The sequence below is a fragment of the Uranotaenia lowii genome, chromosome 2 (genome assembly GCF_029784155.1).
Source record: "Uranotaenia lowii strain MFRU-FL chromosome 2, ASM2978415v1, whole genome shotgun sequence".
NCBI lineage: Eukaryota > Metazoa > Arthropoda > Insecta > Diptera > Culicidae > Uranotaenia > Uranotaenia lowii.
In genome coordinates this window covers 191,909,834-191,961,342 of record NC_073692.1, presented here as the reverse complement: position 1 = coordinate 191,961,342, position 51,509 = coordinate 191,909,834, and the positions used below count along the sequence as shown (strand labels likewise).

The window sequence follows — 51,509 nt, the reverse complement described above, 5'->3', positions numbered from 1 at the left end:
TAGTTTCCAATTGTGTCTCATGTTTTGAGGATCAATTGAAGCTGATAGTTCTTGGAGTTTTTCCCTGATGTGTGTTATTTTTGCCTTTTGAAATTTTGCTGAGGTTTTCTTCCACTCTATTAAGTTTGTATTGTTACAACATTCATGGTATCTTTTTAGTGCATTTTGTTTTTCTGAATAGAGTTTTGTTAGATCATCGCTCCAATAGTATTTGGCTGAATGATCGCTTGTTTTTTTATTATTTGTCAGTATCACTTTAGCTTTTCCTGCTAGTTCTTGAAGATCTTCAAACTCCCAGTGTTCTATTTTTGCAATTTCCTCTCCTATTGATTTTCTGTCATAATACGTTTTAAGTTTTTTTTCCACTGAAGTTGGGCAGTTATTTTAACAAATAGATGACCACTTCCACCAAAGGATTTTTGTTGCGTTGACCATTTGATTGTGTTATATAAATTCGCAGAACAAAATGTTAGATCGATAGCACTAAAACGTTGATTATTAACACCAGGGATAAAAGTTTTTTCTCCATTATTAAGTAATAGTAGATTAGAATCAACTATAGTTTCATGTATAATTCTTCCTTTACCTTGAGTTGTTTCACAGCCCCATATTTCGTGGTGGCTGTTGAAATCCCCTCCTATAATCACTTTATTATAATTGTTTAATTCTTGTAATAAAGTTTCCATAGCGGTTTTCAATTCATCTATGTGAATACGAGGATTAACATACACAACAACTAGCACAATATCCAACTTGGTCATCTTAATACCTAATGTTTCAAATTTCTCAGTAGTCGTCAGATTTAGTTTAAAAAATGGGAATTGATCACAGATATAAATAGCCACTCCTCCATGAGAATCTTCTCGTGGAGAGAGTATGCTATGGTAGCCTCTTATGGTGTAACGATTTGAAGTGCTTTGATTCGGGTTCACCCAGATCTCCGATAATAAAGCTGCTTCATATTTGTTTGTGTTAAGCTCGTGTATTAATTCGTTCTTGTTTTTATAAAGACTTTGTATGTTTGTTTGAAGAATTTCAAATTTGGTCTCCATACTTGATTTTGTGTTATGGACCACCTTCTTGGTGGTCAGCAATGTTTTTCAGCTCCCCAACAATGCTGGCTGTGATCTCATCACCTGTTACTCCATGGTTTTTAAGAATTTCAGCTATTTTTTCAATTAAACAAGTGATCATAGCATCATACTCTTGTCGTTTTTCAGTTTTATTATTCATTTCTTGCCTAACTCTGTCTACCTCTGATGTTCGATGAATGTTTACTACTCTCTTGTTATTGTTTTCTTCTCTTTCCTCCTCAAGCCTCCTCTTTTTGAAAAAATCTCTTCTTGATAATCCTAACAAACTTGCTACTCCTGTCTCTTCTTCTTCAATTTCAATTGCTTTTGTTTTTCTGTTATTTAGTGTTGGTTTGTTTTTTTGGACAGTTTGTTTTGTTGTTGGAATTTTTCTAAGTGTTCCAAAATTAGTCGTGGAGTTCTTGGTTCCGTTGCTTACAACTTTTGCGAATGTATCTGCTAGAGCAGGATAATCTTCCGCATTTCTTAGTACATCAAAATGATTTTCTGTACACCCATAGAAGAGGTTGCACAAATCCAATGCCTATTTAGCAAATCTCTGTGCCGATAATGCGCTGAAATGTGCACTGTGCCGAAGACGGAATGTTTGAAAAACCGTAACTGGCATAAGGACTCGGCTCCCAACCAAAACTATGCATGACCACTACATTCAAGCGAAACAAGAAAAACATTTTATGGGATTTCGTTCCTATTGGATAATCCATCCCAGAAACAAGAAAATAAAAATAATAACCACAGCGCCGTGGGGAGATTCGAACTCATATCATCATTCAAATCGTCTTGCCAGTCCGACATTCTAACCAGTGTACTAAACGAGCTTCATGCAGGACGAGGTATATTTGTCATAGGCTTTCTGTTACCGATCAATCACAAAAAAACGTACAACGGCGGCTTCCCGGCGTTTAGCCTCCTTTCAATGCATTCCTTTGTCTTAAGATGGAAACGGGAAAGGGAACGGGAGTGAAGGAACGGGAAACCCATTGAATGAGAACTGTGCTTTGCTTACTGCCTGCTATTACATACACACGCTACATATACACAGCTGCTAAAGCCGGGCAGCTTGGCCGGTGTTGTTTGCCGGTAAATTGAAGGAATGTTTTTGTTGTTGCTTTTGCTACATACACACGCACAGTTTAGCCGTGTTTGCCGATAGATTGAATTAGAAGGATGTTTTTGTTGTTGCTTTTGCTACATTCACACGCACAGTGCTCGGTTCGCTGGCTGCCTGGTGTTGGCCGGTATTTATTTCCATCCTTCTTCGGCTTGTGATGCGATGGGGAGGGACGCGAAAACGTTTTTATTTTGTTTCATTCAGACATACGAAATTCGGTTGCGCTGGGAGGTTTATGCCGGTGGGCGCAAATCGAATCAGTGCCGGTCGCGTTATCTTCTTGTACCAATGATGCTATGAAATTGACTACACGCCATTGGCACAGAGGCTGAATTTTGGGTGTAGGAATGTAGAAAGATTCTCTAGCTTCTTGATATGTTAGATTACGTTTCGCCATTACTGTTTGAATTTCATTTTCCTTTTTTCGTCGGGGACAGTTCCTATCCGTAGTGTTGTGACCTTCTTGTTTACAGTGAAAGCAGTAAGTTGTCCTTGAGCATGGTTCATGGTCTTCCTTCATCTCTTCTGTACAGTTCTTGCATCTTGTGAATGAACTCTTGCAATTTTTTGACAAATGGTTGTACCTGAGACACTTAAAACAAATTACTGGACGTGGAATAAACGGATCAACACGGTTTATAACAGAATATAGACGTACCCACCTTGGCAACACATTACTTCTAAATACTATACCTACTCTATTGGTTGGAATTCTTTCGTCGTTCATTCTCCTGGTCATTCTAAACACTGATTCAACTTTCACATCACAGATTACATTTTCAAGAACTTCTTCCGGCGTGATTTCTGTTGGAATGTCAGATATTACTCCCGTTACCGTGACAAATTTTTTGGGAATGTACGCTTTATATCCTTTTAAAAGTAAGTTTTGGCAGTCTGCAAGACGATTAGCATCATGCATATTACCTACGTAGACATTAGCTTTGTTTCTTCCGGTTTTTTTTATGTCGTCAATGCATTTATCAAAGCCTATCTGGTTTAAAAGAATTCCTATTTGTAATCTGTTAATATGTTTTCTTTTGTCCAAGTCAGTGTTCTCGACAATCACCCTATATGGTCTACTATCTCCATCACAATAGTGGAATTTTTGGTAAACTTTTTTGATAGGTTCGGAACGTGTTGTACGCAAATTCGACCACTGTGCGTCAGAAAAACATTGATGACGGATCGATGATGATTGATAAGATAGGTGTAGAATTGTGTACGGAATAGGTATAGAATTGTGTACAGAAATTTGTGTTAGTAAAAGTATGATGAATGTTTACACCATTTTGTTCTGTTATGAATTCGGTTTAGCTAGAAAGAGTTTGTGATCAAATTGATTTGGAGTAATTTGAGTGATTACGGGCACTGCCGCTTATCGGAAAGTTTTAGCGAAACTCTAGACTGGATCTGTAAGTAGAAAAAGTAGAGAAAAGGATCAAGTGCTAATAGGAAGCTTTTATTTAGATCGAGTGCGAGTGCCGTTGAATCGACAGGAATTACTGAGCAAATTGATTGAGTCCATGCGTACCGTAAGTAACCGAATTTCGGAAGGAGAGCAAAATTTAAATGTTTATATGTTTAGGTTTAATGTGCTGAAAGCCGTGTATTGTGGAAAGAAGTTGGCCAGTCTGATCTCACGTGACGTAAGTTTTTAGATTTAGTTTAAAGCATAGCCTAATAAGAAAATTATTTAATAGGACCTGATAAAAAGCAGTCGTAGTAGCCATCGAGGAAGTAATCTTGTGTGAAGTAGGAAACTTTGAATGTAAGCGACCATGTGATATGTTTTTTTTTGTATCTAATTGTAATTCAATTATAGCTTTGAGTCCTTTGAATCCATCACTACAAAGACTTGTTTCCCTACCCTTGAGAAGTCCGAATAACATTCTCAAAGATTCAAAATCCAAGATGGCGGAAGGTTACAAGTATAAGTGCTGCGAGGAGGGCGAGAATTACGATGCAAGCGTTCGGTGCAATCGGTGTGGAGATTGGTATCATTTTTCCTGCGTAAATGTTCAAGACAGCGTATCAGAAAGTGTTTGGTTCTGCGTAAAATGTATAACGGACGAGCCATCGCTTTTGGAATCGTTCGCTTCGGCAGGGAATACAAAAACTCGTCGTGGTCCCCCGCGTGCATGCAAAGAAAAACATAAAAAAAACCCTAAATCGAAATTACCCTCAAAGAATATCGTTAAAACAGCTAAGAAAGGTCAGGTCGAGCAACAGGATGATAGGCAGGCAGTTAGATCGGATGCTAGAACAGAAAGCACGTATACCGGCGCCATTAGAAAGTCTCTTTTACGTTTCCCAGACACCAATTCTTCTGTTATTGGAACGCGGAGTGAAGATAAAAAAAGTGAGTGCAGTGCAAGTAGTGCTGGTAGCAGGTCGTCAAAGGCTTCAACGCGTGAGAAGGCAAAGCGTGAGCTACAACGGTTGCAAGAAGAGAACACGCAAAGGCGCCAAGAAGAAGAAATTGAGCGAAAATTATTGGAGATGGAGCTGAAAGGAATCAGGCGTGAGAAGGAGCTCATGGAACGCAGACATGTTTTAGAAAGGCTTGCGGAAGAAGAAACTGAACCCGAAGGCGATTCCAGCGAGGATGAAGAGTATAATCTCCGGAAAAGAGTTGAAGATTGGCAAAAGGATTCCGAGGTGGGTCGAAGCGAAACGACGTACGAACAGCGAAAACAATCGACACCTAAGGAGGAGGACCGTCAAGAAAAGGAAATTTCTGGATGTGAAATAGCTTGTGGTGGAATTGGTTTGCCAGAAATAAGTAGCGTCGCATCGAAGTCTTTTAAAGGTACGGCTTTAAGCACTACAAAACTCTCCGATGGCGCATCTCAGCTGCAGATAATCGCGTCTAGGCAAGTTTACCCAAAGAGCTTGCCGAAATTCTCAGGTCGACCCGAAGAATGGCCAATATTCATAAGCTCATATGAACAATCGAATACAGCCTGCGGATTTAGTGATTCAGAGAATCTGGTTCGTCTACGCGAGGCTTTGACTGGAAAGGCATTGGACGTGGTGCGGAATCGTTTACTTCTTCCAGAAAACGTTCCTTTCATAATTCAAAAGTTACGCAGACGTTTTGGAAACCCCGAAGTTCTTTCAACGATATTGGCCGATCGTATACAGACCCTTCCGGGCCCCAACTCAGAAGATCTGGAGTCTGTTATTGAGTTTGGGAGTGCCGTTGAGGAGGTTACTCAGCACATGAAAGCAGCGAAATTGACAGATCATCTTCGAAATCCTATCTTGATGCAGCGGTTGGTTCAGAAGCTACCCTCGGTCTACGCAATGGAATGGGTGGAGTTCAAGCGAAAACGGATAGCGGTGGATCTGGAGGTGTTCGGAGAATTTATGGAAGAGTTGGTGGACAAAGCGCTGGAGGTAACATATGCGCCGTGCAACATCGAAGACCCGGTGAGAGGGAGACGGCGTGAAAAACCGGTGGTTAAAGGATTTGTCAACATTACGGATACTGATGGTCACAAGTGCTGTACATGCAGTCAACAGGAGTTTGAAAATGTTCCTCCGTCTAGAACAGCTGTCTCTTCCGAAAACTATCACTCTAAGGGCTGCTCGATTTGCGGGTTGGCAGGACATTTTGGACGCAATTGCAATGAATTCAGAGCATCGAATTTGCAGGAACGTTGGAACATGGTACAGCGGTTAGAGTTGTGCCCATTGTGCCTGTACAACCATAACGGAAAACATTGCATGTCGAAACGCCGATGTGGTACGAACCGTTGTGATCAGAGACATCATCCACTCTTACACTGGGAGTCAAATTCAAACGCACCGCATTTGATTGCGAGCTGCAACAGTCATCGACAGTCAGTCATATTTCGAATGATTCCTGTAGTGGTTTACAGCGACCTAAAAAAACTGAAGGCGTTAGCGCTGATAGACGAAGGATCATCAGTGACACTGATTGAGGACGAACTAGCTAAGGAGTTGGGATCAAAGGGAAACATAGAACCTCTGGAAATGAGTTGGACCAACGGAATGAGTACGGTGGAGAATCGATCAGCTAAAATACACCTTCAAATATCGGCTGTAGATGACATGAACCGCTTCGATCTGATTGATGCTAGAACCGTCCGTAAACTGGACTTACCCATGCAATGTTTGGACAGCGGTGAGCTGCGTGAGAAATTCTTACACCTGCGGGACATTGAAATCCCAAGCTACGGGTCAACAAAACCGAAGTTGTTGATTGGAATCAACAATGCTCATCTTATCGCCCCGCTTCAATCCCGAATAGGAGAGTTAGGAGAACCCGTCGCTATACAATGTCGGCTAGGATGGAGTTTGTACGGACCACGAACAGGTGTAGTAGCCAATGTACATTTCTTGGGACATCACCGCTCCTGCGACGAGTGCGATAGAAACGACCGAGAAATGAATGAGTCCTTGAAAGAATATTTTAGCATCGAAGCAGTTGGGATATCTCCAGTTCTGCTGGAATCGAACGTAGACCGGCGAGCTCGCGAAATATTGGAGCGAACGACAAGACGTACAGGAGATCGTTTCGAATCTGGGTTGCTGTGGAAAACAGACAACGTGAGGTTCCCGGAGAGTTATCAAATGGCTTTGAAACGAACAAATAGCTTGGATCGTAGAATGGATAAGCAGCCGGGCGTTCGTGAGGCCATTTTAAAACAGTTGCACGAGTACATCGAGAAGGGTTACGCTCATTTGATTACAGAGCTAGAATTACAAAACACTCCGCCGGAGAGGACGTGGTACCTGCCCCTAAACTTTGTAATTAATCCGAAGAAGCAAGGAAAGATGCGTCTAGTATGGGACGCCGCTGCTAAGAACAAAGGAGTTTCGCTCAACGATTTTCTTCTGAAAGGGCCGGATATGGTTTCGTGTTTATCAACAGTTATCAACGGTTTTCGGGAGAGACGGATTGCTTTTGGAGCGGACATTCGAGAAATGTTCCACCAGATACGTGTGAGATCGGAGGACCGCCAGGCTCAACGCTTCTTGTTTCGTACAGATGTCGAACGAGAGCCGCAGATATTTGTAATGGACGTGGTGGTGTTCGGAGCTAGCTGTTCTCCTTGTACATCGCAGTACGTCAAAAACTTAAATGCTCGAGAGCATGCAGTGCAGTACCCTGAGGCGGCAAAGGCTATCATCGAGAAGCATTTCGTCGACGATTATTTTGATAGTGTTGACACGGAATGTGAAGCTGTTCAGAGGGCTAAGGATGTAAAAGCGGTACATGCAGCTGGCGGCTTCGAATTGCGGAACTGGATGAGTAATTCTCCTGAAGTGCTCAAAGAACTTGGCTCTACTTCCATGGAATCTGCTAGGTTTGTTGAAGTTAACAAAACTGATAATGTTGAACGTGTTCTGGGTATCAGTTGGAATGCCGTCAAGGATACATTTGTTTTTTCGACAGACATGCGCGCGGACCTGCACCCCTTTATTAAGGAAGGTGCATGGCCCACTAAACGAATTGCGTTGAGGTGCATCATGAGCATGTTTGACCCGAAACAATTTCTGGCGCCAATCCTGATCCATGGACGGATAATTATGCAGGATGTATGGCGAAGTGGAATCGAATGGGACGATAAATTGAGAGAGGAGCAGTATCACCAATGGTTACGTTGGACAAATCTATTTCCGTTGATCGACACCGTTGAAATTCCTCGTTGTTACCTTGGCAGATTCGACTCAACATCGTACGAGAGTGTACAGTTGCACGTTTTCTCCGATGCCGGTGAAGACGCGTATGGCACTGTTGCATACTTCCGGTTTGTGAAAGATGAACTGATTCATTGTGCCTTTATCGAAGCCAAAGCCAAAGTTGCTCCATTACAGCACATGTCGATACCCAGGAAAGAATTGCAAGCCGCGACATTGGGGGCCCGCCTTGCAAAAGGCATACGAGAGAGTCATTCCTTTCCAATTACCAAAACGGTTATGTGGACAGATTCGAAGGCGGTTTATTCGTGGATTAGATCAGAGCGGAAGAAATTTAAAGAATTCGTAGCTCATCGTGTTGGTCAGATCTTAAGCTTAACCAATCCTGAAGACTGGCGATGGGTACCATCAAAAGAAAATGCAGCAGATGATTTAACTAAATGGGGGAAAGGAACGGAAATCAATTCAGATAGTCGGTGGTTCAAGGGTCCTGAATTTTTGCACCAGTCGGAAGAAAATTGGCCAGAACAAAACCAGAATATTATAGTCATCGAGGATGAAGTTCGAGCTCATGTTCTGTTCAGCGCTACAACTTGTACGGATGTTTTTGGAAGCCGGATTGAGCATATATCGAGGTGGACTATTTTAGTGCGCATGGTGGCAACAGTGTACCGTTACGTCGAAAATTGCAAGCTTCGAGTGGCAAATAAACCGATAGACGCCCTTCCTACAAATGCGGCCGGCAGAAAATCGCAGATTCCAGGAGTGGTTGTACCCCTTCGACAAGAAGAATATTTCATGGCGGAAAATTGTTTGTGGCGGATGGCGCAGCAGGAGGAATACGCGGATGAAATAGCTCTACTGTCACGAAACCGAAAAGTACCGAAGGATCAGCAGAGACAACTGGAACGTTCTAGCAATCTGTATGACAAATCGCCCTTTCTTGATGAGTTCGGAGTTCTACGGGTAGAAGGAAGAACAGTATTCGCAGATTTCGCTAGCTATGATGCAAGATTCCCAATAATTCTTCCCAAAAGGCACCCGATAACTAGGAAATTGGTCGAAAATTGTCATCAAAGAACGAATCACAGCAGCAGAGAAACAGTTGTTAACGAACTAAGGCAGCGTTTTTGTATTGGGTCCCTGAGAGCAATTGTAGAGTCGGTTATAAAGGAATGTCAGTGGTGCAAAGTGCACAAAGCGCGACCGTTCATTCCCAAAATGGCACCTTTACCGAGACAACGAATGGCCCTGGGAGTAGAGCCATTTTCATATGTTGGATTAGACTATTTTGGTCCACTAGAAGTTTCTGTTGGAAGACGACGAGAAAAGCGTTGGGTGGCCTTGTTTACATGCATGACGACTCGTGCCGTGCATCTGGAGGTGGCTCATACTTTGAATACGGAATCGTGTAAAATGGCTATCCGAAGGTTTGTGAAGAGGAGGAGAAGTCCGCTTGAAATATTTTCCGATAACGGAACGAATTTCGTTGGAGCCAGTAGAGAACTAGCCGCTGCGATCCGAAAGATCAATGGAGACTGTGCCGACACTTTCACATGCTCAAAAACTAAGTGGACCTTCAATCCACCAGCAGCACCACATATGGGTGGAGTATGGGAGCGGATGGTTCGATCGGTAAAGGTAGCCTTGAACACAATCGTAGACGGAGGAAAACTCACGGATGAGATTCTATCTACTGCTTTAGTGGAAGCAGAGGATTTGATCAACTCAAGACCACTGACATATGTTTCGACAAATGTCAAGGATGACCTGGAAGCTCTCACGCCGAACCATTTTTTGAAAGGTTGTGCCGCCGAATGTCTTCCACCTCGGAGTCAAACAGAACAAGTGGACGCTTTACGAAGCAGATACCATCGCGCACAGCAACTGGCTGACAAGTTATGGCAAAGGTGGCAGCATGAATATTTTCCCAGTTTAAATAAACGCACAAAATGGTTTGAAGACGTCAGAGAAATAGCTGTAGGAGATCTAGTGTTCGTACAGGAAGAAAATAAACACGAAAGAGGAATCGTCACAGAGGTCAAAGTCGGTATGGATGGGAGAGTTCGCTCAGCAGTTGTGCAGGTGAACAATAAAAAGAAGCTGCGACCAGTGTCAAAATTGGCTGTACTCGAAGTTGAAAGTGGTAAACCCAGCAGAAATTAACCGATGGAATAACTACTGGGCTTACGGGTGGGGGTATGTTGTACGCAAATTCGACCACTGTGCGTCAGAAAAACATTGATGACGGATCGATGATGATTGATAAGATAGGTGTAGAATTGTGTACGGAATAGGTATAGAATTGTGTACAGAAATTTGTGTTAGTAAAAGTATGATGAATGTTTACACCATTTTGTTCTGTTATGAATTCGGTTTAGCTAGAAAGAGTTTGTGATCAAATTGATTTGGAGTAATTTGAGTGATTACGGGCACTGCCGCTTATCGGAAAGTTTTAGCGAAACTCTAGACTGGATCTGTAAGTAGAAAAAGTAGAGAAAAGGATCAAGTGCTAATAGGAAGCTTTTATTTAGATCGAGTGCGAGTGCCGTTGAATCGACAGGAATTACTGAGCAAATTGATTGAGTCCATGCGTACCGTAAGTAACCGAATTTCGGAAGGAGAGCAAAATTTAAATGTTTATATGTTTAGGTTTAATGTGCTGAAAGCCGTGTATTGTGGAAAGAAGTTGGCCAGTCTGATCTCACGTGACGTAAGTTTTTAGATTTAGTTTAAAGCATAGCCTAATAAGAAAATTATTTAATAGGACCTGATAAAAAGCAGTCGTAGTAGCCATCGAGGAAGTAATCTTGTGTGAAGTAGGAAACTTTGAATGTAAGCGACCATGTGATATGTTTTTTTTTTGTATCTAATTGTAATTCAATTATAGCTTTGAGTCCTTTGAATCCATCACTACAAAGACTTGTTTCCCTACCCTTGAGAAGTCCGAATAACAGAACGAGTTAGTGGTTCGTTTTGACTTACGGTTTTTTGCTGGTTATCTGAATCCGATTTGTTGTTATTTACCATCTCTTCATCGTGTGGGATTTGCATATGATTGAGGTTATGTATTTTATCATCAGCAGCTGCCCCCACGGGGGCAGCGTTGTTTATATTCATTCCACTCAATAAATAAAATATTTTTGGGAACACCACAGTTTAAAATCAAAGATATATCTAATATCACAGATTAAAATGGGTTAATAAATAGAAACAGCACAAAACAGCTTAAAAACGTTGGCTAAAATTGGCAACACACATCTAGTCCGCGTTGTTGTTCGCTCTTGGGAAGGATTGTTACCTCAATTCTCATTGAATAATTTCAAGATATATTTTTAGAACAAGCCTGTACTACTGTAATTGTTTCCGAGAGAAATATACAGGCTGTGTCTTAATTAGATTTGTTGTGATGTCAAAATCAAACGCAATACTATTTGTATCGAAAAACTGATAACATAATCATATTTATTCACGTCAGGTCTTGTAAAAAGGTCAGATCACAATAGTGATTGATATATTGGAATCCATCCGTCATATTGGCAACACTTCCCCGATTTTTTTCCTGTTCAACTGGCAACAATTTCAGCGAACACTAGGAACTCACTCTTCGTCGATTCTAGACCAATAGCAAATTGACGTTCTCTCTCATTTGCGACTCTCTGTTATTGTTTACATTTGCCACGCGGTTCGTCAGTCTAGAGAATAATCGTCGCAGTGTAAACATCGGTCGTTTGGTCGTCGCGAATTAGTTAGTTTTTACTAAATGACTACAAACACATAGTTTTTCCTCTAACATTCCAGAACATCAATCAAAGTCTAAAAAATAATTGTTTGATAAACATGCCGGGTTATCAGCTTTCAAAGAAAAGGTATCTGCCCAAATAAACTTCAAAATCTTCCTGAATTCTGCCATTTATTTATGAAAAACCTTGAGTCCATTTTTACATACGTATGTTTAGTCACCCACAAACAGAATTTTTATACGAGTATTTTATATTCCGTTGAGGAACCACGAACTGGTTGCTCTAGACTACTTTTACCTCCAGAATGAGACCATGAGCCCTACAAGACTCTCGATATTTGAAGATTAATAGCTTAAAAAGATCCGTTACTTTTGGCTGTAGAATATTCTGAGCTCTATGACGACCTAGTTCTACGAAATCCTTGGCTCTAGAAGTAAAGTAAAGTAGACCCATGGCTCTTGGGGGCCCTGGCTTTGGATCTGGTTTCTTGAATCTATAATAACCTGAACCCTAGAACTTGTTAAGACCCCTGGTTTTAGAAAAACCTGTGCTATAGGATGTTTTTGGCTCGAGGCTACTTTTGGCGCCAAAAGCCTCTTGAATCCAGCAGATCATTAGCTCTAGAATCTCGGGGCTCCAGAAGATCTCTTGTTTTGACAATAATAATTCTTTTTTTCTTTCAAAGACGTACATCGCTTTAGACGATTTTAGTTTTACCGACTGAATAAACATAGACAACTGAAAATTAACATTGAACTAATCGCTCGTCCACCGAGGCGTTTTAAAAGACCATTTGCTCTAGAATGTTCTCGACTTTGGAAGGTCTTGGTTCCTGACTTTTGAAAAAGCTGAGCTCTTCGATCTAGATATTTGGCTCTAAGGCGATGACCCCTGCCCTGATATTAATATACCCTTCGCTCTAGGAGACTCTTGGTTTTATAAAATTCTAGTTCTTGATAAGTTTAGTTCTAGAAAATCCTGATTTCTAGAATACTCTTGGCGTAATAATACTCTTAAATCTAAAAGACTTTTTGCATAAGAAAACTCTTGGCTCTAGAAGACTCTTGAGTCAAGAGTCTTAACCATTGTTACCCTGTTCAAATCTATACTTTCAATGAAAGTGAATCTTTTTTATCTAAATCTTAGTTGGAGTCAAAAAGCGGTACCGACAACATTCATAGAATCGGAATAAATCAAGTTAAATCTTAGTTTTCTTCTGGTGCATAAGCCAAAACGTTATTTAGCTATGCTAGAAATTGTTATCTATAGTTTTTTCATTTAATTTTTGAAAAAAAATTGTGGAATTTCATTTTTTGAAGCATTGTATACCTGTATGAAACTAAAATATTTATCCAAAATTGTTGAATGCCAAAAATCTATGAATCTGTACAAAAATGTACCAAAAAAAAACTTTTTCTGTATTGGAATTCTTAAAAAAATATCTGTACGTTTCTAGATAAATCTTTAATTGTTGAATGTAATGAATGAATGGAAAGAGGGGACACCTGGTTTCGAAGATGGACCAAGTTACATCACACCACAGAGTTAAACCGTTGAACATTTTGCACAGTAAAGTTGATCATTCTGTTACACGAAGTCATTGGTCTTTACACAGCACATTTTTGCCTCGATTTCCAGCAATAAAAGTGGCTGGGTACGTTCAGCAATCCAAACTTTCCTTGAAACCAGCAACATTCTCCGTCTTGCTGATTTTTCCAGCACTTGACCTGCATTGCTGAAAAAACCAGCAATTTATCTGTCAAAATTGAATTTATGTTATTTTTTAAGGTGAAATTCTCCAAAAGAATTTTTCGCTAAGTTGATCGTTTAAATACTGTAAATATGAAATACAAAGCATAGCTAATAGAATTTCCTTTTTTTAGTTCTGTAAATGTGCCTGAAAAAGTCTTTTACATTTTGTCCGGCCAAACTTGCTAAAAAGCGTCGTGGTAATATATATTTTTTCAAGTATCCCAGTAGTTAATTTATTAACCCATATTTCCAGCCGGAAAACGACTTTAAACAGCAACTGGTGGACCAAAACATTATTTGGGGTAGTTGTTTCTCGCCGCGGATGGATCCTGGAAAACATTCAGATTTCTCATATTTCGTGTGTCTTAGATAAATAAAGTTAATAATATCTAACAAAAGCATTTGAAAGTTTTAAATTTAGAAAATTTGATTAATAACGACTGAAAAACCTTCAAAAACCGAAAATTTGTAGGATTCCAGAAAATCATTGGCTGGTTTTCCAGCAATTAAGTTTGCTGATCGTTTCCAGCAATTGATTTTGCTGAAAATTTTACTGAAAAACCAGCGGGACGAAAACCAGCAAAATTTTGCATAAAAATTACTGTGTATGAACCTCTATTTGGAATAACTTTGCAACGTTCGGTTCGCTACGATCGGTTTGAAAATGGTGCTATCGATCGTGCCAGAAAAATATGCCAATTTTCTTAATTATACTGGATTTGCCTAATTTTGCTCCTATCGCTTTTCTCCGATTCTAAGGAAAGAAGTTGGTTTTCCCTGATTTCCATATTTTTATGAAAGATTGAGGTTTCACCGTTTTAATGCTTCAATAGCTGCTGCTGAATTATTTTGAAAGCAAAAACTGTATTTGACAAGAAGTATGCAAATGGTCTTTGAAAATGTGTTAAAAGTTATAGAACTCCTTGTTTATTTTCACGCCACTTTCAATTTATACCTATATTAATTTCCCTTTCGTCGATATTCTTCCACAAACCCAGGGTGGCCAGCGAACCGGGAAGATCCGGAAAACCGGAAAAAAATGGGGAATAAAAATGGCACCGTGAAAACCGGAAAAACCTTGAATTTCGAATCAAAACCGAAAAACTCTTTATTGATTTTTTTTTCTGAATCCTATGGAATCATAAAGTTCAATTATTGCATCATAATGAAATTAGTTTTTCAGAATTTTTTAACACAAAGTCGTTTATTTACAGATGGGAAACCCTTCGGAAATAGTGAGAAAAAAATCGAAATTTTAATTTCATGCGTATAATGCGGGGAAGAGTTGAGAATTTCTTAAAACTCTACATTTCAGGGTTCTGGGCTGTTCCAGTTCCTGTTCAAAAATATGTTAAATGTATGTGTTCTAAATTTAACGAAACGTCGTAGAAAAATATCATGACAAAAACTGATTTTAAGCTCAAGGATATTGTCAATATAAAAAAAATTGAAATTAATAAACTTTTGATTACTTCGAAGCTTGAATACGTCGAGTAAATAAGTTTTATGGCGGTTATTGAAGGAAAATTTTTATATTTTCTACCGTAGTGCACTTTCTTTATATACTCAGAAAAAGACCTAAAATATGGATGAAGAGATAAGGTATTTTTTATTCATTAATTTACAAATTATTTAACTCATTTAACTAACAAACAGTCAAATTCAAAATCCCAATTTTTTGGTTCAGAATCTAAACAAAAATTCAAAATGCTTAGTAAGAATAAGATTAAGAGGAATCTCTTCTCAGAATTGCAGAGAAAAAATTAAAATATCAATCAGTTGCAATTAAGATCAAATTGGAAATGTGACTCCGGGGCTAAGCATCAGAAATTAAAATTAAAACTGGAATTATGAATCCAAACTAGAGCTCCATAGTAAAATTCAGTATAAAAAAAGTAAAAAAATTCCATGGCATCATATCGAAACCATGTAATCTATAAGGATTTACCCTTATAAAAAGCAAAGGTGTAAAAGACTGAAATTTTTGACAAGATTTTGCAGGATATAGTTAAGGTTATTATAACGAAAATTATTTGCTTATCCTTTTTTGTTTCATTCTGCAATTACTGCAATTTTCTATTAAAAAAAAACCAACAAACGTCACTGTAATCTAAACTTTTTTTTCAACTTTAAAATTCAATTAAAGAATGCCTTCAGAGTCAACAACTTTTCGTACGAAAAAAAGTGACATGCGTGCGTCTTAAGCAGATACCGAGATCTACAAATGAGTCGCCCTTAAACAACAAGGTGAAAAGTTTGAACCCAAGCACTAGGTTTGTAATTTTACTACTTATAGATGATATTGAAATTGATATAGAAGAGAAAAAAAAATGGTTTGAGTTCTATGCAATAAACCAAGTGTATCACTTTCACGTTGCCACCCTGTAATGCAAAAGCGAGCCGGATTTTTTTTTAAACATTCCACTAATCAAACCTTTTTTTAAAATTCTTCAAAATTTTCAACTTTTGATTCATTCCTGCTGAGATTACCATTAAGAAACGAAACATTTTGAGTTCCATTTCTTGACCGTGCAATAAAATCCCCGCACTTGATTTCTCTTCCGTAAAATTTTACAAACAAGCACAGCGGACTGTCACGACAAAAAGGAATTATTGAAGTCGTTCCGTCCACTGTTTCGGCAAAACTATTGTGTTCTCTTCAATGCATATTGAAGGGAAATATGTATATATTGCATATATACAGCGTCTCTAAATAAAATATTAAATTTTTTATCGGTGAAATTCATATATTTTCAGATTCTTCTTTATTCATATCAATAGGTAAAGACTTTTGTTGATTTATTGGTTTTACCAATTTAATTTTTGCCTGAACAATTACCTAGTATGCCAGAACTACCAAAAAAAAAGTTTGAAAAAATTATAAACTTAAAAAAAATCGCAAACTTAAACAAATTTAAAATTTTCGAATGTTACTCCCTTACATCCCGCGAATAAATTTATATTTGCGGTTTATTCCTTACAACCTTTTGAAAACGTAGGTACCTTCGGATTTAAAAAATGAAGGAAAAAGGCGAGGTAAAAGAAATTGAGAAAAGTTTTGACACTTCTGTTTTGCTGGTTTCCCATGTACGATCAGCTGCTTTATTGGGTCCTCCTCAACAATCCGCAGGTATAAATTTTATTTTATTTTTTACCTGCGGGAATCCTCGTTTGGGTTATTTTTTGCTATTCTCCACTAGTGTGTAAACAATTTTTGCCGAATCAAGTCATTCTGATTTCGGTTGTAGTGCATTTTCGTTTGTTCTAACTGTAAACATTACGGTGTTCTTTTAGTGTGGCTATTTTGTGTTACTCAAATTGTAATCGACATCAGTCCAATCGAAAATGTCTTTTTTCACAGTATACAATGTAATATTGAGTTTTAATCTTCGAGGTGATTCAATACTAATCCCGCTATTTTGCTATCTCTCTCGTTTCTCCCCCTACAGCACAGTCCCTCTGATCAGGACATGCAGATCGCCTTCAAGCTGGGAAACTACGACCTGGCCCGGCAGCACATTCTGGATCCGGCCTATCCGATGGTGGGAATCGCGCCGAGCCCAGCCACTCCGCAGCGGCCCAACATGTCCGTCAGCAGTGTGCTGACGAGCAGCCTCCTCAACGCTTCCTCCCAGTCGCAGCAGCAGCAAAATTACCAACGAACGCAGCAGCATCCGCCAAAAAATCTTAGCAATAATAGTAGTAGTAGTAACAATAGCAGCAATAGCCTCATCAGCAACCACACCAATAACAGTAGCAGCAGCAACAGTTCTGGGGGCAGTGCCGGATCCGGAAACTTTGCCAAGCCCATCTATAACGGCCGGTCCGGAAGCGGCCGAAGCTACGGGTTGCCACCGCCAGCTTTGGCCGGAACCGGATCCGGACCGTTCTCCAAGCATGAGGTAAGTGATGATTTGTCGAACATTGATTCGACTTTTTTTTCTCTCTCTCTTCTCGCTTTACAATCTTTCTATCCGTGTATTTGTCCGTCGTCACGTGCATTGTTTTTTTACATGTTGCTTCTAGGGGCAGGTGCATTGCCTTTGTGTTATTATCATTATTTTTTTAAACTTTAAAATGTTCTCCATGCTTGAATAACTTTTTCAAATCATTAGGTACACGAATAATACGTAAAATGTGCTCGATTTTAGATGTTGCATATTTTTTTATTTGGATTTTACTAGATTAAAGAATTTGGACTTATAATGTGAGGGTCAAATTTTGACTCGGACATTCCTTTCTAGTAAAATTGAAAATCATAATAGTTTATCTACAAATTCTGTACAAATTGTACAATTAGTGTTTATTGTACAGGTTATTTTTTATCGGGGAAAAGCGGGAATTCCAACAAACGGCCAATTTGGAAATGTAATATGAACTTTAAACGCATTTTCAAACAAATATTTGAAATATTTATTATAACTTTTTTAATACTTTAATATCAATTTACCCGGATATATTTTGCAAAAAGTTTTTTTTTCAAAATGGTTAAATTTCAGCATTGTCTCACTCATGTTTTTCACAGGTCTCGTCTCAAATGACTAGTGCGATTGTATCCCACTTTTTCAAAAACGTTTGCCACAGCACTGGGGCAGGAAGACTGAATAATAAAAGAAAAAAATCTCTCAAACGTCAAATTTCTCTCATCAATCTACCGACCAGTACAAAGGTTCAAAATTTTACTTTCTTATTTAGTGATTTTTAATAAAACTTTTTTGATGCTGAAAAGCACTGGTTTTGCATTAAACAATTATTTGATCAGGATTTGTTTTACTCTGGCAAATTCTTGCATGTTTAGGCGTATTAAGTCGCTCAAATTTCGTTAAAGTTTATGAAGCTGATATATAATTTTTTTTTTATTAATGGTTGTTATAAAAACAGCTTAAATAACAGATTTAGATTTGGGTAGTTCCCGTGGACCGAACAAAATTTTTGTATAGTTCAAAGTTTATATTTATGACAGAGTTGACAGACTGGTATTGGATAATCTAGCTGGTGTATTCGATTTCGATGTTTACTTTTGAATTTGCAGCTATTAACTCAGAAGACTTAAATTTAGCACCTAAACAATTGAGTTACATGACTTGCTACACAAAATTGATCATCTTAAGTTAAAATTTGAACGATTACAAATCTTTTCAACAATTGCTGGCTTTTTGCGAATTTCAGTCTTCCTCACCCAAGTACAGCATAATTTTCCATCAGAGTGACAAATTTTTCAAAAATCGATACCCAGAACGGAACAAACCATAGAATATTTTTCCACAGAATGTACAATTTACCAGAATCAACAGAATGAACAATGTTTGCAAAATTTGCAAAATTGTATTGAATTAAATGGACAACTTCAAAAATTATTTTTAAATTAAAAATTGATTGCATTGACCATAACTTTTTTAAGACTCAACATATTTGCTCCAAACCTATTATGTTATTAGAATTAGTATGATATTATTACAATTAATCAATAATTGCTTTCTCATTTAAAAAAAAGTCATGTTTGGAAGGGTTAAACCTTAAATTTGTACGTTAAACGTAAATTTGTACCTTAAGTCCGAAAACATTTAAATAAAGCTGCAGGTTGATAGACCATTATTGATACCGTTCTTATGTAAATATATGTAAATGTCTGGAAAAAGTGTTTATGGTTCATTTTGGGCAAATAACCCCCTTAACAATCTGTTCAGATCAAAACCGACGGCAGATTTGAATACCTGATAATTTTCAATTAATACTAGTATTATTTCAAGTCACCTTGCAATTTTTTCTGGGATTTTGGGCAAAATTTTCCCACTGTGCGTCGTCTTGAAATGATACTCAAAGTGCTGATTTTGATCCTCGAGATGAGAAACCCTATCAAAATTAAAAATTAAAACCAAACATCATCCATTAGATCATGGGTGGCTAACATTTTCAACAAATTTCAGAAATGAGATTGGGTGGCGGCCAAAAAACAAATAGTTCTAGAGTATTCAAAGAAAACTAATAATAACAGATTTTTAAAAACGCTATAAAAAACATATGCCTAGGTCTCATCAAGCATAGATTCATGTTAATAAATCATTTTTTTTTCCTGCGTTTTGCAAATTTTGGAAAAATAGTACAAATATTAAGCAATACCAAAATGAATTACCCCTCCCAACCTGTACGTCAATCTTTTCACGGGATTTAAAACCTCCTCCGTCTATTCATCCTAGAAAAAAATCGCGGACATTTATTCAATTTTATGGACTCCAACTATGAAAAAAATTAACGTCCATTGATACCTCCATGTTATAAAATTTTGATGGAACGAAGTTGTTGAAATAAATTTCTAGTTACGAATGGTTGAAGTTGTTGTAAGAATATAATTTTAATTATGATGTTGATATGATTCGGCAACTTTTTACGATTTAAAACGATTACGGTCTTACTTTCTTTCTTAGGCTATCCAACCTCCTCAATATTAAAACTGGAGTTTGCTTGAATCCTCTTTACACCAATTATATGTTGTCACCAAAACCCAATCGGAATAAATTGAAAATGTATGATGAAATTAACAGATACTGTGTCAAAATCATACCGAACTGAATCGAACCGAACTGTAATTGTAATGATTTTTTTCAGTTACGGTAACCTTTTTTTTATTGTAAAAATATATGGGGCCTTTAGAGCCAAATGGGTATGAGTTAAGGTTGCCATAATTTTATCAGCACATATTTGGGCTATTTTATCTAAAAACCTGGAAAAATTCGGGCATTTAATTTCAAAATTGCCGTCCAAAGTCCGGGCAATATCCGGGAAAGTTTGGTTAAAACCTTGGAATTATGTACTCAGCAAAAATTAAAAAAATAGAAAAAAAATCTTTTATCAAAATTTATCAGTTGATTTTTAATTGTAAATGGCTTTATAATTATTTTTATAAAACTTGCTAAAAAAAATTCGTTGTGACGCAAAAATAAAAATAATAAATTTTCCAACAGAATTTGTTTTTTTTAAGTTGATTTGAGAATGAAAATGAGAACATCAATCCTGGCAAAATCCGGGCTTTTCCAATGAAATCCGAACAACCGCGCCGGACCAGATTTTTCCCAAACTTTATATTGAATATATAGGCAAACCCGGATAAAAAGAGGCAATCTGGCAACCTGAGTATAAGTACAAAAATGATCGAATTTGAGTAAATAGTGCCAATCGATTTTCCATGTTTCAAATTAAATTTACTGATTTTTTTTTCATATTTTTCTAATTATATCAGCATACTTTTACGTTCGAAAGAAAATAGCAAATGTTCGAAAAACTTAGGGAAATCAATTGCGTTTTTTATTGAATTTAGTTTTAAAACACTTTTACCCCTATGACTAGCATCAATTTAAAGAGATTTTCAGATCTGTGTTTTGAATTAAGTTAATATAGATTCAGGTATTTATCCAAATGATATATGCAGATGAAGGAAAAACGTTCTTAATTCTTAAAACATGGTTTTCCAAAAAGAACTTCGTGGGCCACAAAAAGTTGGTCGCGGCCCACACATTTCCAAGGAAAATGACCTGTTTTGAAGTTTAATTTATATACGATGAAAATTAGAGTTTTCCACGAAAAATTTAAAAACTCTTTTTTGAAGGGTCAGTCTAATGTGTTATTTTGTATCGAAAACTAACAAACTTTAGATTTTTTTGGGTTTGAAACACAACGTCTCTGGGATAATTCTAGAAATAATAGATTGATATTTGAACTACACAACACTATCTTTGTTAATTTTTTTCTGTTTGCCCCAATCTGAGATATAGCAATTTGAAAAATACATCTTTTTGATAGAAAAAGCCTTATATAACTCACGAATGCATCAAGATAGACATTTGTTGTCGGAGACAAAAAGGTGCGCATTTTAATTTGATAAAAGTGCTTAGAAGACACCGCTTACGTATAAATAATTCCTTCAATAGAGTTAAAGCTGAAAAACTGAACTGAAAAACGCTCTAATATTTCAACATTGAAAAAATCATAGTGCGCTCCCCAATCGTCATACGAATTTGATGTCTTCGACAAAGCTGCTTTAAAAGGTTTGGCGGCAACTTTGTAGAAGACATTTTTACTCTATCTTTACAATTAAAAAAGTTTGTATGTCAAAATCATGAAAAAAATGACACGTCTCTATATCTGATACTGAATAATTAAAACGCATTATTTTATGAGCATCTTTGCTGAAAACGCCTTTTGTCTGAATTTTAGTTTCTGCGTTGTTAATTTCGTCTTGCTAAGTTCCTGTTCTGAACCACTGTGCATTAGATTTCTCAAGTCAATGATGTTTTCATTAGATTTTTAGGCTTAGAAAACTTTATAATTCGGATTGAAGCCCTACCAGAATTAGTAATTTTAACAATAGTTTCCATAACCAAACCAAGTTTTACTCATACTCAGTAATAAAATTTTAAAACACTGTGTTTAACACTTTTAATAAAGAATTGTTCTATCGATTTCAACCATCGCCACTTATCTTCTACATTTCGAAATTAATAAAACAAAACTGGTCTCAATGAAATATTTTTGTTAAAATTTGAATCTTGCTGACCCATCTTCTCAACATTTTCACCAAATCCCTTAAAACATATCGAATTAACCTCTTTGGGTTACGTTCAATTTGAATTGAAACAAATCCTCTCGATGTTATCGAAGTATCCGAAAATGAGTTTTAAATAACTGCTAACAATTGTATTCAGAACTTTTCAAATAATAATTGGTTTAAAAACTTGGTATCCCAGTTCAGAACCACATTATCTTAACTTTGATTCAAAGACCTAATCCAATCGAAACCAAATTTACTCTAACACAATCTGGTGTCAATCATTTAAAAATGTTTTAGAGGTATTATACATGAAAAACCGGCAATCAGCGTTGATTCTATCGACCAAATAGTAATCCGGGTGACCTCCATGGATCTTTTTTTTTACCCAGAGGGAAAGTCAATAATTATGTACATCTAGGCTTCTCATCTTCACCACTTGCTGTTTAGATAAAGTTGGAAACGGAAATTTTTCCACTTCTCTCACCATGCCTGATAATGGAAAACAAACCCAGAACGGAAAAAAATCCGTCGAAAAATGGATGCCATATTAGTTTTAGATTTTGAGAATTGAAATGACAATTGCATGTCATTTCTAATGGTGCAAAAAATGCAAAGCATCGAAATAAAAACCACCCTACGACCATTCTTATTACAATTGCAGTCTGTCTACTAAATTTGGTGACAATTGGTTCAACCGTTAAAAAGCCCTTCTGTTACCTACAAACATACACGGTAAATAAAAAAAAGGTAAAATTTACCGAGAAGCAGAGGTGATTTTTTCCGTCCATCTTTCTCGGTAAATTTACTTTTTTCATCTAGCAAAAAGGTAAATTTTACCTTTTTTCATCCACCTAGCAATTATTGTTGGAATGTATCATCGTGAAAACATTGTTGAGGCAAGACCAGGTAAACTTTCTTCCCCCAGGGCCGTGGCTATCCGGCTCGGTGATCTTCGTTTTGCTTCCTCACGGTCACCTTCTCCGCACGCCCTCCTGCATTGGTTAACACATTAATGTCCTTCTCCGTTCGACTCATCCGGGCAGGTCCGGCTTTTCCGGAATGATGTCTAGAATATTTTCCGGAATGACGTGGAAAACACTTCGAAGCTCTGTGGGCCAATCTGTAATAAAAGCAAAATGATGAGAACCAGCACAACTAAATGAAATTTAAGAAAATATTTACCGTTCTGTCTGTTTTTCACATATTGGGCAAGAAGCAAAACTTATTCCTGAATGACAAAAAAGCTATCCTCAATAAACGGGCTTGGCAAATAGTTACCTTTTTTCGAGATGAATTGAACCGTTTTGTTCAGCTCAATCCAGGTCAATTTCAACTCGCTACGATGTAAGATTTACCTTCTTTCTAGGTGAATTGTACCTTTTTATTAAGCTCAATTCAGGTGATCTTTACCTCGTAACGAGGTAAGATTTATCTTTTTTCTCAGTGAATAGTAACTTTTTTCCAGCTTTTCCTCTCTGTAAGGTGAGTTTCATCTCGAAGAGGTAGAAGTTACCTTTTTGGCTTCCACGAGCTTTCACCTTGCTATCTCGGTAAATTTGACCATTTTATTAATTTTCGTGTATGAAAGTGCAAGCCAATCCACAATGGGAAAATTTGGATCTAAATTCCCAAAAAAATCTAAGCCGCAAATTTAATGGCCTGGAATAATGCTTATCGTTTGTGAAATTTTCTCAGGAGTGCAAATCTGCCATCAGATTTGTTCGAAGATATCTGAGTGATGTGTGATTTGTCCTTTATTACCCAGCAAAAAATAAGTATAACTACGTGAAAATGGATTTGAGAAAAAAAATTCAGTGAACTTTTTTTGGGAACATTCTGATGTCATGTGAAAGTTTCAGGAAGATTAATGAAGTATTACAAAAGTGAGAAGCTATTTAAATGAGGCTTCTCTCATAAAAACGGCTAGCGGTGGGGGAAATTAGAGCGATTAAGTACCCTCAAATGGTCATGAAGAATTTACAAAACCGACCATAGATCTGATCTAAATTTCAAAAAACCAAATTTCCAAAACCTGAACTGTGCAAAATTTCAGTTCAATTGGACTAGATGCGAATTTAAATTTGGTTATACTCTATATAAAATGACTGAACGGGGAGTAAAGGAAAAATCGAAGTTGTGATTTTGAATCTAGTCTTATCTCGATAAAAAAACTTTGGCCAAAAATCAATAAATTGAACCAATTTCACATTATGTAGCCTAAAATTACAAAAATGAAAATCGTAAGGCTACAATTGAGGTCAAATTCTGCAGTAACTAAAATTAATTTCCGTCACACCTAAACATTGCACCGGGGCACTTTCCCTCGAACATCTAGGCACTAAAGAATGAGAATGAGGTTAAAGTAACGCTGTTCATTCGCCATTTCCATCACGTAGCATCGTTTCCTTTAGAAAAAGGAAGAAAAAAAAACCCAGAATGGATGGATTGGAAGAGACGTTCTCGAGTTGAAGGAATTTATCCGCGGAAAATTCTTCCTTCCCCGTTTTTGGTGAAGAACCACTTTTCGTCACATACCATGGAGAAGCGACCGAGGCGCCGAGGGTTGAAACGTTTAATTTAATATGGAGCTATGTGGCGTGCTCGAACGGATCGACCTTTTTCGGGGGTCGTTGCAAGAAGGGATCATTTTTACAAAGAGAAGAACGTCGTTTGATAAAAATAAATTCTATCGACTGTCTTTATTGCTTGTCAGACAATTCGTACGGGTTCAGAATTCAACACCTGCTGAAGTTCGGATGGTTTAGAATTTCATTTAAAATCCAATCCAAAACACCACAGGTCTACAAAATCTAGATTTTTCTTGGTGCTAAGATTTTTGAGCGTGTTTTGAGTAATTTGAGGACGCTGAGTATGCTATTTCTCTCAAATAGCTAAGATATTCTATTTAAAAATCTATTCATTGTAAACTAAGAGCATACTCTTATGTCAATAGTTCCAAATTCCGATAGCCAGGAGCGTTTTCGAGCTTATGCAGTGTAATCAGATTTTCGTATCCTAGTATTTTTTAAAGATTTTTTCTATTGAAGAAATGTCATATGAAATTACATTTCGTGCATGTTTTCTCGCCATTTTCGGTACTTTCTGCTACTATAAATTCTTACTTTCGCAACTTTCTTATTTTATGTTAATTTATTTCGTTTGTTTTTATCCTATCACAACAACCTATTGCCGTCTACTCTGCAAATCGACGATTCTGTTCCGAAAACCAAAAACCACCACCACCAACAACAAATCACTCAAACCTATGTATGTACCCAGGGCCATTCGAAGGTGCCGCCCCCGCCGCTGATGAATGGCCGCACGTCCGGTTCCGGAGCTGCTATCGGTGATAAGTTACCTCCCTCGCAAATGCCAAACGGCCGGCTGCCGCCAGCTCAGGTGTCGAACGCAAAAATGCCTCCTAGAGTAGTTAGTTTTAATTTGTTATGTTTTTTTATCACCCCGATGCTTACACAATCATACAAGAAACACATCCACGCAACACGTTTTAAAATACGTTTCACATTCACATGTCACATCACACATCCCGATACACTTTAAACAAAAACAAATGGAACTTTGCATCCCACGATTATGCATAAGAACAAGCTCAGCAGTGTTTGTGAATGTCCTCAAGCAAAAAATAGCATGAATCTTGCATGGAACATCTATCCTTTATTTCTCTTAACGTTTGTGGAATGCCAAGTTTTAACGTTTTTTTCAACCATATCATTATTTGCCGAATTGATCAAATTTATACTAATCGCATTTCTTCTCGTCCGCTGAACAGAATCTTAGCGAACCGACGACGCCACTGAAGACGCCGGACATTATGGTGCAGAGTCTGCTGAGTGAGATTAAGACGTTCAACCAGCTGACGCCGCTGACGGAAATCGGCGCCACCCCACGGAAGGATTGGAGCAATCCGGCCGAGAGCGGTTCCTTTAGCTTTAACAAACCGAACAAGTTCAAGTACGCGCCGTTGGTGAAACCGACGACATTCAAGGCGCCACGTGAGTACTGTTGCTAATGCGTTATCCTCTTGTGGTGTTTGAGATGTCTGGGGACCTTCAAAGCTGATGGAACGGAATCCAATGAATGTTTACACATTGAAAACCACGAAGAAATCTTCGCCGGGAAATACTAAAATTCGGCAATCAATATCTCAGATTCAACTAGACCAAATTCTACAATTTTTTATTGAAAAACCTAAACAGATCGATCGAATCGAATCAGGTTTTATCATTTCCAAAAACTCTGTATTTTTTACCAGCCTTGTAACATGCAAGAAACATGAAATCAACATAATCACACAGTGGTTATCCCTGCGATGTTGATCTATTACGTGTGACGCTCATAAAAAAAATTTCGGTTAAAAATATTTAACGCCTTTGTATAGGCTATAATAATGTCAAACGCCTGTATGTAGGCAACGTATAGAATATGACTGAAAAAAAAAACAATTTCCACGAATAGGTGTTAAACATCCAAAACTGCCGTTGGAAGCATAATTGTCACATGTTACAAAAAGGCAAAGCGAGAAAAACGCAATTAAAGTTTCACCAAAACATTTTGCTGTTATCGCACAGTTTAGCAACTTTTGTTGACTTCAATGCCGTAGATCTCTAAAGTATATTCCTATCATATGAGCCTCGATCAAATTTTTCGAAAATGAACTGTTTTTTCAATGAAAATCCTTGTGTGACATTTATGCCGCGAAATTCTATGAATAGTCGAAAAATGGACGCATATTTGTCACACCACGAACATTTTCTCAGTAGTTGTTTGGTTTGGAATTTCGTGCGTGGCTCTTGTGTTTTATTTGTAAACGGTAGCTTAAATTGAAAAAATCAGGTCTGAATAGGATTATTCGAAAGCGTACATTATTTGGTGACAAACATGAAGTGTTTAACGGGTTCGATCAATAAAAAAGCACGGGGAGCCATTTGCGGCAGCTTACTTACTGTACAGGAAGCAACATTTCTTCAACAAACTGTCATCTGCCGTGCTGAAAATGCCGCAACCGCGAGAGAAGCGATACCAGAAGAGGACAATCAATCCGTTTGAAATGAATACGGTCCTGGAACAAGTTCCGGATGAAGTAACTCTGGCGGCATACTTCGTAAACATTAAAAAACAGACATCTCCGGTATTTTGCGAGGTGCACCAAAATAAAAACTCAAAACGAAACCAAAGAAAAAATGGTCTGCTAAAACCACCGACAATCACTTATGGCCATCCTGGACAATTTTGGATTACAGTTCCACGGCGCCGGAAGAGTAATATTTGACTAATGTTGTGAAAAGGGTTTCGGTTGCATTCACTCTTCCAAGCGCCAGCAACGAACCCGAAGCAGTTTGCAGAGTTTTTCTTGCACATACTGGGATGTCGCGAAAACAGTGACCCTTCCCTCTCTTTATATTTCCATGATCCCCTCGCGACTATCAAGGACACGTATGCCAAGTTTGGTGAAAATCTATTTAGACGTTCCGAAGTTATAATACATTCATTTATTGAGTGTGACAAATATGCGTCCAATCGTCTCAGTGTGACAGTTATGCGTCCATTTGTCCCAGTGTGACAAATTGACTTTGAATTTTTCTCGAAATTTCTAGAATAAACTTTATGTTTCGACAAAGAATTTCAATAATACGTATCAAATTATCACGATTGGCATCAAAAAGTCAAAAACGTCGAAATGTCACATGTGACAATTATGCGTCCAACGGCAGAAAAGTGATATCTCAAACATAAGTTGGAATTTGATTCGAAAACTGGTAGCTCGTCGTTAAAAAAAAGGGAATAAATTCTTTTGCTTGAACTCCAATATCAGCTTTGAATGTTGCCAACTGTCGACCTGAATGAAAGTTGAAAAGTTGCCAGTGTTGATTCAGACTGTTTCAAATTATTCATAAACTTGGTTGATTCTCCTCTAATCGATTTTCCATTCTCTTTTCACGATTCTCCTACCACCGGTGGTTCAATCGTAGAAATGCTGAAACCAATAAGGTAAGTTAACGCCATAGAGTTCGGTAACTGTCCACCACTAGTGGTAAAGTGCTAACCTTTTCATGTCTTCTCATCTTTTTAGTTCCCCGAACGGTTCGGATAGTGAAGATGGTGCCTACAAGAAGCGCAACTCAAGTGATACCTCATCGAATGATAGTGCGGATGAATCGTCCAGTGAAGATTCCTCCAACGTTGGCCAGAAGCCGGTGGGAAGCAGCAGCGGTGCTGGAGAAGTAAGCGGCGGTCTGACCACGAGTTTAGCCACCGATACGATCGGTGGAACTGGCGCAGGAGTAAATGCGAATGTCGCCGGAAGCAATAGTCCGCCTAGACCAACCAAGGATTGGTCGTTAGAGAATTTTCTCACCCTACAACCATTACCAAACGAAAGCAGTAACAATACTCAGATGGTAGCGGGAGGTCTCGGTAATCCGAGTTCAGTTGGTTCCAGTCACAATTTGAACATGAATGAAAATTCGAACTCGCCGCTGATGCCTGGTTCGCCTCCGACGACGACAATCAAAAATGAACCACCCACGCTGGAGGACGACCACAGTAGTAGCAATCCGGAAGGGGTTTTTGTCAAACAGGAACCCTATCCAAGTGAAAATAGTAACAGCAGTGCAGCCGGGATCCCCTCAGGGACGAACAGTTCGACCTTGCCCGGACTGAACGGAACAGCAATACTACAAGATTTCAACAAACATGAAAAAGACGATTTGGAACTGAGCAGTCCGGCTAAAAGCCCTGAGAAAAGTTCCGAAAAAGACTCAAACGATCCAGTAGACAGTATAGAATCTGACGAAGTTAGCAAGGCGCTATTAAAAGTCAAAGAACTGAAAAATATTTTACCTTTATCGGGGATATCCGATATCGATGACAATAACCTTGAACCAAGTGGAAATACCAGTAACACTGGCACAAACGTTCAGCAACGAGTGGTCCAAAGAGTGAAACGAAAATGGAAAGGTTACAAACCTGCCCAGGAACGGGGACGAGATACTTCCAGTAGTAGCGATGATGATGGATTTTCCAGTGCACGTCGTAGTCGGTCCCAATCCTTCGAAAAAGATAAAGTGAGCAAAAGCCGGGGGCGACCGAGGAAAAATCCTTCAACCATTGTAGGAACAGGTGGAGGGGGTTCATCGATTGTTGGCTCCTCGAGTGCCCGACAATCGGACGCCGATTCAGTCACCAGTAACAACAGCAAACGGAGGCTTTCCATTTCTTCAACCAAGACGGTTTCTTCAACGCCGAGCAAAAAGGACGCTCCGACGACGCCGGCCAAAAAGGCTGCCGTTCGAAGGCGACCTTCTAGAGCTAATCCAAAGTTCCCGAGCAAAGAGGTGATATCGACGACGGAGGATTCCGATTCAGAACCTTCCTCGGCCCGGCCCTTCCGGGACAACGTGGCGACGACTGGCGGCAACAGCGAAAGCGACAGCAAAAAGAAAAGCCCCGAGAAGACCAAAAGTGCCAATTCCAGCTCTGCCGTTAAGAGCAGCTTCAGTTCCTTACTGCCACCGAAACCGGATGGGGTGGACAATCTGTCCTCCGACAGCAACGATGAGCAAGTTTATTTAAAATTGGATTTCGAATTCAAGCTAATTTTTCCTTTTTTCATTGCAGTCTTTTGATATCGCCGCGGAGGACTCCGCTGATATCGCCTCCATTTCCATCGATCGGGTCCGGCGGGGGAAGCAGTCAACCGTCGTCGGTTACCAAAGTGCCCCGGAAGTCGTCGACGTCGACTTCCGCATCGATTGATGATGATGATGACGACGATGACGATGATGACGACGATGGTAGCGATTCCGGAAGTGCCAGCGATGGTGGCTTGAAGAAGGAGAAGGTATGAAGTCTATTTTTCTTATTTGTTAAATGGAAACATTTGAAAATCTTTCCTTTTTTAGAAAATCAACAAAATCAAAAGCGACAAAAACAAGCAGGAAACGCTGCTGAAGCTTTTTTCCAAAGACTGTGGTGCTAAGGCTGGTGCCAAGGGCGGCAAGGGTGGCGGCAAAGGCAAGGGTCAGGTTGGCATAGAAGAAGTACATCACTCCAAAGCTTCCTCGGTGCAGACCACCGTCAATACCACTCCCAATTCCAAATATTCTCATCACCTCCAAGTGCCTCCAGCGGTGGTTCATCCCCGTACGGTAACTCCCACTCCACCGCATCAAACTTCCACAGCACCACCAACAACCACCGGCCATCCTGCCATGCCATCGATCGTCGAAAAAGTGCTTTTATCTCCCGCCAGAACTGCCTTAAACAATATCTCCCTGATGTGCCGGATCGATTTAGGCCGATTACTGAAAATCCCGCCCCTTTCGAAACAACAACTGGCCAAGACGAACGAAAGTTATCGAACCCAGCGCAGTGCCTCTGCTCGACACAAGAGCAAAAGTCCTTACGAACTGAAGGAAAGACCCAACTCGATTGCTGGCCACTACTTTGATTCACCTCCGGCTCAAAGGCGCAGCACACTGGAGGAGAAATCGAACAGCTATAACAGACTGACTGATGGGCTGGACCCAAAACTAACCGGAAGTGATCCATTGCTGGCTGGTGGGTTGGAAAACGGCCGGCATCGTAGCAATTCCATCACCAGCAACGCCAGCAGCGATCATCGTGACCGATCACGGGATCGATCTCGAGACTACCGTGATCGGGATCGCGATTGTACCTCTTCGCCATCTTTACCTCTCCATCACCACCACCATCACACGAACAACAATCACAATACTTCCGCGACAGGATCCGGCTCAAGCCAGAAACAATCCTCCGCTAAACAACAGTTAACGTACGACGAAAAACCACTACCAGCCACCACCAAAAGCGAAAACAAACTACAGTTCTCTTCACCAAGTCGAACGGCCAACTACCCCCTCAAAGAGGACAAATCGTCGGTGCTGTACGGTTCAGGAACGCCCGGCAAAGTGTTCAACATCAAGCACGAAAACATCATCAAACAGGAATATCCGGATGCGGCCGAAGACAGCAAACAGCTACCAAAGTTGGCCGCCACTACACAACAAGAGCCCGTCTCTCAGGTGCCGACAACCAACACCAACAACTCATCAACAACAACCGCAACCGAAAGCCATCGGAAACGCACCACCAGTTCCAGCAGTAATTCTTACAAGGAAAAACGCCGGAAAAAGGATAAATCCAGCAGCAAGGCACAGGTAGGCTTCCTTTCCGGGAATACAACTGATTCCGAATGTTCTTTATCCGGTGGCTTTTGCTTGGGTGCTTTACCGAATATTGTACCGGGAAATGTACAGACACAAATTTTTTTTTTACTCGTTCGTTCATGTTTAAAAATATGAATATTGTACAGTTTCAGCTCGTTTTTTTCATACCCTGGTCCATTCGCATCAATCATTTGCACATATTATCCCGACACATGTAAATTATAATCCATTTCCTTAATTGGCACCTCTGGGCTTGTTAAACGTTTCGTATTGAAAAATAGTTAGTGGATCATTTTAAGTGACAATGATATTTCAAGAAAGTACTAACGATTTAGAGAGTGTACATGTATTTTTGAACTTAAATATTCATTAAAACACAAGGGGATTCATAAAAAAAGATTCGAATATTGTTTTTTTTTTTAAATTTCACAGAAAATTTAACCTGTAGTTAATTATCTCATTAATTGGTTTTTGTAAAACTAGAGTATATAATGTAGGTTTAGCCTTTCAATTTGAATTTAATCAATTTAAAATCTGATTATTAATTCCAAATTTGAAATTTGAATTCGGAATCTGAATCTCAAACCGGAATCTGAATCTGAATTTATAATATTTCCAAATCTGTAATTTGAATCTGAAATCGAATCTGAAACCTGAGTATGAATCTGAAATTTGTATCTTAAATCTGAATATGAAATCTGCAGTCCGAATTAGAAATCTGGAATCTGATAGAAGTCTTAAATCTGTATCTTTAACTATTTAATCAGACAATCAATAAACACAATTAATAACTAAATAATTTAACTAACAAAAAAACATTTTTGAATGTTATGTGTAAGATTCGTTTTGCTGCATCAGAGTCTCAAGAAGTGATCATCTGGTAATCCCAAGAGAAGTTGTACCTAAGTACTTTAAAGTAAACTTCATTACCATCATTAGTGATCCAATTTTTAAATTATAAACTAAATTAATGCTTGATCAGGCTGCGCAACATTGCTGGGAAATCATTCGTGACTAATAGGGAATCGCAAAATAAAACATCAAATGAACACCTCAAGTAAAAAAATCGGCTTCACGTATCATCGCATCAACATCTAACCCCCAATCGAGAAAGAGGAAAGAAGAAAAAAAAGGTCCACGTCCATCACGAATCCACCTCACCTAAAATACAAGGCACTAAACAAATAAAACGGGAGTAACCAAAAACAAAATGTGGAGATCATCACTAGTTTCGTGACTTCTTTCTCTTGAACTGTCTGTCTCAGCACATCCGGAATTGCACACGCGTTTCTGTTTCTGTTATATTTCCGTATAGACATCTGCTATCCCACCAACAACACCCCCACTCGTTGATCTGGAATTGATCAACCAGCAGCGGCAATCTTACCCGGAGAATCGAGTGCAGCAACAGCAACCACGTGGAAGTTTTCAGCAGCACAACAGGCAACAGCAAACTGCTTGCACCCAAACGTCCGAATCCTGGGTGGAAGTGCGGCAGCTGCGGAAAGAATTGCAGCATGCCCGGGAGCTGGTACGATTCTACAAACAGAAGGCGGACTATTTTCAGAATCTCATGGGGAAGCGGGTTGCATCCAACGATGGGTATCATCCGTCGGCAGGTGGAAGCGGATCTTCTACTAGCGATGGCCGAAGGAAATGAGATAGAGTGTGTGTGCGTGGCTTTTGAACCGAATGATCTCTGCTTACCTAAGACTGGATTAGATTTAAATTGGCCTTACATTGCGCGACGAGGCATTTGAAGATGTGGGCATAGGCTTTCGTTACTGTTTAAAAAAAAAGAGTAGAGGCTTTTGCAATCCGAGTGCCATTACAAACCAATGCTTCTCGAGTAAGTACTCTGATTTGGAGACTTGAGTGGGTGGACTTCGTAATCAAATCATACTTTTATTGGAAAAACAGGTGTAGGTGCATTATTCAAAACAACTGGAATGTCAAGTTTAGATTAAGGGTTATCAAAAAGAGCAATGACCGAGTTGCTTTACGGGGACTTCTGCTGATTAAGCCATCTCTAAAAGATTTCGTTACACACTGATCCTTACTCACGAGTTTTCTTCCTGAGAAAAAATTAAAATATTACAATTTACTTTGTGACACCCGGTTTGAACCGCTGTCTGCAACATATGAAGCCCATTTTGTAAAAGATATTAAGTTTATTCGCCTTTCATTACGTGAACTTTTTTGCGGACCTTATCTCTGTTAGACTGTAGTGCTACAAGAATTGAATTATTTTGGTTTACGTTGATACATTTATTAGATTTCCTAAGGAAACAAGCAAAAGTCACAATCAATAAGTATTTGAACTCTGTGTTCCGTTATCAAAATTAAACTCAAATTCTAATCCCACCCGCAAAATTGCAGACTGAAACCCTCGATCAAATGCCTCCGACCAACCATGACCGGTTAGTGCCGGTCGAACAGGAAATCACTTCGAAAATCACCCAACAATCGCAACAACAACCTGCCCTTACATCCTCCGTAGCGTCAGCTACAGCTACGACTACAGCCAATTCCGCTAACAGTGAGCTACCGGTTGATCCGGTAACGACGGCAACGGCTGTCGTCCCAATGAACATGGCCGTCGAACCGACCACCGTGATCAAGAAGATCTACGTGTCCTACTTCGAGCGTTCGAACGAGGACGAGTTGGAAGTGAGGGACCAGAATCGGTACCTTTCGGAGGCCAAACGACTGAAACACGCGGCCGATCGGGAAGGGGACCATCTGGCCCAGGCAATGCTCTACCTGGAGGCGGTGTTATTCTTCCTGCTCACCGGGGACACCATGGAGCGGGATCCGATTACCGAGAAGGCGGCCTTCACCATGTACAAGGATACGCTCAGTTTGATCAAGTGAGTTTCATTTCTTCAAACTCGGACCAGTTGTGGAATTAAATATTTCTTTCCAACTTTCAAAGGTACATCTCCTCGAAGTTTCGTAGCCAGCAGCAACATCTCACCGTGCAGGGTAACATCCACAGCAAGGTGGCGATTCTAAGGTAATGACCCACATGACCCTAACAATCCAACACGCCTTATTAAAACGGCATTTCCCTCCTTAGCTTGCGGTGTCAGTCGTTGATCTATCTGAAGCTGTACAAGATGCGGCGGTACGATATCAAGGAGGTGCAGCGGAGTATCGCCGAGTACAATCAGAAGCCGAACCCGACGGTATCGGCTGACATAGTCAACGGGAATACGCCGTCGCCGCTGTCACCAACCTCGGTGGGATCTCAGGTGAGTTAGAACAAAGTCTGAATTTTTAATTTCTGCATATTAGGGGCTAGGGAAGACTTCCTCGTTCAACGGTGAGTTTAGTTCAAGCGGAGTGAACGGCCTTTCAATGTTCGATACCCTTCTGATACTCGATGGTATTCCAAATCTTGAAGGTTTTCCAAATCTCAAAGGTATCCAACGGCCTCCCAATGATCAACTGCGTTCTAATTCTTAACGTTTTTTCCAAGACTTGAACCTTTTCCAAGTCTTGATGGCCTTTCAAAGCTCTACGGTCTTACAATGTTCGACGCTCTTCGAGGACTCGGAATCCTACCAAGATACGCAGATCTTCTAAGAACATCTTCAAAGGATCGACAAGCCTTCCTTTATTCTTTTTTTTGTTCGGCAGGTTCGGCTGAGTGTCAGCACGAACCAACAGAAAACTAGCCGTTTATGGATATATCAGAATATTGTGTAGACTTTCTAAATTTTTTTGTGAGACGAAGTTTTGTATCCCATTATCGACAAAATTAGCCGCAATTCGCCTTGGGAATTTGAATTTTTTGTTGGCGTTCCACAAGGCCACAACCTAGGTCCATTTTTTTTTATTGAATGTATAGAATTCTTAATGCTGGAACTACTACAATGATAAACAACTTGTATGAGGTAGATTTGAGAACATTCTTCTAGAAGACAGGTGTTAGTGACTTGAATAAGGTTCAACAATAACAGAAGAGTTCCTAGATAACTCCATTTGTGAAATTGTAAGCTTTATCGATCAAGCGATTTGATTAAAAAACTAGTAGCTATTTTTGGAATGTCGGACATTCTTTTAATAAAAATACCTGACCGTGCAAATTCAGTAAATATAAATTTCTTTTCTATTTTGCTATCATTTTCAGAGTTCTGGTTACTGTTCGGGCCAAACTGGTCAAACCGGTCCGATCCCGGGGGCCTCGATAAGTTCCTCCCCGTCGCCGTGCTTGCTGATGCCAGTTCATGTAAATAAGTTTAATCTCCGATCGAGCCTGGTGGAACACATATTTGACCTTACCCTTCTTTCATTCCAGGTACACATGGCATACCAGAAGCAGTCCACACTCTGTACCCATCTGATCAACTGTCATGATCTGTGGGAACAAGCGGACAATCTTGTGATACGGGGGAACCATACAGGTAAGTTCAACATGTTTTCTTTCAATATTCAAATAACCTTAGTAACATGTCATTCCTTCCCAACAGATTTCTTTATTGATCTAGACCACGAAAACGGTCCGATGACGCTGCACAGTTCCTTGTACAACGTGGTCAAATACGTTCAAGCGGGCATCCAGAAGCTGAGGCGAATGTGAGGGTATCGATCGGAGCGGAGTCCATCGACGTCGCCGTCATTGTCGTCGTCGTCGTCGTCGGATGAGGACCACTAGCACTAACTTGCAAAACGGTGATGATCGGGACCAAAGTGGACCACCAAAAAAACTAGAAACAAAAGCAACTACTCAACAAACCAACTAACGGAAGTACCGGTGAGACTGAAACGTTTTTAAAATGAGAATTAGCCGACTGGAGGGAGGGATGGATGGGACGGGGAAAGGACAAGTTCCTACTGTGTTCGGTGCTGATTTCATATCCCAAAAAAAAAATGGATTGCCCTGGTCTATTGAGACGACACAGTATCGGGTGCGGACAATAATCTTGGCTTCGCTGAATGCTTGGACGAAACGAACGGAGATCGATCGTCAATCGGTGGATTTGAGCAGCTGCGCTACTCTACACCAACAACAACACCAAACTGTGATTTGTACTAAAACAAAAACAAAGGATCCACAATGCTCGCGTGGTGCAACAACAGAATTACGCAATTGGGCGCGCAATTTGCCCACCCAAAAAGTATATGGAAAGTTCCAGTTGTGGAATTGCGTTTGAAAGTTTTCCATTTTTTTATCGTTTGCTTTTACCTTTCACAGCAGCTCATTTGTACATTTATCTCGGTTTTTCTTTTTGTTTTGTTTTCGGTACTCGGACCGTTTATTAATATTATGCTCCACTATTTGCGGGCAGGAAAACTCCCGTTTTAGTATGACTATTGTTTAATTATTTTTTTCTGTATCTACACCTGGCTGGATTAGGGAAGACGAGATAAGCCTCAATCTTGTGTAAGCAATTAATTTGTTGATTCTTTCTAACTTTTTTTTATTTTACTTCAAAACACGTTTGCAACATCAATAAACGAACCATTTCGTTGTTTTATTGGATAAAATTCGATGTTATTGTGATTATTTGCTGAAAAATTATGACTAAAAGAAGCTCATTGCCGAACTCAAATTTATGATGTGAAATGGCTATGTTTTTATTAACTGATAGGTATCAAAGATATTATACAATACAAATTTGATTTGCTTCAAGATTGGAAATAAGTCTCATTTGGCAATTTTATTTGAGTGGACTGGTAAGCGGTTTTCAAAAAGTCGTGGAAACTAATCCAAAGCATTTTTTTTTTAATTTTAACCATACCTAATTGACATCTTGTTCCAAACGCTATAAAAATCACACTGACGATCAAAAGGTCCAAACATCTTATTCTATAGTTTTTAAAAAGCCCAATTTGGGCTTCTTTAATATACCCGAATATTAAAAAAAATCATAGAATTGTTTCAAAGTTTAATGAACAGATACGAGTACCAAATTTTAATGCAATTATGACTAATATAGTTTTGATCATCAAGTTTCTTTTGGTGAAACTGGACCGATAAAACAGCGACGCTATTCCCTTCTGAAGTTCCTTTGCCTTCGAAAAGCATCAATTAGGTTAATCTTCCTTAGTTAAAATAAGAAATTATGTAGCTCAGTTTAGCTTACGATTATAGCCAATTTTTTGTAGCGGAAAAACGAAGCCCAAACAATAAGACTTGTTAGGACTCGTTGTAGGTGTGCTTTAGAACTGTTTAGTTAAATGACATTCGAGTTTGAGTTAACCATCAATTTATTGATCTTTTTTAAACAAAAAACTGGCTTTTAGAGGTATCGTTTTAAATTATTTTTTTTTTGTTTTTTTTTCTCCGTAAATTTTTTGTCTAAGTAGCTTTAAGTGTTAAAGTTAACGTTTGCTTTTTAGTTTCTCTCAAGTTTAAATTATATTTCCGCGTCGTTTTCTGTTATATTTTGACACGTATTTTCCCTTATTTCGTCCCTTGAAAGAATAATTCATAAATTTCTTAAGAAAATCAACTAGAAAATGCTAGGTTTTATATCAAGAAATAGCCCTCTTCATTTGCTGTACAATCTCAACTTTTAACATTCGTTGGTTTGTCTTGACTTTGAAAAACAAAGTGAAAGTAATCCCACTGCAATGAGAAAGACTTTGAATGAATGTAGAACAAAAAATGGAAAACTGAATAATCAACGGGAAAAACTGACATCAAAATAGCAGCAGCAAAAATTAGAGACAAACTATTTAAAAAAATTAAGGAATAAATTAAAATAAACCATTAGCATGCGAGGTAGCGAGTAAAATTACCAAGTCAATACTTATACACAATCGAGTGTGATGATTGTTTTTCAAAGTCATACTGAAGAAAGAAAGAAGAAATCAATGTGAAAGTAAAACGGACACACTCACTCACACATGCAACAACACAAAGTCTAAAATAAAAGAAACTTAAGGATTTTCGATAGGTTATAGGCAAAAAACAAAAGGTAAACAAACACTATTTATACGTATATTATTAATAGATTGGGGAAGGGCTAGGAAAAAAAATCGAAAATGAACAACGTGGAACCACAAAGTAAAAGCTACTAAAAGTAATCGAGACAAGCATATAAACAATATAGTTCTAAACTATGGACACAAGAAACTATTAATCCTATATATTATATATTTAAAGAAAAGAAAACTGAACTAACATAAGGAAAAACCAACATATTGAAACAAAACTGAATCGTGGTGGGGCGAAATACACACTGAAAAGACAAACACCGTAAAAACTAGCGACAAGTTCACTCAACCACAAACAAACAACACACTCACAACACTATTGTTTTTGGAAACAAACAACAAATACTATTTATACACAAAGAAAACATACTAAAAGCAACCGTAGTTTCTAAGATCAAATGGTAGCAATTTAAGGTAAAATTGGTGAAGAAATTGAAAAAAAATAACAAATCCTCTCACCGAAATCTTTCCCGAATGGTAAAATCGTGAAGATTATAACAAACACACACAACAGAGAGGTGAAACTCAGAAGAGCTAAAAGAAAACCGAACGTAGTGCGTTTTTTATAAAGATACTCAACTGATACACAGTTTCATCAAAACCTAATGGGGCGCGTTTTTCTCGTAACAAACAGTTTGAAAAACTGGAGAAAAAACGCAAACGCCCCAAACCATATAAATGTGATTTTTTGCTTCTTGTGTGTTGTTGGTGGATTTCTTTTCACAAATTTGAAATGGCTTTTCAATGTTTGTGATCCCCGATCATATTCTACTCCCGGATATGCCCAGAGGGTGTTGGGGAACTTAAATGAAAAACACAATGAGATATTCCGAGGCGATGTAAAAATGACCACTTCAAAATGATGCTCACTCCAAAAAACCTTGTAAAGTGTAATATCAATCCTCGAGCAACGTAGGGAAGATTGAAGAAAAGAAAAAAAAACAACCAAGGGAAGGCGGATAAATAACTAACAAAATGAATTTGTAAATAAAACTATATATATACATTATTATATACATACCTATTATTAATTATATTATTATTGCTATTATATTATTAATATTATTATTAACATTATTACAATTATGTAGACATTTTAGAATAAAAAAGATTGAAGAAAGCATTAGTAAAAAAATAGGTACTAACGTTAAAATTTTTTTATTCGAAATTTCCCCAAAACTCCGAAATATCTATTAAAGATTGAAAAAATAAAAATTAAAGATATCAAATATTTCAATTTTTAAGTTCTAAAAACTAATTTTCAGATGTTTTAGGTTCAAATTTAAAAATCTAATTTAAAAAAAATTAAATGAGAAATCAATAATTCACATTCTTACAGGAGTATCAAATTAAGATGTCAAAGTTCGGATTTAGATTTTAGATTTCTGATTCAGAATTCACATTTTATTTATTTTTATGTAGGCTCAGATTTAAGGTTTTGGATTCGAGATTTTATATTTTAGATTCAGATTCAGATTTTGAATTTAAACTTAGATTCAATTTCCAGGTTCAGGTTTCTGATTGAAATTTCAGATGAAGACTCAGATACAGTTTTCAGATTTAAAATTCTGTTTTCAGATTCACTGAATCCTAGAGTTTTCAGATTCAGATTGAGAGATTCAGATTTCTGATATTTTTTTTGTAGGTTTTTTATTTATTTATTTTTTTATTTATTTATTTTTTTTATTCAGGTTTAGATTCTGATTTCAGGTTCCGATTTCAGATTAGGCTTTCAAATTCAAATTTATGATTCAGATTTCAGATTGAGAGATTCGGATACAGATTCATATTTATTTTTATTCAGGTTTCAGACTTAGATTTAATATTTTTAGATCGCAGAAGATTTTCGATTTCCGGTTTTGATTCAAATTTAAGATTCAAATTATAGGTTTATTGAAACATGTCTTCTAGTGTTGACAGTTAGTAACAGAATGAAGAAAATGTCATTTTACATTGGTCATACACAGTAAATGAAAATTACCGAGTTCGGTAATTTTTTTACCGAAATCCTAACATGTGTAAATCTTTAAACTGTTCGGTAGTTTTTTCGGTAAAAAATAAATGAACATCGGTAAACGGATTCTTCATTTACCGATGTTCGTTAATTTTTTACCGAAAAAACTACCGAACAGTTTAACGATTTACACATGTTAGGATTTCGGTAAAAAAATTACCGAACTCGGTAATTTTCGTTTACTGTGTAGCTTACTACTACAATACACCTCCTTAAGCAATAATTCCTATTGCTTCAGGATTCTTGATCAGCTTTTCTGCGGCCAAAGGTTTCGTTAATCCATCAGCAAGTTGCTCCTTAGATGTAACGTAGTTGATGTTGACCACTCCTTTCTCCAGTGTATCTCGAATATAGTGATGTCGTATGTCGATGTGCTTTGTTCTTGCGTTGTAACCACCATTCTTAGCAAAAGCGATTGTATTTTGGTTATCGCAGTGGATAGCAATTGGTCCGATCTTCTGGAACTGCGACTTCAGGTCCGTCCACCACGAAGCTTCTTGGACTGCTGCCGGAAGTGCCATAAACTCCGCTTCACAAGTGGATAATGCTATTGTTGGATGGCGCTTACAGCACCAAGAAATTGCGGCCCCTTGCAGTTGAAATATGTAGCCGCTCATGGACTTCCGGTCGTCCAGATCAGCTGCCCAGTCAGCATCGCTGTAACCAATAACGCATTCTTCTTGTAAACCAATTTCAGTTTTGTAGTTCCACGCAGGTAGCGGAAAAGATGCTTTACCGCACATCAATGTTGTTGTCCAGGATTTGAGTTGTAACGGCTGAGTTGATTCACGGCGTCGAGAATATCCGGTCTGGTAACCTACGCCAGGTACATAAGTGAACCAAAAGCTTCTTGATACGGAATTGGCTCGGCTCGGCATGACTCGGTAGCGCACCTCGCGCATCCTCAGTACTGGCTATCTGTGGTGAGTGAAAACGGGGTAGACCCCTGGTTGTAACAACAAACTGATCATACATACCTGGTAGATGGTGCTCCCGACCGCTTCGCCTCAACGCCAGTGAGTCAGGCAGATATGAAACTTGGCACGGAGGGAGCACAGTCGCATTGGTAAAGGAGGTATCTGTCGACTACTACTAACATTGGTCAGCGCCTCTTCAAAATCGTCATTGCTCTCTAGGATTTCCGTTGCAGGGATAACCATCACGCAGCGAAAAGATTTTTTATTTCAAAGGAAAGTGCCGCAAAAACAAAGGATTTTTTCCTTTGATTTTGGGATAATTAAAAATTCCTTTGGTTCAAATGAATTTTTCTTTGTTTCAAAGAATTTTTCTTTTGAAAAATCTTTGAATCAAAATTCTAATCCTTTGAAACAAAAAACAGTTTCATTTGATACAAAGTTGTTTTCGTTTGCTACAATGTAACAAAGATTTAGATTTAAAAGCATTTATTCATTGAACTCTTTCCCATTTATTCCAATTGGAAGAAATGTTTTCTGTTGTTCCGAAGTTCCTAATAGGAATTTCAAATAATAAAAAGCAAAATATAAAATTTTTAATTCTTTTTTATTCACGAACTTACGAAAAACACTGGTTCACTATATAAATAATTGAATGATCCGATCCTAAATTTCGGTGACAAAGTTTACCAGTCTGGCGTAAAGGCATTTTTTCGTGGGCTGACTTTCGGAAGCGAGTCTCGTTGCTGGCTTTCCTCGCCATCCGACTGGTAGTTGCCGCTGAAGATCGGGCCGAAGATAAACTAACCGCTGAATTAGGGGTGGAATCAGCAGTGGTCCTGTAACAATACAAGCGCTTATATAGATATTCTCAAATATTCCCTTTTTTATTAACGGATACACTTACCATTCTTCATCCCGACTTCTCCTTAGCTAACTCTGATTAACTGGTTTAGATTTTTAACACAACCGACCAAACTCAATTCTATTTTTCTGTTTTATTCTTTTGCTCAATCCAAAATAACTCTAAGTTTGAAGTTTTTATTTAAAGAAAGTATTCCTTTCCTTCGAAAGCATTTTTCTTTGGTAAAAAGAAAATTTACTTTGTTTCAAAAGAAATATGCAATTGAACAACAGTCTTTTAAATCAAAGAATTTCTTTGAAATCGAAGTCCAAAATTATTCGATTCAAAAAATTTATTCTTTCTTTCAAAAATTATTCATTTGAATCAAAACCACAATTCATTGATTCAAAGAAAACAAGAGTTTGATTCCAAAAAATGATTTTTTTGATTCAAAGTCAGTTTTGTTTTGTTTCAAAATCCAAGTTTTCTCTGCGTGGCACATGATCATCGGAGATAGGTGCCAGAACGCCGTCATAAGCACCAGGAACGCTCGAAACCTCGACTGATACAACCGATTCTACTGCTTCCTCGTTGGCTTCGAAGTCCAAGTAAACCATTTTGCCGTCAGTTTTCGCACCAGGTTGCGGTTTGCGATTATCGATTGCGCTTTCATCGATGAATATCACGTCCTGGCTCTTGATGATTTTCTTGGTCTTCAAGTCATAGAGACGGTAGCCCTTGGTGTCCTCTTCGAAACCTCACAAAATACCTGGTTTCGACTTGGCATCCCACTTGCGTCGTTTGGGCTTCGGTACATGCACCATGGATTGTGTTCCGAAGATCCTCGCGTGCGATAAATCCGATTTCTTTCCACAGTAGTGCAAAGAGGCACCCGTCGAAATGTGGAAAATCACCGACAGCGGAAGAGGCAGCGAGTCCGACTTTTCCAGGAGAAAAAGCGCCGCCTGGAGGAGGAGGAGCTCGAGGAGCTGGAGCAGCTGCATCGTTCCCAAGAAACACGAAAGTTCTATCAGAAACTCAACGCATCCCGCAAAGGCTTCGTGCCGCAAGCCGAAATGTGCCGGGATAAGGACGGGGGTATACTGACGGACAATCGTGAGGTGATCAAAAGGTGGAAGCAGCACTTCGATGAACACCTGAACGGCGCACATGCAGGAGATCAAGACGGTGGGGGAAGGTACATCGCCGGCGTAGCCAACGACGAAGAGGAGCCACTCCCAACGATGAGTGAAGTTAAGGAAGCCATTCGCCAGCTGAATAGAAACAAGTCGGCTGGGAAGGATGGCATCGCAGCTGAACTCATCAAAATGGGCCCGGACAGGTTGGCCGACTGCCTACACCGGTTGATAGTCCGGATCTGGGACATAGAACAGCTACCGGAGGAGTGGAAGGAGGGGGTAATATGCCCCATCTACAAGAAGGGCGACAAATTGGACTGTGAGAACTACCGAGCGATCACTGTCCTCAATGCCGCCTACAAAGTGTTGTCCCGAATCCTACTCCGCCGCCTCACGCCACAAGCAAACAGATTCGTGGGAAGTCATCAGGCCGGCTTCATGGAGGGACGGTCTACGACGGACCAGATATTCACATTACGGCAAATCCTCCAAAAATGCCGTGAACACCAAGTCCCTACGCATCATCTATTCATCGACTTCAAAGCCGCATACGACACGATCGACCGTAACGAGCTATGGAAAATCATGGACGAGAACGGCTTTTCCGGGAAGCTAATCAGACTGATCAAGGCGACGATGGATGGAACGCAGTGCTGTGTGCGGATTTCGGGTGAATTGTCGAGTTCATTCGAATCGCGCAGGGGGCTTCGACAAGGTGATGGTCTATCCTGCATGATGTTCAACGTGGCGCTAGAAGGTGTTATTCGACGAGCGGTGGGCGAAATGCGGGGCACGATTTTCAACAGATCCAGTCAACTTATCTGCTTTGCCGATGACATTGATATAGTCGGCAGATCATCTGCGGCGGTGGAGGAGATCTACCGCAAACTGAAACGCGAAGCAGGAAGGATTGGGTTGATGATTAATACGTCCAAGACGAAGTACATGCTGGCCTGCGGATCCGAGACCGACCGAACCCGCTTGTCCAGTAATAACAAGGTCATGATCGACGGCGACGAGCTGGAGATAGTCGAAGACTTTGTCTATCTCGGCTCACTGGTGACCGCAGACAATGACACCAGCCGTGAGATCCGGAGGCGAATTATCAGCGGAAGTCGTGCCTACTATGGACTCCACAAGCAACTGCGGTCGAGAAGACTTTGCCCTCGTACGAAGTGTAACCTGTATATGACGCTTATTAGACCGGTTGTTCTCTACGGGCACGAGACATGGATATTGCTCGAGGAGGACCTGCGTACACTCGGAGTATTCGAGCGACGAGTGTTAAGAACCATCTTTGGCGGCGTACAGGAGAACGGAGTGTGGAGGCGAAGGATGAACCACGAGCTCGCGCGACTCTACGGCGAACCCAGTATCCAGAAGGTGGTGAAAGCTGGCCGGATACGCTGGGCTGGACATGTTGCGAGAATGCCGGACGACTGTCCTGCAAAACAGGTGTTCGCTACGAATCCGGTAGGAACAAGACGAGCGGGGGCGCAACGAGCGAGGTGGTTAGACCAAGTGGAGCGTGATCTGGCGAACGTGGGGTGCCCGAGAAATTGGAGAACGGTTGCTATGAACCGAGTGAATTTTAGGAATTATGTTCGTCAAGTTATGTCGTGAGACGGAATACTATGTAAATAAATAAATAATTCTTTCCACTTCAGAGCTGTTCAGGTGTGACATCATGACCTCTCGTAGGGGAACGGTTCAAGTGATAAACCTCAGTCGATACAGCCTCAGCCCAGAAAGTCCCTCCAGCTTCGCTTCGAGTAGCATGCATCTCGCACGCTCGACGATTATCCGATTTGCTCGTTCAACTAGCCTATTTTGCTGCGGTGTGTGGGTAGTCGCTGTCTGATGGCGGATCCCAAACTTTGCAAGATAGACTTCAAACTTCCGGTTCGTATAATCCAATCCGTTGTCAGTTCGTAAAGTTTTGATCTTACATCCGGTTTGCCGCTCAGCCATCACATGAAACCTCTTGACGATTGTCATCTATAAAAGTGACAATCGGCATCTTCCGAGCAACTTCACCTCCATGGGTCCGCAAATGTCCGAATGAACTATTTCCGAGAGATTGGCTGCACGTGTACCTGTCTTGGGAAATGGTTGACGACTATGTTTACCAATAGCACAAATGCAACAATCAGCAACCGTCTTATCGCTCAGTTCAACGCCGGCAACCAGACCATCTGCCAGCTGCTTCAAACTTGCCGAATTCAAGTGGCCCATTCGGCGATGCCAGATGTCTAGGGATACTTTTGATGAGCACGTCAGTGCGCTGTCGCCTACACCGTATTGCAAAAAGCTTCATCTGACGTATTTTTGCACTCCTTCGCAATGTGGCCGAATTTCTTGCACTTCCTTACATTTCGGACCTCTCGATTCTGCTTCCGGATGGTTTGGAATTTTGTGTTGCTTGATGAATCCTCCACGCTTCCCTTTTGCCAGTAGTGCCGCATCCGCCGAAGGTACCTGCAGCTCCTGCAGTAGCTTGGTTTTGATGGCATCTCCTGTGATTGTGGTGCCAGAGTTCTCTAAGGCTATGATCATTGGCCTGTAAACCACACAGCAGCAAAGCACCAATCCATTCGTACGAGAATGGAAATCCGATTCCTTTCAGTTGATGTGTCGTAGAAATCACTAGTCTCCCGTATTTTGACATTGAAGAACAGCTTCCGAGATCCGCATTGACCAGCTTGCGAAAAAGTCCTACTCGCCTGGTAAGACCCGAATCTTTAAATGCCTTCTTCAGGGTTTTCCAAACTTCCATCGCTGTCGACACCGATTGCAAGTGGACAGTTTGTCGGATCCAGTAAAAGGGGGGGGGGGGGGGGGGGAGGTGGTGTTCACCGACATCGTTGAAAGTTCCGTAAGCTTTTTTTTGGGTTTGACTACTTCCCCAAGGTCCTCTCGATCGAAATATATTTGCCAGCCATAACTTCAGAGTTTCAAGTTCAGAAACGACAGGCTCATAACCTATTGAAACACGTTATCTAGTGTTGACAGTTAGTAGCAGAATGAAGAAAATTTTATTTTAGGTTGGTCATAGCTTACTACTACAATAAGATTTATGTTTTGATACTGATTTAAAATCACGAATTTCTTTTTAAAAATTTTGTTTTAGTTTCTGTTTTACGATTTAGTTGTAAATGTCACGTTGAAACTGCCAAATTTCATATGTTTGGTTCAAAATTCAAGTTTTAGATGTCAGATTTTAAAATTAAGTTTCCGTTTCTGATTTTTATATCCATTTTTAGATTTCATACTTTAGTAGTAAGGTTAAAACTTAGATTATTAACAATTCAAGAATTTTCAATGTATTCAGCCCTCCACGCTTTTCGTACGAAATGGACAATTTGTATTCAATATTCTGAATTTCGTTAAAGTAAAATTGATCCCCTAACTATTCCGTACATCGATCAAATTTAAGTCTTAATGCTTATTTTTATCTTTTGTGTACAGTCCTAGATTTGAAAAAAAAACTCGAATATTTTCCATTGAACGCTTCGAATATTGATTCTGTGTAGCATAATGTACTAAAACTATCTGTTATTCCTTTTTTAGGTTGTTTTACACTAAAATTCGCTTCGTAAGAATCTTTTGAAAAAAACATTTCCGAACATCTTTGAAACTGTAACCTTAATTTGTACAAAGAATCCTTTAGCAAAAAAAGGAAACTTACTTTCATCGAGGGTTGAAATTTCTTCAATTTCTTAATTTGAAATTATTTTTTTTGTTACTTATCTATCAGCAATATAATTTTTTTTTTCCAGATATTCCGATTCGAATTAATTTTTGCATTTATTTTTCGGTTCCGAAATTTAAAAAATTTTACTTTTTTTGTCGGAAATTTACCACTTCGTGGTATTCTGCCCTAACCTTTAAAATTAAGTATTGTACCAAAAACTCAAAAAAGGAATTGAGTTTTTGGTACAATACATAATTTTTAAGGTTAGGGCAGAATACCACGAAGTGGTAAATTTATAGTTTCGAATTCGATTTCTCTAAATTAAAGTCCAAATCCTCAGAATTGAGATTTACAAAATGTCGAAAAAAACAAACTTTGAACTCACTTCGAAATTTTAATTTGTTTGAGAAATCACAGTTCATTCAAATTCACAGTATTTTCGTGGTATATTATTTTTTGTTTCTTTTTATTTGATTCTTAATTCAGTTGGGATCATTAATTTATATAAAGTTTATATTTTTTTCTGATTTTTTAACTAGAAGCAAGAAATTGGATTTCATTTGAATAGGAATTTTACTTCTGGTAGTTATATTTATTCTTTACTTTCGCATTTTTCAACAGAACGAATGATAAGAATATAAATTAAAATCTATAGATTTTTTTTTTCATATAATAAAAAAGAAATTTCAATAACGAAAATAATTTTTAAAAAATCACTTTTTGTGTACTCGTGGTATCTGAAAAGGTTAAAAAAATAATTATTTAGTTTTTTTTTATCCTTAACAAACTTAACCTAATACATTTCGGCGCCCATGTCCCTGCGACTCGCATGATTCCTGTCGCGTGACATCAACTCATGTTCGGGTGCAACTTTTCCCCTTGGACTTGACTCAGCGATTTTAAACCGAAAAGACTTGTGTTGCCAATTCTAGTAGGATTAAGCTGTGATTGTGCTATTTATTTTAAAATTAACCAATTTTGATCCGTACTACCAACTTGTTCGTCTTTAATTTATTACCGTGCCGTTAAAATATAGTGTGTATTGAGTGGAATGAGCATAAACAAAGCTGCCCCCGAGGGGGCAGCGGCTACAAATAAAAATGATAACCTCAAACCAGTTCATACTCCGGACGACCAAGAGATGGTAGATATCATTAAAAACATGAATGATCAACATAATCAGCCCAATCAAGTAAGTCAAAACGAACCAGAAATAGAACCGATGAGAAAAATATACCAGAAATTCAATTACTGCGAAACAGATAGTAGACCATACAGAGTCATTGTAGAGAACACAGACCTAAAAAGAAGAAAATATATAAATAGGCTACAAATTGGAATTCTATTGAATCAATTAGGCTTCGACAAATGTATCGATGACATAAAAAAGACCGGACGTAATAAAGCTACCGTTTATGTTGGAAACATGAAGGATGCCAACAGATTAGCTGACTGTCAGAGTTTACTCTTAAAAGGATACAAATCGTACATCCCCAAAAAGTTTGTTACTGTAACGGGAGTTATTTCCGATATTCCTTTAGAACTGAATCCGAATGAAATTTTTGAAAATGTGATTTGTGATGTCAAAGTGGAATCAGTGTTTAGAATGACAAGGAGATATAACGAGGAAAGGATCCCAACCAACCGAGTAGGTATCGTGTTCAGAAGTAATATGTTGCCAAGGTATGTAAGATTATTTTCTGTGATAAATCGAGTCGAACCATTCATACCACGTCCTATTATATGTTTTAAGTGTCTTAGGTACAACCATCTATCCAAAAACTGCCAAAGTTCCGTACTTAGATGTAATAACTGCACTGACGAAGCGAATGATGGACACGAGCCATGTCCAAAGATATCATATTGCTTTCACTGTAAAAAAGAGGGCCACATTACCACGGACCGGTCCTGTCCCCAGCGCAAAAAGGAATCGGAAACACTAGCGATTATGGCGAGACGAAATGTGACGTACCAAGAGGCGAGAGAGTTATTTAACATTCCAACAATCAATCAATTTGATGCACTTAGAAACGTAGAAGACTTCCCCGCTCTACCTGAAACCTTTGCTCAGGTATTAGTTAGTGGAAATCAAGGGCGCTCAACGAACTTCAGAAAAATGAACGAATCCACAACAAACACAAAAACCAATTTACAGAAACAAAATAAACAGTTAACAAATAATAGAAAAACAAAAACAAAAGAGATGGAAGAAGAAGAGGCAGGAGTAGCTAGTTTATTAGGTATGTCAAAAAGAGATTTCTTGAAAAAAAGGAGGCTTGAAGAAGAAGAGGGAGAACAAATTAGCAAAAGAGTTAACAACAATCATCGCACTTCGGAAGCTGATAGATTTAGACACGAAATCAAAACACAAACTGTAATGAAACAAGACCATGAAACGTTGATTGCAGGTATAATAGGAAAAATTGCTAAGATTCTTCAAAATCATGGTATAGCAGGAGAAGAAATTACAGCCAGCATTGTTGGGGAGCTGAAAAACATTGCTGGAGGCCACAGTGATGGCACATAAATAAATATAATCATGGATAACAACTTTAAAATACTTCAGACAAACATACAAAGTTTAACAAAAAACAAAAACGAACTTATACATGAATTAAACACAAATAAATTCGAAGCCGTACTACTTACAGAGATCTGGGTAGATCCAAACCATCTCAATACAAAACGATACAACATCTCTGGATTCCACAATATATTAGCTCCACGTGAAGATGCTTACGGGGGAGTTGGAATATATCTGAATGACCAGATTCATTTTAATAAAATCAAATTGACATCTACAGAAAAGTTCGAAACATTAGGAATAAAATTGACCAAGTTAGACTTTGTGTTAGTTGTTGTCTATGTAAATCCTCGTCTAAGCGTCCATGAACTCAAATGTGCCGTCACAATTTTATTACAAGAACTAAACAACTATAATAAGGTAATCATAGGTGGAGATTTCAACAGTCATCATGAGATATGGGGATGTCAAACAACACAAGGAAAAGGTAGAGCAGTACATGAAGCTATCGTTGATTCAAATTTTGTTTTACTTAACACTGGTGAGAAAACGTATATTCCTGGAATTCTTAATCAAAACTTTAGTGCTATTGATCTCTCATTATGTACAGCAAACTTGTACAGTAACACCAAATGGTCAACACAACAAAAATCCTTTGGAGGAAGTGGTCACCTATTTGTGATAATTTCTGTGAATTTGCAATGGAGAAGAAAAGCTAAAACTTATTTTGATAGAAAAATGATAGGAGAACAAATTGCCAAAATACAACATTGGGAATTTGAAGACCTACAAGAACTCTCTGGAAAAGCTAAAAATATAATAAAAAATAATAAAAAAATAAGTGACCATAATGCAAAGTATTATTGGAGTACAGAACTAACTAAACTATATACAGAAAAACAAAATGCACTAAAAAACTATCACACCTCTTGCAACAGCAATAACCTAATTCAATGGAAAAAAGCTTCCGCCAAATTCCAAAAGGCTAAACTAGTTCACATTAGAGAGAAATTACAAGAACTGTCATCATCAATAGATCCTCTTAATATGAAACAAAATTGGAAACTTGTTAGGGGATTAAAAGGATCACCGGTTAAAAATATAAAGGTCAATTGCATAAAAGAACATAGTCAGCTAGCTAACGAGTTTCTATTATTAAATTTTGGAGAAAGTAGAAGAGAAACAATAGCACCTCCACATGAAAGGACAAGAAATATCATAATAGATACAGCTAAATGGAAATCCACTATAAATAAAAAACCCAAAAGATCATCTCCAGGAACAGATCATCTAACATATGACATGCTTCGAATGTTAGATTGGAAAAGTACGGCGAAAATTATTGAAATTCTAAACGAAATCTGGAGAAAGGGTAGCCTACCAGACCACTTGAAAGAGATTAAGATAATACCAATACTCAAGCCAGACAAACCACCAGAAGAAGTAACATCTTTCAGGCCGATAGCATTACTCTCTACCATAACAAAAACCCTTAACACCGCGGTACTAGAAGATATCAACAGAACTTTATATTCATCAAAAATACTACCTGATACTTCCTTCGGGTTTAGGAAAAGTATGTCCACAGAAAACTGCGTGGCTTATGCCACTAACTTTATCATGGAAAGCAAAAGAAAGGGAATGACAGTAATTGGAGTATTTTTTGACTTTAAAAATGCTTTCAATTCGATAGATGTCAGCCAACTGAGAAATATAATGACGTCATATAATTTTAGTCCTGATTGTATAACATGGATATACAATTTTCTAATTAATAGAAAAACTATTATCCACACTGAAGAAGGACCAGTGGAACATGTAGTTTCAAGTGGATTACCGCAAGGAGATGTTCTTTCCCCTACACTCTTCAATATATATACTTCAAGCCTCCATGAAACAAACCTCGACCCAGATGAAGCTACTCTTCAATTTGCAGACGATTTTCTCAAATTGATCAGGTCAAAAAACGAAAACCAAGCTATGATAAAAATGCAAAGGAGAATAGATTTGTTCGTTAGAAAAGCCACAGATTTAGGACTCGTCATAAACTGCGCAAAAACGAAAGCTATGATTTTTAAAAACAGTGCGAAAGTTATGAATCTTAAAATAAACGGTGAAATACTAGAAACAGTAAGGAACTATAAGTACCTGGGTATTACCCTAGACCAAACATTAAGATACGGCATACATATAAAAACAATGATCGATAAGATACACGATAGACAGAAAATGCTCAAAGTCATCGGAAGTATCAAAAGTGGAGCAAACCCTCGTGTTATGATGCTTTACTACAAAGCTCTGTATGGAG

The 51,509-nt window shown here is 38.6% G+C and overlaps 2 protein-coding genes across 5 annotated transcripts; both read left to right on the top strand.

Moving 5' to 3' along the window:
* The first annotated feature begins 4,435 nt into the window (after window positions 1-4,435).
* LOC129742203 (uncharacterized) lies at window positions 4,436-10,719 on the top strand. The gene is made up of 3 exons (XM_055734065.1): window positions 4,436-4,478; window positions 4,520-10,354; window positions 10,410-10,719. The coding sequence occupies exons 1-2, from the start codon at window positions 4,436-4,438 to the stop codon at window positions 10,039-10,041; spliced, it is 5,565 nt and encodes a 1,854-aa protein (XP_055590040.1). The 3' UTR covers window positions 10,042-10,354; window positions 10,410-10,719.
* Window positions 10,720-16,459: 5,740 nt separating this feature from the next.
* On the top strand, window positions 16,460-37,640 carry LOC129750137 (AF4/FMR2 family member lilli). Of its 4 annotated transcripts, none has more exons than XM_055745374.1 (14): window positions 16,460-16,500; window positions 16,820-17,272; window positions 25,195-25,344; window positions 25,706-25,928; window positions 27,906-27,924; window positions 28,007-29,494; window positions 29,554-29,776; window positions 29,838-31,115; window positions 33,504-33,994; window positions 34,060-34,140; window positions 34,204-34,378; window positions 35,260-35,358; window positions 35,428-35,533; window positions 35,600-37,640. In XM_055745374.1, exons 2-14 carry the CDS (start codon window positions 16,841-16,843, stop codon window positions 35,707-35,709), a joined length of 4,875 nt encoding a protein of 1,624 aa, XP_055601349.1. In that variant the 5' UTR covers window positions 16,460-16,500; window positions 16,820-16,840; the 3' UTR covers window positions 35,710-37,640. The 4 variants fall into 4 exon arrangements, with proteins under 4 accessions (XP_055601349.1, XP_055601347.1, XP_055601346.1 ...); XM_055745372.1 differs by lacking the exon at window positions 16,460-16,500 and adding an exon at window positions 16,701-16,739 and having other exon boundaries at window positions 25,195-25,314; XM_055745371.1 differs by lacking the exon at window positions 16,460-16,500 and adding an exon at window positions 16,701-16,739.
* The last annotated feature ends 13,869 nt before the right edge of the window (window positions 37,641-51,509 follow it).

Excerpts from the sequence above, each read along its gene's own strand:
- LOC129742203 (XM_055734065.1), top strand. The coding sequence starts at position 4,436 with ATGATAGGCAGGCAGTTAGATCGGATGCTAGAACAGAAAGCAC. Across the intron at positions 4,479-4,519 it reads GATGCTAGAACAGAAAGCAC|ACACCAATTCTTCTGTTATT; the intron begins GTATACCGGCGC and ends TACGTTTCCCAG.
- LOC129750137 (XM_055745371.1), top strand. The coding sequence starts at position 16,716 with ATGTCTTTTTTCACAGTATACAAT. Across the intron at positions 34,141-34,203 it reads AGCAAGGTGGCGATTCTAAG|CTTGCGGTGTCAGTCGTTGA; the intron begins GTAATGACCCAC and ends TTCCCTCCTTAG. Across the intron at positions 35,534-35,599 it reads GATACGGGGGAACCATACAG|ATTTCTTTATTGATCTAGAC; the intron begins GTAAGTTCAACA and ends CCTTCCCAACAG.